General features: G+C 22.6%; 1 protein-coding gene across 1 annotated transcript; it reads left to right on the top strand.

Moving 5' to 3' along the window:
* Positions 1-20,804: 20,804 nt before the first annotated feature.
* On the top strand, positions 20,805-58,139 carry LOC129612919 (ets DNA-binding protein pokkuri). The gene is made up of 5 exons (XM_055526757.1): positions 20,805-20,885; positions 54,471-55,939; positions 56,013-56,262; positions 56,329-57,024; positions 57,114-58,139. The coding sequence occupies exons 2-5, from the start codon at positions 54,700-54,702 to the stop codon at positions 57,436-57,438; spliced, it is 2,511 nt and encodes an 836-aa protein (XP_055382732.1). The 5' UTR covers positions 20,805-20,885; positions 54,471-54,699; the 3' UTR covers positions 57,439-58,139.
* The last annotated feature ends 13,950 nt before the right edge of the window (positions 58,140-72,089 follow it).

Here is a 72,089-nt window from a genome sequence, read left to right as displayed (position 1 = left end):
AGCGTAATAGTGAAAGGTAAAGCAAAAGCAGAGCGTGTGTAGCGAAAAAATTGAGTCCGATTTTTTCATACAATGCAGCGGTTTCAAAAGCTTTTCATTGTTGTAAAACTGTATTTAGTGACGGTATTTAAACTATACTTTTTATACTGCGTTTTGGCAGTCACGATTTATTACCATCGAATTGAAAAATTCGATCCAACTGAAATTTCGTGTTTTTAATTGATGTTTCAAAAAATGTCATTATTGGGTTGAATCCTTTATTTATTGCCTATTGTAATTTCCCTCCAATAAATCAGATTAATTTTATTTTAAAATTAAATTTAATGGTAACTAGTAGTACATTATAAAAACAGAATATACAGTGGAATATTTGGCTTTAATAAATTCATATCTGAGGTCAAATCATAAAAAAAAATTTATTAATAAACAACTAATAAACTGACAACAAAAAAAAATTTAAATAAAATTTGGTGTTTTCCTGTCCAGGAAATCTTTCTTACGCTTTCTCTTATTTAGACACAAAATGCATATATTTACATTTTTCCCCAAGTCAATAAACTAAGGAAGTAGGTTCTTTATCACAATCTTCAATTTTCTATTCTTTAAATAAAACTCCTTAAATTGTTAAAAATCATTATAACCCGATAATTTTTCTTTTCATTTTCCATTATTTTATTTTTTTTATCGTACATATAAAGTGTTTAATTTACAAAAAGCTAGGCATTATAAAAATGCAAAACGTAAAATTCTTGAACTCTTAAAAAGAACACGCAAACGCAACATAATAAAATTGCGAAAAAAAGCAAAGATCGCGCATCGCATTAAAAATATTATAATGTAGTATGTTTGTATGTATGATGTAATTATGTAAAAAAAATACAAAAAAAAAAAAACAAAACAGAAAAGGCAAAAATCTAATTGACTGTTTATAGCTTTAAAATAATAAAAATTGCGATAAAATAAGTAGAGAGAAAAGTATGTAAAATAGCAAACGAAAAGAAAAAAAAATAAAATTTTTTAAACCACCACCACAACTACTACTACAACCACCACCTCTTCCTTATTTCATACGTCAAATATTTTCGTTTTACTTTTGCTATTCTCACATAAAAGCAATAGAACGTTTTAATTTTTTTTTTCATCTTTTTCTTTATAAATTCACTTCCGGGTTTTTTTGTTTCTACTTAAATAACGAAGCTTGCAGTTGCTTCTGTATCAAATAAGATATTAGATAAAATAATAAACTAATTTTCGATCAAATCTAATATTAATATACATTTGACGTATTGCTTGTCAAATTTGACGTATTTTTTCTCAAATCTCAAACATTATTAACTAAATATGACGTGTTATTGATCAAATCTGATGTATTGTCAAATTTGACGCGTTATCTTTCAAATCTGAGACATTGTATGTCGAATCAGATATAAAAGTCGCCTATTTTAATTCATGCATTTCTGAATCCACTACCCGAATATCTTTGAACCAATGGATACAGACCTGTGGTTGTACAGCCGTGCTCTAATCCACTTTGTCTGTGATATAACCGTAAGTTAGCAAAAATTTTAAATTTTCTGAAAGATAACTGTGTTTTACTCACCCCCCGAGATGCAATGGTCATATTTCGAGTAAAGAATGAATTAACCCTTCTTGTTTTTCTATAGTTTGAATTAAAATTTTGATAAAGTTAAATGAGTTCTAAACGTTAATTCTAATAAATAATTTGATAATTTTTTTTTTAGTATTTTATTGAAATTGCGAAGAAAGAAGAATAAAATAATAAAATATCTTAGCGTAATTTAATATGATTACATTATTTTATAGTTTATGATTTCTTAAGCCACATCTACATATATGTATGTATAGGCATATTGTATACGTGCCTATTAATATGTACGTATAGATATTTCAAAATATAAATATTCTCAGAACACATATAATGTATAGCGGGCGATAATAATAGGCACCTATTATATCATAAAATATATGAGGATTTTACAGAGTGCAGAATATGAGAATATTTTTCTCTATATACACATATATATGCATGTATATAACTATATTTGAACACTTGGCTCATAATAATTTACTGTTTGAATTCTAAACTAAGGTACATTATAATCTTATTGTCGTATACCCATATTTCGTTGAAATTAAGAATCTATATGGAAAATTCATAATATTTAATATAAAAATTTTATTTTCTTAAATTACCGTATACTATAAAATATTAAATAATTAAATTGTGGTAATATGGCAACATTTCTTAATGTCAAAATTAGTACTTTTGAAGTTAATTAAATTGAAAGGTTATTTAAAAAATTTTTATTTAAATTAAAGGGGTTCAGAGTTTCGAACGAATGTAAAATTATCAGTTTTTTTATGACTAAAAAGTGTTGCCATTTCATTGTTCAATTATTGTCACGAAAACTCAACTGATTGCGCTATTAAAAAATTCTATACATTTCAAATTTTTTTAAATTATTCGGGAGGTTTAGAAACATGAAATTGATCTATAGGATAGTATTGAATACAGAAAATTCTCGTTTTTATTTTCGGCTTAAACAGTCTTCCATTATTGCCACACGAAAAAACATATGCGTACCAGCAAAAATACAGTTGTGGAGTCGTATTGGATGGCAACACTATTTAACAACTTTAACTATTTTTACATTTATAAGAAATTTTTGTATGCAAGCAATGTTAGCAATGCATTTACGTCTGTATGTATGCAAGCGTTATTTCTTATTTATATTTTTATTTTTCCTACATTTTTAATTTTTTTTTATGGTAATTTTATAATGTATAAACATGGTAAGTATTATAAAGGTGTACGATGTTTTATCGTTAGTTAGTTACTTAATATTAATACAATTTTATTTTACGGTTTATAGAGACATAAAAGGAAATTTTAAGATTTTTCATTTGATAATTTCATCAAGTTTTTGTTTTTACAGGAAATTTCTAAATGTACGTACAAACACACATACTATAGGTGTACATATATAGGGATACAGATTGTAAGGAATTAGTTGATTTTCTATTTCTCTTAAGAAGTAAATAAAGAAAAAATTGATGTAGGAAATTATTAAGAAAAAATTTTAAGTGTTATTTTTATATAGTGTTTTTGCTTTTTCTTCTTTTTGTAATTGATTTTATAACTATTACACGTATAAAAATAATTATAGAATTAACTATAAGTATACAAAATATAAAATAAGCATTTGTAATGCAAGGTAAAAAGAAGGGATTTTGTATGGGGCTAGACGTACAAGAAGAATTTTTTTTTTTATATCAGAAAAAATCCCATAGAATCAACATAGTCCAACTATTTGTTAAAATTTAAGTTGACATTGTATGCATTTACATAGAAATTATATGCTTTTCATGTGTATAACAGTTATAAAGTGTTATAATTATATACAGGACTTCAGATGCTCTAATTGTGATTATTAAACTAATTATTTGTGTTTGTTTTCCATCATTGAATATTGATGGCGCCTGACGTGTCGGGTATTTTTCGATAAAACGTGAGTATCGGAGATAAGTCAACAATGACATTAAATATTTTAATCTATCATGTAATAATTGCCGAAATTAATCTGTTCCCATCCTTATATATAAATCGATTTAATGAAATTTTTATATTAATCGATTAATGCAACTATCTTTTCAAACGATTTTTGTTTCATAATTTTACTATCTCCGAAATGTCCCGTAATGGAATCAGAATACTTGTGTAATGGGCAGATTAGTATTCAGATTCCATAGCCGGACAAGATAGGTGGAAATAAATGCGAAAACTGTTATTAATTGATATAACTAGAATTTAAATAATTTCCTTAATATTTGACATTACTGACTTGCATATATCCACAATTTTACCAGATGGTAGATTTGTAGATTGTAGTTTTCAAGTGAACCTAGTGGGGCAGGAGCAACCCCCCGAGCCACCACAGCCACTCCTGACTTATTGTAGCCTCCTCACGCTCCCACCTATAATATCCCCGTCCCAACTATAAAGCCGGAGATATCACTAAAGGAGTTGAACAGAAGTACCCGAACACTTAGGAACCCATGTCCAAGACAATGCCGGCGCCGAACAGCCAGTGCCGGACAGTCACAAAGGATGTGCACGACGGTTTCGTCATCGTCCCCACAAAATCGGCACAGTTAATCAGTTAATTAATCAGTTATTTATTATTGAAACTAAGTACTTCCATTTTGTATTTTTGTAATTTTGCTACAGAAAGTTACTAGCAATTAACATGAACGTAATATTATATAGACAAAGTTATATTAAATCGTCTCTTACTCGACAGAGAACTTAGCGGTAGTAAAATTAATTATTTTTAAAAATAGCAAAATTGTAATAAATACATCAGTATGATAAATATTGCCAAATATTTTCTATGTCTCATTATTAGACAACTATAACTATAATATCACCTTTGTTTTTGGAATTTATGAAATTTTTCTTTTAAATGAGAAAATTTCATAATATTTTTCGTTTATTTTTTATTATAGTGTGCGCCGGCGCGCGATACACAAAATAAATTCAAAAAAAAAAAAAATTTTTTATAAAATAAATTTTAATCAATTACTTAATTATTTTCAATAGATTAATGTTGTTAAAAATTTTTTTTATTCAGAAAAATTGTACAAACAATTTTTTTAAATTGAATTTTTTACCGTAACATTGTTTAAATTTTAAACATAATTAATAATTAATATTTCACGTAATTTTTCTCTCTGTGTTTTTCCACCTTTATTATTTTGATGATTATTATGTAACAATTGCGTAAATATCATTTTTGTTGTCTTGGGAATTGATTGCTTGTCTCACTTTTAGTTTTTTTTTTTTAAACAAAATTATGAATATTATTGCAAAATATTTTTTTCTCTTTCTTTCAAGTGTTTTTCTAGTGTCTTTTGCTTTTTTTCAGTTCAATTCAATTAATTTAGAGTTTGAGTCTCATCTTTTTTCATTTTTCAGTGTTTGTTAACAAATTCATAACTCTATTATTTTTTATTGTTATTATTAAATTCGTACCGTAATGAAATTGTTTCAAAATTATTGTATAGAAGAAATTCACTTTATTATTTTATAAAGTGAATTTTTTATAAAATTAAATATGATTCTATTACAAAACAATAGGGGCTATAATGAAGTTGCGAAAAAAAACACAATTTTTGTAGACTCAAAAACAAAAATTTTATTAAGAAAATAATAAGAAAACGATCAAACATGAAACAAATATGCGAGAGCTAGAAATTTTTTCCAGTGTACATGTCTTTTTTTGTTGTTTTTCTTTTTTTATAATACAATAGTCGGGTACAAATAATTTTCAAACAAAAACAATGAAAAAAAAAATTTTTTGATTACAAAGTTTATAAAGCAAATAAAAAAATTGTTACGAGTACTTTTTTTCCCAACATAAATTTTAAGTTCTTAGACAAAGAAGAAACTGAAAAAGTTACAAATTTTTCACGCCTGTTTTATAACTTTTTGCATACATAACCGTGATGAATGGAAAAAATTGATTTACACCTTAAAATCACGACAATTATAATTTTAAAAGTTTGAGCTAATTCGATTCACTGGATAATATGGTTTGTGTCTAATCTATGATGTATAAACAAATACATATATCCAAAAAATATTTCGAATCGCATATTTTTTTTTATTCAGCTGTCTTAAGTATTTCAGTTCTCATTCGAAAAATCGATTTTTATATTGTGATTATTATTAACGAATTACAACTACCTACATAGGAATAATTAAATTTTCTGTGCGCCATCTATCGGCATTACCATTATGATTCTCTCATTTTAACAAATAAGTAAATCAACTTACAAATAAATCATGTTTTGAAAATAACTCCTATTTTCTTTAGACGTTATTTACTTATTTTTGAAATAAGAACATGTTTAATACAAAAATTTGATCTTTTAACCAACAGTGATAATATTTTAGCGTTTTATAACACTTACCCATATTCTGTTTGTCGCATCACTTAACGTGATGCGCTGTTATTCAAAAATATTGTAATTTCCCGAATAAAATTAATTCCAAAATTCGAAATTCTATACTGAAGAACAAAATTCTTCCAATAATATCCCATCACTTCAAGTGATACGACTAACAGAATACGGGTAACTATTTTCAAACTATTACATCATTCAACTCGTTGATAAATTGGTGTAACTCAAATTTTAAAAATTTACCAAACGAATGATTAACGAAAAAGATGACAGCAACAACGACAATATCGACAACGATGACGATTAAATTAAAAAACGACAATAGAATCAATCATCGCGCTATAACTACTTTTAGTTATTATTTAATTGAAGTATTGTGTAGCGGGTAATAACATACAATAAATAATAATAAGATTCTCGTTTTTTTTTCTCTCTTTTTTACTATTATTTTATATACACACATATATATTATTCTTATAATAGTTATTGTTGTTATTTTTTATTATCGTTTTTATTCTTTAACAATTTTCTTACATTTTAATATAAGTTGAGTATGAACGAGTTTAATGGCGCCCAAGTAGGAAGTGAAATTATTAAATTAACCTTCAAGGTTGTCAACTATTAATAGTTAATAATTTTTTTTTTCTTTTTGTTTCTAGTATTATTTTGTCTTAATTTTTTAATATTAATAATAATTTATATTGTAATATTATATAGTTTTCTATGTTTATTCATACATGTATATACGAACATGTTCATACATATTACATGTATGTTAGTACACATGACATGGGTAAAATTAAAATTTGCTAAATTGATTTTACCTTATATGTAAATATTTACAATAAGTAAATGTAAATTATTTATGCATGTACAGTACTTAAATTTGTACATACTTAAATACATTCGTGTATGTTTTATATTTTTAGACAATTATGTTATATTATATTGTATGATTTGTATGATGTTTGAATGTGAATTTCGTATGATTTCTGATTGCGATCCAAAGTAATTCAATTAATTGTTGTATACAATATTTTTTCAATAGAATTGCAACGGAGTATGTAAAATATACTAATTGTAAGAATTACTTATATGTATATAGAATTATAATTTGATATTACTGTCGATCAAAATATGAAATAAGACAGATTTTTGAAGAAATGTGAGATAGAATCAAAAAGCAATGAGAAAAAAGGAAGAATTTTTTATCAACCTTTAACAAAATTTACCTACAATTTCGGGCAACTGTATTTTCTTACATAACGGTAAATGTTATAAAACTTCAATTATATATTTAAAATTAGTGTGTACTTTTTCTGAGTGTATCCATATTTTTAGAAATTTTAAGACTGTTTCAAGTCTAATTGCTTAGAATTCTAACGATTCCCAAAGCAGTAATTTTATTTTTTAAACCAACTTGAAAATCTGTACCAATATTTGTACATTAAGAAGAAATGGGTTAATGGGTTATTTACCACTGATTTGGGAAAAAAATGCGAGAATAAAACTTTACATAACTTTTGAACTCTCTTAAATATTCACATTTAAATAACATTCAAAATTTTCATATTAAATTAGAATTCAAGAACGGGTCACAGTACACAACTACATCTATTCCAATTTATTTCTTAAATTAATTGCTGAAAATTCTAAAATATTAAAAAAAAAAGGTCTTAGTCAAAACGTGTAATGTCACAATGTAAGAATAATTTAATAATTTTATTATAAGAACATTTCCCTATATTCATTATTAAAATCTAAAGTGTTAATATGTGAATATTACAACAAAACAAAAATTTTATTAAACAATGACAACTTAAATAGAATATTTTAAATAGTCAATTATCATTCATATTTCTATCTATCTATAAGCTATTCAGCTAGTTATTTAGCAGCTATCAAGTGTTAGAGAATAAGAAAAGCAGAAAAACGATAAAACAAAAAAAAATATACAATAGAGGGAAATATTTTTTACCCACAATAGAACAATACTTGCTTGTATTCTCAATTATAAAACTACTTATTACATATGGCCATACATACATACACAAACACATTTGACACATAGAAGAACAAGGAAATATTTAAAAATTCTAAATGTTTGTTTTTTTTTTATTTTATTTTTTTTATTGTTTGCTTTTTTTATATATATCGTTTAAAGTTCTATTATTTCAGGAAAACAAAAATATAAATTTTTTTTTTCTCGATTAGATTAAGTATTTGCAAAAGTCTTAAATTTCACACCAAAAAAAAATTCCAAAATTCTTAAGGGAAATCCTTGGGAGTTGGAAAACATTTTATTGGTCTAAAGGGCAAAAATATTTTTCTAGATAAAATTCGATCAAATTTCAAAATTACCACAATTGAGTGTTTCGGAATGTCAAATATTTTTCTTTTATGTACTACTTCATTGTATGCAATGAAAGTTTCGCGCCTCACATAACATTTTCTCTTATAGTCTGTTATCATCTTGAAATGGCTTGACTTGTGCTATAGGCCCTCTTGATTCTACTTTATTTAAACGATCTCGCATATTGTGTGACGAATATTTATTTCTTTTCGTTTATTCATCTTCTAAATTAGATTTAATTTGCGCAGATGTTATAAATGGGTCTCTTTTTTTTTAATATTACAATATTTTTTCACAATTATTGTATATTGCGAAAATTATTTATTTTTAAATACTTAATAGAATAAGAAGTTTTAGAAATTTCCGAATTTCCCTCGGATTTTAGTTTTAAGATCCACAATCTCTTTTCAGAGTTAACACATTTTAACCTATTTATGATTTCGCACTAAAAATTGCTGCAGCTTTATAAATTTAGGTCATTTCAACGAAAATACGATTTTAGTCAAAGCCAAATGAAAAAATTTAAAATGCATCTCTAATTTCGGTATAAAATTTCAAAAATTGACTTTTGACTCGGCTATATTTCGACTAATTTTCAAATGAAGTTAAATTTTTTAGGTTAGTTTTCTGTTTTCCTTCACTAGAAAGAGGAAAACGTTCTTATTACAAAATACTAATTTAAAATTTTTCTCAATTATAGTCCCAGCCGCTCTTTTCCAAATTATTCCATTTTGTAAATGGAAAGCGGCGTCAAAATTGTGATTATTTAAAACAAGTGTTACCGTTTTTGTAAAATTATTTTGATCATGCAACAAGACTTCAATTAAAAATAATTTAAATTCGAATTTTTAAGGAACAGAAATATTTTTTTTAATTAATTTATGGTTCGCCTATTAGAATTTTATTGTATAAATGTATGTGACAATAGTAGAAAAAAGTAAAGTAATAGAATGATAAATAATATACACTAGATACTTATATTGTATATATAGACATACATACATACCTGTATAATTATAGAAGTTTGTTAATTGAATATTAACTGATATTAATTAATGTACAATTGAATATTTTGTATACATATATATATATATACCTATAGTTATTAATTAAATGCTAGTACCTGTCAATATTTAATTTTTTTATTTTTCCAATTGAAAAGAATTGATTTCAATTTTAATATTTTGACTGAAAAGTCACGATTTATTTTAAATATCTTACAACATTAATAATTTTTTTTATTTTTTACATTATAAAATAGTGTATATATATACATATATAATTAAAATGTGTGTAATTATGTGTACATAATAACATATTTGTCTTCCTGATGATAATTAAAATTATTTTATTTTTATTAGTTTAACAATTTATGCTAATAAATTTATATTATAAATCAAAGAATATTTTATGTGTGTGTGTGTGTTTGTATTTTCAATAAATATTATTTTAAATAACGAAAAAAATTAATGTTATAAATGTGAAAAATTAAAATATATATAATAAAGTTATTTGAGATAAGATCAAAAAGTGTTAGGAAAATGACAAATAAATAAAAATTGAGAAATATAAGAGAGAAATAAATTTAATATTGAAAATTAATTATTTCTGGTACACAATAATGGAGGGGAAAAACAAGATGGTTATTCATTTTTATTATTATATTATTTAATTGATTTGATTGATTAATTAATATTTTGAATTTTAATTAATTCTAAATAGTAAATTTATTTGAAAATTTATAATTAATTTATTAAACAGGAAAGTTTTAATTTTTTTAAATAGTATATTAAATTAAATTGTTTATTATTAAATTAAATAAATATTTTTTTCAGTATTAATTAATAAATTTCTATTAATTTTCATTTAAATAATTAAATTTTTTCAATTACGAATTTCTATAGTTAAATTGCTTCCAAAAAAAATCGATTTCTTTAATTTATTTGTTAATTTTTTACGGTATTACTTTGATAGTTTGTGTACTACATTCCGGCAACTCGACAACACCAAGTGTAAATTTAATATAAAAATGACATTTTTCGTTTGAGTATCGAGTCAAGTGAATTTTCAAATTACATAAAAATTTCAATGAAATTAAATCTATAAACGGTAGTTTTTGACATTATGAAAAAATTCATTTACATATCGTCGATATTGTCGAAGAGTCACGAAATTGCTTTTTTTGTGTTTCAAATTCTTAAAGTGATTTCAATAAATTTATAGCCTTGTTAGTCCTCTACTGTTCAATTTTCTATGAGTCTACTGTGTATTTCATGTTTTAAGAAAAAATTGCTTCCGCGGTTTATAATATTTCAATTCTTAATTTATTGAACTGATAACAAATTAATTATTCTTAGATATTTTGAATTAATTACTATATGGAAAATAAAATCATACAATCATACAATATGTGATTGTATTATGTAGATAGTTTTCAATTTACTTACTTGAGTGATGCAATCACGTGTTTTAATATCACGTTTACTTCATAATTTTTGTTAGAAAAATCTATATAGAAATTTTATTTTGATTCAGTTGACATTTGTTTTACTTAACTTGAATATAACGTGGTGGTACGAGGAATATTGTTGCCAACTGATTAAAATTTAATTGTCAATTTCATGTTTTTGACAATATCCAACGAATGACATTATATGTGCTCCGAATGCCACATGATTTATCATTAATTTGACGTACAAATGACATATTGAATTCTTTATGGCATTTTATATGGCATTTCTCAGTTCATCTTAAACTTTTGATAGAAAATCTTGTGTTTCGAAAAATCTATGAACGTGGTGAAATTAGAAAAAAAAAACATCAAATATAATTTTTAATAAAGTTTCTCGTTAAAATTATTATATAACATTTAATATTGTTCGTGTTATATAAAAATATTTAATTTCAAAAAAAAATATTTCTTTTTAATAATACGTACATAAAACGGCCACCTACATAAAATATTACAAGTTATTTTTACATTTAATATTAAAAACTAATATTAAATTTCAGATTGTTACTTAAAGTATGCAAGTCTATTTTTACAAATACCTACATTTTTGTGTAACTTAGAATAAGAAAAATTTAATATAAAAGAAAAAAGACAATATATTAATTTTCTATTCGCGTAAAAAGAAAATTGCATAAATCGTTCGTTTCCGCTTAAAAGAGAAACATCAGAGGAAAAAAAAAAAGTACCAACAATTTGTCTTTTGTCCCGCTGACAAAAATTTCATTGCTCTATCCTGTACACAGCAGCATGTTAAAAAGGAATTTTTTTTTATTTACTAAGTATACTTTCTGTAGCATAATTTTTTATCTAGTTAGCTCGAGATAGCTAAGTATGTAAATTAAATTTTATTACTATATTATTAATAGTCACTATATAAGAACATCTAAACAAGATTATTCAAACCAGCATACTGGAAAATAAATTTAACATATTTTTAATTTAAATCTGTTATTATAGGAAGTAATTATGGAAAAAGTGTAGGTACGAAGTAATGTTGAATGCAAAATTAATTTAATACAAATTTTTTAATACAAAATACAAGATAAAATTAAAAATAAATTAGTTTGAGCTGCAAATAATAGGATAAAAAATACCGATGAATAATATCCGATTTTTACTCTTTTGACGTAAATAACTCATTCTTAGTTAATGTTAACATAGGCTTTTAAGATCAAACTGGTGATGATTTGGTCCATTAATTTAATTAAAAGTTTAATTAAAAAAAATTCATGCTATAGGTTTCGATCTTTATTCCGATTTCGACGAAGAGTTTACTGGTATACAGTTAATTCTTCGTTTCTTACTCTAATGTTCCTCTAATGTGATTTACCGTTAATTCACTAGAAATTGGAAATGATTCAAATGTAATTTGAAACAAAACTAGTGAATTTTCTTAAATTGTTTTTTAGATTAAGGAACATATATAATAAAATTTTTTATTTTTTGACGAATTCTAACTTACTCACTAGCAATTGTTACAAATTTTTCATATACATGCAATAAAACTCAAACACTTCCTTACCGCGCATCAATAATAGAAAATTTAATTGTTAAAATATTTTTTCATATAAGTGAGTGGTTCTGATCCAACATAAAACATGTTGGATTAGAACCACTCCAACATGTTGGTGTTCTTATTGTTTGCTTATTTTCATTTTTAATCAACGTAATTTTTTATACAGTTCTTAAACGGGATGTTAAACTAATTTGAAGCGACTGAGTTGCCTAATTGTGTAATAAAAATTTGACACTTTCTCAACAGTATATTAGACACACCATTCTCACATCCTCAAACATACCACCTGCTATAATACTAAAATTATTCTTTTTCAAAATTTAATTATTACGTCAAAAATTTTATCAAACCTTAAATGATTTTGATTAATTATTATCAAAATTTTGTTATTGTTCTATTTTTGGAAAACTTCAAATAAAATCTATATGATTACTTAATTAACCTTTAAACTTAATTAATATTTTAATAACAATACTTAGATAATTTTTACATTTTATAAAATATATTGAATTGAATTGTGATTAATATAATGAAGATTTTATTCATAATTATTTTATATGTATGAGCTTATCTTATTGAATTTAAATTAGCAAAGCTCTCTAGGAAGTTGCAATTTTTTTGAAAAATTAAAATTATTATTTTATAATAATAAAATTATTTAAATAATAATAAATTTTTTCTCTATAAAAATTCTCATAAACTTTCACTTAATTTTATTCCTAATCAATATATTAAAGATTAATTATTACTTAACAATTACATTCATACAAGTTCCTATACATACATTATATTGTATGTGAATTTTATGATAATTAAGTTTAACATTCTCATTAGGAGAAGTTCAAAATGTCAGTGCTATGAACAAAATGATTTCCCTTTATTGCAAAAAATTTTCACCTCATTTATATACAAGTTATGCACAGCCATTCACAATTATAGTAAATATATGAATAATAGCATGATAGTAATAGTAAAAGTTATGAAAGATAATATGTCATGCCAATACCTGTTGATAATAATTATTATTGTATAATAATAATTAAAGAAATTATCAAGTTAAGGAAAAAAAAAAAAAAATAATAACATCCTAATTGCTATTTATTAATATCAAAATTTTTTAATATTTTTCAATAAAATTTATGTGTATAACAAAAAATGGAAAAAATTACCAAACCCAAAAAAAATTTTTTTTATTTTTTAAAATCTCTTGACTGGCATCTTATTAAACTCAATGTGTATTTTTTGCTGACATTTCGATGATAGCTAACTTAGCTGAGTCTGTAAATGTATAATATGTGATATACAATATTAAACCTGCACAATATACTTATTATTATTAATATAATGTATATACAATATAGCATTATACATACATAGTATTATTATATGCAATAATAATGTTATAATAATTGTTATACAGTATTGAACATGATTATACTATTATAACATTAACATTTTAAAAATTGAAATTTTGAAAAAATACAAAAAAAAAATCATTAACAAAAGTACTGTTTTGTACCTTTATACATTACATGTTAAAGGTACAATACATATTCATATATATATGTGTATAACATGACAATAATATTGTCTGTTATGTAATATTCATATAAAATTTTCGATATGAGGCAACAAAAAATCATTAAGACAGCATGAAAATTTGTTTTTTTTTAATCATTTTCTTATGTACAAATTTTTGTTATTTTTAATTTTGTTATATAATTTATTTTTAGTATGTGTTCCACATGTTCCACATGTATAACAGAAAATTGTAAGATATTATTAATATAAAATATGTACTATTTATAGTAAATTTTTAATATTAAAGTGTGCCTCAATTCAAATTAGAAAACAAAATCACGATAATAATAATCGATAATGATTAGATTGTGAGTTGATAAATTTCAATCGCATCAGCTCAGGTTTCGGATTCCACAATATTATATTGGACTTTTATAAAAAAAATATTGTGGATTATGAATTTTCTTCCTTTTTCCATTCCATTCTTCTTGTTTCAGTTCCTTTTTCATTTTTCTTTGCGTTGCCTCTAATTATAATACTCGATCTTTCAGCTAAAGACCAAAATTAAGAGATTGTACTGTAGTTTTAAATCCGACATAATCTTATATATACATAACTTGTATAATAGTTTATGGGTACTATATATACAGCTTACAAAATATTAAAAGTTACAATAGTATCAAAAATTTCAAGATGTTGTCTATGATATCATTTCCATTTCTATTTGAACTAGAAAAAAAAAAATAAAAAAAAAAATAAATTTTAAATTAATGATGAGTTATTAAATGAGAAATCCACCCACCCACCTACTTACCTATAACTCGGTTTTTTTTTTATTTTTTGTCTGTTATTGTTATTTTCATCTTTTAATATTAAAAATTTATAAGCATTTAAAACGTGCATTTAAGTAACCGGTTAAATTGTATAACAGAAATCATAATGAAATTAATTTATTTGAGACACGGATGAAACATTGATTTCCCATTTGGGTTTTTTTCTCTTATATGTAGTATGTTTTACGAAACTATTTAAAGTTAATTTATTAGGTAAGGGTTAAAGAGCAACATGATATAGAGGAAAATGGTGAATAAAAAGTGGTTATTTTTAATTTTATATAATTAAGAAAATAAATAAATTTTTTTTTAAAAAAATATTTTTAATTTGTAAGAAAAATATACAAAATTTGTCATTATAAAATATTTTTTTATAATTTTATACAAAGTACAAACACAAATTCTTGCCAATTTTAATTTCTCTTAAGTTTTCGTTTTTTTTTTTTTTTAATAAATTATTCAATTAATTTTAATTTAAATCAATTAATAGTTAACAAATTAAATAAGCCGGGAAATAAAATTAAATATTTTATTTACTTAGAGTTAAAAATTTTTTTCATAATTACGATTTATTGTTTAGAAAATTTCCTGAATTACATAACTGTAGTTGTTATCATATAATCTAAAAAAAAAGGTGTATAAGGCATGTACTTTAACTTTTATACTGTACTGTAATAAACTGGGTAAATACGCTGAGAAATGTGACTATGCTAGCTGAAATACTGAAATATACTGAGATTTGAGAAATTTCTTTACTCCATCACTTATGTTGCTTTGTGTTACTTGTGTCGCTTGTGTTCTTTGTGCTACATGTCAATTGTAGCTGTGTTGTGTATGAAGTATTATTATATTCTCCGATATCTGGATGTCAATATTTTTTTTATAGGGGAATTAGTTTATATAATCAAATTATTTGCTATAATTTTAAATTGAAGCAAATGCTACTAATACACGATTCAGTTTATTGATTCTAATTACCAAATTGTTCCATAGTATATTATGTAGGATTTTTATTATGACCAGTTTAAATATAAAACCCAATATGTTCGAGATATGTAAAACTATATAGAACATTGTGGTGATTAAAAATATTATTTTCACCTCTTTTTTTTTTTAATTTCGATCGAACTACATTCATTTCCTTCTCGTACCGCATCATTCTGTAAAATTTTAAACTCTTTAGTCATTATAAATTTCAAAAAATTATTTTTTTTTCTAACCTTTATCTGCTGCCGAGGAGTATTTAAGATTTTAAAAATATCGAATTAGCGTCAGGACTGGTTATGTCTTCTTTGCATACTAAGAAGAAATGTAAGATATTTTTTTAAGTTTCCGTAATTACGTAAGAACTAAATAAAACTAAACAAAATGAAAAAATTTTGTAATTGAGCGGTCAATTAAAATTGAGAAATTGTATTTGTGCGGTCTGTGAGACCAAACATCTGCACTAGTTCTATGAAATTTTGACTTCAGTACTTAAAGGTTAAAAAGTTGAAAATTAATTTTGTAATTAAATCGTTTAAATAAAAAAATGTTTAAACTAATTTTAAAAAGAATCCGAAAACAAAAAAAAACCAGTCTATTAAAAAAGAAAAAATATCGCGAAAATAATTACCTAATTACACACAAACGGCAACGGCATACGGAAATACGGAAGTCTAATTATATTTTATTATTGTTTTGGGTTTGTTATTGTTTTTTAAGTGTTTTTCCTTTAAATTTTTATTGCATGTCGCAAAAATACGAAAAGACAGACACAAAATGCTCAACAAGCGATTAAAAAAAAAAAATTTCAAAATGAAACGAAAAAATGCTTAATTTATAGGTAGACTAGTTTTTTTTTTCTCTTTCTCTCTCTTTGTTATTGTTTTCGTTTCGTTTTTTTTTGCTGCAAGAAAACAATGACTGAATGTACATACTTACAATGTTTCATATGCATTTGTTTCATGTACATACAAATGTGTATTATTCTACTTCTTTTGATTTGTTTGCCGCTTCAATATTGTCTTTCTTCTTTTTTGCACTTTTGTAAGAAATTATAAATGTTGGCGGAATGTTCCGGTGTCTTATTTTTTTTTTCGTTAAATGCTCAAAAACCGTCATTTTACTTTTATTTTTATTAATTTTTTTTTGTTTTATTTATTTAGTATTTGTAATTGTATTGTTTTATGTATAAAATTAAATTTTATACCTTAAGAGAATTGGAATATAAAGAAAAGCCGGAAACTCGTTTTAAATTGTGTTATGGGGTGCTATGAAAAATAGAATTCACATGGATGAATTCCAAATAAAACGTAAATGGTTGATAGAATTTTGTTTACGATTTAGAATTTTGTACATTCCTATACTTATAGTATAAAATTTCTTGAAACAGTATTTTTAAAACATGTAAATGACATGTAAAATAAAACCATTACTTCAACATTGTATTGTATTGCTGCTAAACAATTCAGCAATTAAAAATTCGTAAGCTGAATCAGGTATTGGAATACCGTAATTCAGCAATTTTAAAGTCAGAGTGACTAGCACAAAAATAGATGAAATATATGACAGGTTGCGGTATAAAATGGTTGAAATCTCATTATGGGAAAGGGACAGCAGTATTCGTACCTTTAAAATATATAACAGAATTTAAAATATGTGTTATATAGATGTCTCGCCTATCACATTGTAATTTGAATAATTAAATTTAAAATTGAATTCTTATACCTATACGATATTCACGCAATTAAAATATGCTATGTATACTACCTTTACTTATATAACAGTTAAGGTAACACTACTATAGATGTCGCATTAGTCGAATAGTAATTAAGTAAATTAATTGAAAAATATTTAAAATTTTAACATAAAATTATTTTGTATATAACTTTGTTATTCTATATGCAAATAAATAATTAAATTAAGTTTATTATTATTTAAAATTTAATTAAATTAATTTATTTATTCAAATAAATGTTGCAAAATATAACAAAAAAATAAAATTTCTTAAGAGTAATTTATTTAATTTTTTTTTATTTTATTCGTTTTACTAAACTATTCTCGTTGCCATTAAAATTTTTTTTTCTTTTCAATTTTTTCTTTAGAATTTTCTTAAAATTAGATATAATTGTAAATATATGTGTGTAACAAAATTCAAATGTCGATTTCTGAAAACAATAGACAAATTGCAAAATAAGCGCTCATATAAAATAATTTTATAAATACATACATACATATATAGTTTGTCATATAGAAATGGCGCGAAATTTTTCGCGTGAATTATGTCATCTCTATTATTGTTATTATTTGTTGTTGTTTTTAATATAAAATTATTTAATATTATAAAATGCACGTTTCTTTATAGTAGAAACAATGTACTTTTAAATTTATTTATTTTTTTTTTTGTGTATTTTGTATAACATTTATCTGTGTAGAGTGATTAACGTGCAATTATCGTAAAAAAAAAATTTGTATAAAATTATTACTTGCTATTTAATTAATTATTAATTAAATTAATTTTTAAAAAAAATAATTGAATTATAATGAAAATTCAATAAACGAGTAGTTAATTATAATCTCCCGTTCACTTACATTAAAAATGACATGCTTGAAATTTGACAGAATACAATATTATTGTGACAGAACTTAAAGTATTGTATTTTACTATATTAATGAATATGCGTGTGTCCAGTTCTGCCTGGGAAACCGTGCATTTATTCTAAATACGATGAAGAAGTATCAGTCTAATAACGCATGATAATACATTTTACGAAAATAATTGGACCCTGTTCTTTGCAATATAAGAAGCTACTAAATTTCATAACACATTGGCATTACTACAATAACACTGTGAAATATGTCTTAATTGAAGAGAAGAAGGTCTGTTCCTAAAGAATTTTTTTCTCCTAAACTTAATTGATAAATTTAGTATTTAGTATTTAGTAGTAAATAGTAAACAATGTGTAATATTTATTTTTTTTTTGATTTGAAGAGTGAAAGAGAAAAATAGTTACTCTTCTTGAGCTACACTCATTTCTCATATGAGATCGAATACACTACATTACTCAAATATTTTGGATTTTTCAAAGGAGAAAATTAATTTGGACCATTGAACGAAAATTTTGTAATTCAAATGTTCTTGTTTGTGTAGACTATTATGATGAAGAAGTAAAGTGTTATACATATGTATTATATAATCGAAAATCATGTTTTAGTGCTCTTATAAAGCAACAGTAATTGTACATTCAAACAGTAATCAAAACAGAAATTACAATTATTATGGCTCATCAGACAATTGGCGCGGTCGTCTTTAAATTTCCTTATTTTAAGAATAATGCTTTTTTTTTTGGCGACTTGCCTATTTCTGATTTTCGTTGTGCCTTTAATTTTAATTTTATTTTATTGTACTACTCTTTTTATTTTCGAAAAAAAAATATATTTCTATTTTTGGTAAAAAATCATTGTTTAAAATATTACAAAGAGAGGACGAGACAAAATAGAGAATTTTATATGAAGAAAAATACAATGATGTTATTGTGTGTACAATTCAAAAGTGTTAAAATTAAAATTTTCAATATTTTTTTAATGATTTATTTTACATTTTAGCACATTCGGTTTTGTGTCGTCTTATACTTTGTAATAATTTGGAAGAATATAGCTACAACATATGTATGCATGTGTGTATACAAAATAAAACAAAAGAAACAAATAATTTATTTAATATTAAAGGTAGAAAATTAAGTGAACCATAAATTTTTTGATTTTTTTTTGTTTTGGTGTTGTCTTCATTAACTCTTTTAATCTTTGTTTCATTTTTTGTAGGCAAATTTGAGTATAGAAGGTGATATAGGACATATTTCTTTAATATTAACTCAAAAATAGATCTTATAACAATTATGCATATTGTTTTATAAGTCTTTAACATTTGACATATTGAAATATTAGAATACAGAATCACACAATAGCAAGTATTCTTAAAAAAAAATTATTTTTTGAAAATTAAGAATTTTGCCATTATTACAATTGAATATTACATTTTCTCAAACCAGAACACAAAAAAAAACATCACTAGGTTCCAGACTTCTATAGAGAAAACAACACGTTTCGCTTGCCTAACACACAAGTTGACTAACACACAAAAATTCAAAATCTACAGACCATTTTGAAATCATTGATTACTTTAACTCAACCTTCGGCAAACTTTTGTTGATTATGAGCAAATGTGTATCATGTGACTATAACTATAGACCATTTGAGCTTATTACAATACCTACTTGCAAGAAGAAATTACATTTTCAACTGACTTTCTTCTGTATGAATTTTACGTGCCTATATATATATATTATATGAGATTGAGTTCTGAAAATTTTTTTGAAAAATTTTAATAGTCACAATCAAAAGTCTGCAAGAAGAATGATGGGCCGCATTTTAAAGTTAAATGGACCGCACTTTTCCGACAGCTGATTTAACTAATTATAGTGTAATTCCAATTATAATTTGAGCGAGAATAGAGTGTTGAATATACTCCGAATTTATGCGCCAATTTCAATACAACTTACTTAGTACAGAATTTAATGTATGATTTTAAAAAATTGCATACTTTCAAGATGAATTCCATAATAGTATTATTCACGTCAAAGGGCGTCTATAAAATGGCATGTTTAACGTCGCGTTTAGCCACTTTATTTAATCGTATTGTATTTCTAGTATCGCTTAATTAATTTATTAGTAAAATTTTAATATTTGATTGCTAAATAAAGCAGATTGCTGATAAGCTTATATTTTATAACATAAATGCCTCAACTTCGGCTTTAAAGATCTTATCATATATTATGCTAAAATTTTATTCATAATTCAGTTTAGTGGTTCTTTGTTCCTAATAGGGTAAATTTCAAATCAAAGGTTTGTATACATACATAGATAATTTTAAAATAAAAGCGAATTGAAAGAAATTCACCAAATTCAACACATAATTTTATTTCACCACAATTTTTTTTTTATATTTTGTTAAATTAAACGCAAATATTTATGAATATTAAAATTATTTAATAAATATTTTTCAAATATCTAGTAATTAATTTTTTTTTTCTATTTTTTATTTTCAGAATATAAAAAAAATTATTACAAAACAGTTTACATTAAAAAAACAAAAAAATTAACCATAGTTCAAAAATGATGTAACAAGTAAGTAAAAAAAAAATTTTTTTTTTCAATTTTTCTTCTCTATTTATTTAATTTAATTATAAATATTAAATAATAATATAGAATATTATAACTAGTCTACATTTCTAACTACATTTTATTAAAATTTATAAATAAAATATCTAGATAATAAATTTGATCAGGAAATTAATTTAAATGATTCTAAAATATTTTTAAAAAAAAAGTAGTTTAATTTAAACTTTAAACTTTTTAAGAATAATCAGGAAATTTATAAATGTTTGCCTATTATGCGCGTAATTATTGTTTAAAGAATTTATTGTTATATTTCATTTCGAAAAAAAAATACTTTAATTATGAAAAATTACAATATTTAATTTTATATTGTATTAATAAAAAAATTTCAAATAGAATTCAAGTTCAGCCTGTTCTAATTTGTTTCGAATTTGTAGTTTTAACACTATTTACAAAAAAAAATTTTTGAAAAAGTATTTCTTAGTGCCACTATGTCCGTCCGTCCGTCTGTCCGTGTGTTTATTTTTAAAACCTCTACACCCTTCAAGATACAAAGCTGAAATTTTGTGTTTACGTAAATTTTTACTAGAAACTTATTATTGTAGAAGAAAATTTTTACCTATTCCCCTCTTTCTAAAAGTTATAAACCCCAAAAAACCATTTTTTAACTATTTTATGTAGCGAAACCATAATATTTTTTCAAGCGTTGCAAAATCATAAAAGTAGCCATTGACTTCTTTTGAAGAATTTATGGGTAATGTAGAAATCTGAAATTTTAGACACTAAAAAAATATTTCATTTCTAAAGAAGAAATTTTTTTTTCACCCCTCACTCTCCCTCAACTTATCTTTCTATCGGCTTTCGAAATTTTGTAAAATTTGAATTTTTGGTACCTTATATTTCCAAAACAAACACAGAAAGCTAACGGTAAATTCCATACCATTTAAAAAATATAACTATTTTCATCTTAACTCATGTAATTAACCCTTTATTTCGAGCATTATGTTAAAGTCTCTTTACATTTTTTTTAGTTGTTTCATCCTAAATGTATGCAATCTTTTAATTATATTCGTATATGAATGAAAATAATTTTAATAATGTTTTAGTACCAAGATTATCAAGATAGAAAAAACATTATTTTCACTTGTTAAACGGAAAAGTGCTACCGTACAAATTATTGGTTTGACCCAACTTTATTTATTTATAGGATATTTTAAATAAATTATAATTATTATTAAAAAAAAATGTGATAATCATGAAATTAAGAAGAATCATTTGACATTGATTAAGATTTTTTTTTTTTTTCGGAAAAAACAATGTTGCAACTAGTTTTAATTGTATTTTAAAATTTAATATAAAAAATATTACTATACTTGGATGAATGTGTGTTTTAACAAATAATTAATAAAATTATTTTAATTTAAAACCAAAAAAATTTTTCATATCTAAATTTAAACTAGAATTCAACGTTTTCAAGGTATTTTTTTTTTAAAAATATAACAAAAAAAAATTTAAGCGTGTGAATTCTGCCAAAAAAGTAGACAAATTATTGCATCTAATTAAAAGTTCATAGATCTTTCGTCATATTTGTAAGAAGTGGACATATGTTTGAATTAGACACTTACGTACAAACAAATGTGTGTACATATAAATGTGTGTATATGCAAATCAATCGACAATAATCACGTTTGACTTAAATTTTTTAGTTATTAAATATGAATAAAATAGAGAAAAAAATTTGGACTGTAAAAAACCTTCACTTTTTATACAATATTTAGAATTCAGTACAAACACACATACACTTACGTACTCATCAAAAATTTCTAGTTTTCCAACAATAATCGTTTTAAAATTTTTTTTTTCCATTTCATTTTCTTTATCTATTCAAATTTTTTCTTTTTCGTTTTTTGGTTACCAAATAAGCAAAAAAAAATATAGATAGTTGTATGTCTAAAATGTATAGGTGGGTAGGTACCTCAAATCTCATCGTTGTCATAATTATAATATTAAAATTATTAAAATATTAAAATTTTGATTGAAATACGAGTCTAATGACCTGTCTATAATATCATTATTAAACCATTTATGGAAAAAGAAAAAAAAATTATATATATACATACATTCATACACACGTTATTTTATATACCCTTATGTACCTACATATGTACATATCTATGTACTTTATTTACATATACTTTTGTTGTCATCTTACTACTATTCAATCGAAATTTCTAATTTTAATGAAGTTTTTTCTCTGTGTTATTCTCTATATGTACATACATATGTATGTAGGTAACATACAAAATTTGTCAAAATATATGTATGTATATGCACAAGCAAGAATGTCTAGTGGTAATTATTATGCAAAATATTATTATCGATTCAACCGAATATTAAATTTATTAAAATTTGTATATTAATATATATATGTACGTCTGTTTACATACATACGTACATACATATTGTGATTCGTTTAATAATGACCGTGACCTATGATTATTTAATTATTGAAAAAAAAAATATTCATAAATGCATAATATTATATTCATTCCCTTATGTAATTACACATGTATGTATGTATATTTATAAAGAAGATTGTATTGTGATTATAATTTAAAATATTTTAATAGATTAATGATTAAGAATTTTTTTTTTATCATAAATTAAGTAAAATGATTGTACAGCAGCCATTGTATGTGGTGAATAATTATGAAGTTATTTCAAATATTTGAGAGAGAAAGAAAAAAATACTGTACATACTAAAAATAACGAGAAATGTCAAATATACAAATTTTTACATAAAATACATACATATGTAGCTTGTCGCTAAACTGACAAGTCATTGAATCCCACTTTGAGGCTGTTTTTAAGAGCACAAAAATATGAAAATACTTACATACATAATGGAATTTTAATAAGAGATTTTATTATAATATAAGAGAATAGAAAATAAAATTACTCTCAAATCTCAGTTTAAAATAATTGTCAATTTAATAATTTATTTTTCGATTATTATCGAATTATTTCGATTATTTTCGATTATATTCGAATTCTTGATGGGCAAAGTATAACTATGTATGTGTATGTATATTAAAATATCGTTGTTGAACTGATGATGTAAAAATAAAGTGGTCGGTAGAGAGTATAGTGAGTTTGCGTCAGCGCAAAAATCTTTAATTCTCAAATGATATCAAAATGAAATGATAAACATAACATAAATACATATAAAAATTTCCCTAATCTAAATTATATTTGTAATTTTATTATATTATACAATCTAAGATTTCCGTTAATAATAAAATTATTAGCATGACAAGAGCATTTCTATTACAGTAAATCAAGAATTTTTGTTGTTTTTAATTTGCAAATTAAAATTTTTTCAGAATTTCAAAAATTATTAAGGAAAAAAAAGTATTCAACCAAAAATTTACCATTTTGACAATGGTTATAGGAGGACGGGAAGGTCGGGGAGAATATTTACAAAAAACCGAAGAAGTTCGAGAGAATAAGAATTTTTTTTTGTTTTGTTTGTTGCCAATAATTTATTCAATTTATTAACAAAATATTTAATTATTTTATTAAAATTAATTTAACACAAATTTTAATTTCCTGAGTAAAAAGAAGAGCGAAAAAAAGAAAAATTTATACAAAGAATAAAATTTGATAAATTGTGGAGAATTAAAAATGATTAGATCAAAAATAAATCACAAAAAAACAAAAAATATTTTTATGCGGAAGATTTTTTTTTGTCTTACTAGATTTTTGCGCATTTTTTTCTCTTTTTGTTTTACAAATTCTTCAAAATATTGACATAAAAATGTTTTTTTTTTCGTTTTTCTTGTTTTTCCATTTCTTGTTAGTTTTTTTTTTTGTGTTTTAAATTTTTTCTTTATAATAAAAACTGATTTAAGCTGTCATTCTTGTGTTGATCATTATCGGAAGTCGATAAACTTTTTATTCGTTTTTACTTGAATTTCTATAAATACTGAATTTCGGGGTTCATGGTTAGGTTTCAGGAAATTTTTATTTTTTCACAATTTTAAATACAGTACCTTTATAAAAAGTTGAAACGTGAAATTTTCCTTGCAATTGTATAACAAGAATTTCTAGTTTCTAAATACTTGAATTTCTATTAATTTTTTTTTTTATTTTTACAAAATTTAATACAAAAAAAAAAATGAGAATCTAGATTTGATTTACCTTTTCTAAAATTAGATAAAATTATAAATAATGTCATTATTGTTATATTCAAAATGCTGGTAACTATGAAATTAATTTTATTTTTTAAATGATAAAATCAAATTTTAATAAAATTTGTCAAACATTTTGAAAAATAATAATTAATTGTTTAATCGCGGAAATAATTTTTAATTTACAAATTTTAAATATTGCATGTATATGTATATTAAATTAAAAATAAAAGTATAACATTAAAAAAATTTGAAACTTTGAACTTATTTCAATAATTTTGTTGAATCATAAGATTCATTTTAGAGTACAATTTTCATTTTCTAATTCATGTTATTCTCAATTTAACAGTAAAATCTTAACAGTAGTAATATCAAATTATTATTAGAGAATCCTGCAATTGAAATTCATAAGCTGATTTGTGTTAATAGTGTAATAATAATGTTACCATTGCATTTTTAAGTTCAAATATTGCAAAAATATAAATTAAATGTGATTGAATTATTTAATTAATATACAATTGCAATATATTTTACGTTATTTACAGAATCTACCGAATTTTTACATTGTTAAATTCGCTACCATAAAAGAATTTAGTATTCTAATAAGATTCTTGGCCTCTAAATTTGTAAAACAAATTAAATATTATTTCTGTGGAAATACAAATCGTATGTAAATCTGATTTATTCCGGAATACAATTTTAGATCGTAAATTAATTCAGTGTGTGTTCTATTCAATTTAGAAAACTAAAATTTTATAAATAAATTCAAATTCAATTGATTTATTATTAACAATTAATAATAATTTTTGATAATTGTATGTTTATTTTTTTAATTAAATATTTTTAGTCATTTTTATTAATTAATTTATTAAAATACATACTTATAATATATATAGAAATCATAAATTAAAAATAAAATTAAAAGCATTTTTAATTCTCCTCCTGCCTACATTATTTTTATTCTTCCTTTCTGCCGCTCTACACGGTACTACGACTGTAATCGCTATTACATACAATATCAATACAATTTAAAATTGTTTTTGATTAATTAGACCGGATATTAAAATATAGGAGTTAAAATAATAATCTCTTATAATTGGCGATTATTACAATCAATAAAACAGTAAAGTAAACTATGCTTAATTTTTCTGATATTTATTTCTGTTTTGTCATGCCATTTATTTAAATGCCATTTTTATTTCTCTTTCGTACATTTTCTGTTCATTTGACATTTAAATTAATTAATAACCATAAACAACAAATAAAATAAAATAAAAAAAACCTACTTATTATGTGTACAACTTCCTTCAATCAATCAAAAACATTTAAAAATTTTTATTTTTAAAATAAATTTTTGTTATAAAATATTAAGGTATACGCACATATTTCACGCGGAAACTATGACATTTAACCAGTTTGTTGTTTTTGTTTTTTTTTTTTTAATATGTTAATTTTATTTTGATTAAAAACTTTCAAGTTTTTAAATTCTTTCTGTTTATTTTTTTTTATTGCCTTTAATTCTGGAAAAAAAAATTATTCATAAGAAACTAAAAACGAAAAGAACAAGAAAGAAAAAAAAGAATTTGAATATTTTTTTTTTTATTATTATTTTTGTCAGAAATTTTATAAAGTCACCACACACCACATCACAGTATTGTTGCATAGTAGAAGAACAAGAACGAGAGAAAACAAAAACAAAATCTCCTTTAGAGCATTTAGAAAGGAGAGAGACGGCACCGGTGTAACGAAACAGAAAACCAGATCAAAAGACGGAATAAAAATTAAATGTGAAAAAATAAAAAAAAAGCAAAAACCGAAATAATGATGGTTGATTAAGGCGCCCCGTGGGAGGCGGCAGTTACCTATAACAAATTTTTAGATTATTTTACTCGATTTTTATTGTTATTTTCTTCTTATTTTACTGCTCTTGTTTTTTTTTTGGTTTTGAGTTGTTTTCCTCTTGCCTTTTGTTTGTTTGATTTTGAGGTCATCAAAGGTGGATTAGAAGATTCTTTTTTCCTAAAAATTTTGTTTTTATTTTTTCTCCTAATAATCTTAATTCGAATTCGATACGATTTGATTTGTTTTTTTTTTCTTCCTAAACATGTTATTTTTTTTTTGGTTTTTCTATAAGTATTTTAGAGTTGTCGTTATTGTTTTCTTTTCAGAAATATAATTATTATGCGTAATATTCTAAAAACATAAAATTAAAACAACAACACAAAAAATGGCAATAACTTGTCCAATGAACTCCAAATACAACAAATAAAAAAAATAAAAAAACAAAAACTAAAATCGATTAATTTTTTGCTTATTCTTTTCAATTTTAAATTGATTAGTTAAAAAATATCGATTTATTCACCCATTATGTGCAAGTGTACACCTTATACTCTAATTCCACCCGTTAACTTTTTTAATTTTACATTGTCTGATGTTGAAATTTTTTAGCTTTAGTTTGAATAACATCCAAATTATTTTAATATTGTAGTTTGTCATACTACGTAATTCAGCAACTAGCTGAATATGCAATAAACAAGCTGAATTGCACTGAATTGTATACCTTTTAAGACAGTATAACTTCAATTCGCTAAGCAGTATATGTATATCTTATTGAGAATAATTACTTTTAAGTAAAGCTTGCTGAATTGCTGAAAAATTTCAAGTTGAAGGTCACTCTCTGAAATTAAATTATGGTAAAGGTGTACATATTTTGTATATACTCTCTCGCTTATGTATAGTAATTTAGTTTTCAAATAAATAATTCGAAATAATATTTTCATTTTTCAAAAAAAAAAATTAAATTAGTGTCAGTTTTTATGAATTAAAATTCAATAATTCGACATGGTTTTTAAAAATTAATGTGTATACTCGATTTCGAACTTTGTTTTTTTTTCTTTTCGGTAAATCAAAAGTTAGTATTATGAAATCTTATATAAAATTACGATGTGAAAATAAAATTAAAATTTGGGGAATTTTATGTAGGCAGGTAGATGCTGAAATATTATAAATTTACCGTTATTTTTATTATTTTTATAGAAATTAATTACTAAATATAATTATAGTAAAATTTCTAAAATTAAATTCTCAATAATCGTTTTTAAATACGAGATTTATTTTTATATCGTAAATTTCGTATAAATCCATAAAAATCTAATATTATTGTTGTTTTTTTTTTATCGGAAAACTTTAATTATAAAATGAAATATAAAAATTTCAAATTAGGTCATTTTAAATCGAATTTATTTTTATTTTTTATTATTGAATTAATTTTTATATAAAAAAAAATTTTGCTAAACCATTTAAATTACGAGATAAATTTTATGATGAGTTTTCTTTGTCTTTAATTCTTATTTATTTATTTAAGAAAATATAATGTTCAAATATTTTTTTTTAAAGAACTGAAAGTCGAGATCAATGCAAAATATTAGAAAACAAAACCAGTCACAAAATAGCTTTGTGTTTATTTAAATTTCTAAACTCAATTTCTAAGTAGCATTCTAAGGCGGCATCACAATAGTATTATTTTTTTTAGTACGGAGCCTTTATTAATAACACATTTTGTTCAATAATTGTACAATTAATTATGATTCGTCTATAAAATTCTATTATTTATTTAATTTTTTTTGAAAATAATTATTAATCGTTCTAAAACAGACTGCTGGCGCTTACTACTTGTTAGAGCAAAAAAAAAAAACAGAAGCAAAATTTTATGCTTTCTAATCACTTTAATTTTCTTTATTATTTTATTAATTTTATTATTATATTTTTCTTCAATAGATTAAAATTAAAATAATAATTTTATTATTTTTCATTTTCAATTTATGTTTACATTTCTTTATTTCTTAACACATTTTCAACAATATTGGAAACATAAAATATGCTCATTAATTTCGTTCTGTTGGTTTGTCGAATTTAAGAATTCTAAAATTTTATAAAGAATTGGATTTTTGCAAGAAGAAAAATTTTCTTCTCAATATACATAGAAAGAAATTTTTAACTAATCATTCCTGCTACAGTAAGTAAATTGCCCTTCAAAGATTTTTTAAATTCTGTAAACGTAGAGAAATAGCAATTTACATCATGTACGGCGTGATTCACCAGTAATAAAAGTTACAATGAAAAAATTTTAATTGTAGTTCACCATTATCAAAGTCGTTGTTTTTTTTCAAATCGTGCAGAAATCTTGAAATTTTTAAATATATTCTAGAATAATTAAACATCAAAAAATTTTATTTGATTTTCCTCTAATTTCATCCGCTTTTGAGTTATCAGGTCTCACAGTCCGCCAAATTTCAACTTTTAACTAATTTCAATTTCTTTCAGATTATATCAATTTTCTCCTAATTCTGGCGGTATTCAATTAATTATATAATTAAATTACAGTTTCTACTTGGAAATGTGCTGCTTTACAAGCCATTGATTTCAATTTAATATCAATATTAAATTTTTTTATTTGAAAATTTTTTCATTTAATTTTTTTTAACTCGAAAAAAAAACATAAAATGTAAACAATTTTTTTATAGTAGTTCGCATTTTTAATCGTCATATATTTTTTATTTTTATAATTTATAAATTAAATATGCGCGCATCGCCACCTCAATAATTTATCGGATTTGTAAAACGAAAAATATATATTGTGTGTGTGTCTGTGTGTGCATGTGTGCGTACTCTTATGATTATTATATTAAAAAGTAATTATTTTACTCTTGATTATTTTAAGTAATATTGTTTTTAAAAATAAAATAAATAAATTCGGAGAGTATACAGAAAACAGAAAAAAAAAAATATTTTTAATATGGAAACTTGAGATATTTGTGATATAAATTTAAAAAAAACTCTTTGATATTGATTCAAAATTTATTGAAGAGGAAAAAAAAAATTAGTCATAATTAAAATAAATATTTACATTAGATTAATTTTTAAAAAATAATTATTTTCGCAAATCTTTGCATTTCTAATCCAATTTGCCTCTATTAGAGTGTGGTTCAAAAACTTACTACATATACGTGTTTGCTTACTAGCTATAATAATTGAATAAAATCTAATTGATAATTGTAATGAAATTTGTAAGTTACAGTGAACTTGATCATAATATTGTGATTTTTAAATCGCAATTTATTGCTTCAACAGTCGCTCAAATGTGAACTTGTTTTTTATAAAATTTAATAAAAATGCTGATTTATGCGAATTATAGTAAAGGCGGTATATCATAACATTCAAATAAAAATTTTGATTTTGTGCAGTATTTTGATTGTGTTCCGTTATCATTGATTTTTCATGATAATTACAACTGTTTCGATTCTAAAATATTAAAAATTTGATTTTGATTATTTAAGATTTTATGATAAATTTCTTTTTATAATGGCCACAATAAAACGAATTGGGCTGATTTTGTCGAAAGTGGTATAATTCCTATTTTCCATATATTGGGAAATTTAAGGGCATGCGTTTGTATCAATGTGCAATAGAGTTGTACAGCAAAATTGTTTTTGTATATTTTATGTCAAAATAGAACTCTATTGAAATTGTGATTTTAAACTTGGCAGAGAAGGTGTCTATAGCTCTCTAAAAAACCCAGCTCAATTTTTAATAACTTTTAAAACCATAATGCGACAAAATTATTGAAATTAATAAAGTTTTTTTTTGGAAATTACTTTTAGCAGTAGTTTTAGTATATAGTGTTACTCCACTCGATTCCCATGGAATCTACCAATCTAGTAGTTATTAAATTCAATATGAAGTGAATGAAATTTCATTTGCAAATGACTAGAGATGGCGATTGCATTGCTTCAATTCTATTTTAAAATGTAACCAATCAAAAATAGTTAAAATATTTTTATTAGTATTTTTAAGTATTACGGAAATTATTACTATAATTTTTAATAATTTTAACAAGCACACGTAAATTAAATGCTATAAATAATATTATAAATCCAATTTACCTATAATTATAATATAAAATATCAAAATACATTAAATTTGATATTATAATTATAATGAACAGATCTTGTTGTAATCACAAATGCACATAATAAAAATATTCTGGAATATAATAACAGCATCGCATTCAAAATTACAATTAACAGAAGCAACAACAAACAATACCGCAACAACAACACAATATCTAATCAAATTCAATAACAACAATAACAAAATAAAAAAAAAAAAACTGCAAAATAACATAAACCAGAGAGAGCGACTAACTATAAAAATAAAAACAACAAAAAAAAATATTAAAATAATTTTTTTCTTTACTTCACTCTTTAATCTTATAGTTTTAATCAAAGATCATATGGAGCCTATATATTCAAAAATTATAAGTACTAAGGATATTCGAAAAATAAAAATAAAAAAAAATTCTCTCTATATGTACCTACTCGCCTATAAAATTTATAACATACGGAAACTTCTTAATTCAACAAGAATCCCATAAATGGCTTTTAACATCTTCTGGTATTCAAAATAAAAGCAAAAAAAAAAAACAAAAAGATTAAATAGCAATTCTTACAACACAAACACATTTACACGTACATAAGAAAGTAATCATAATGAGAAGAAAAAAAAACCCGTTCAATTAGATATCAAAACTTGTTATGCATCTCCGTTTCCTTTTACCATAACAGTTTTTGTTGTTATTTTGTTTTTACCTCTTTACCTCATCTCTTACTCTCTTTTTTCTTGTTCTTGTACATTTTCTTCACTTATTTTGTTTAGTTCTTTTCATTTATTGTAATGTATATGTAAGTACAATTGTGCATAGCTTTTGCTCATTTTCATCAAATTTCAATATTTATATTGTATACGCTGAAATTGTTGGTATGCTGCAAATCTCTCAATAAGGAATATAAGGCAGAAAAAAAAAATGTAGTAGAAAAATATGTAGTAAATAAAATCTAGCTGCTGAATTGAATTGGTTTTGGAATAAAGTAGCAAAAGAAAAATATTATTAGTTTAAATTCGTTTTTGTTGCAAGAAAACTATGTAAGTATGCCGAGGTTTCTGAATGAAAATAGAAAAAAGAAATTTCTGGTATAAAACAAGATTCTAAGCGGAATACTAAGCATACTCGATTGTACTCTGAGACAATTAGAGCCTTTTCAAAAACTGAAAAACCTTTCTTACCTTTCCCTCCAATATGTGAAATTTTTTATTTAATTCTTTGATAAAGAGGCAATTTTTTGTACAGTAATGTTTAATCATGTTCTCTTTTTAAATTGATTATTTTAATTGGTAGCAATATTGCTACTTAATTATCAATAAATTAGCTTGTGATCATTTCTTACACAGACGATTTATTTTTTTTTAGTTTTTATTTAAGTATTCATGCACTGCATTTTATTTAAACTTCTGTTGGTTCATCAATATCATGGTGATTTTTTCACAAACAGTGATTACAAAAAAACTTCAGGAACGCAAGTGAATATCACACATATACGTACATACTTACATACGTCATACAAAATCAAAGTATTTTGAACATCCGCTTTCAGGAAAATGATTTTTTTTTTTATTTCACTTGCTTATATTTTTTCCACCATTAACTTTACGGAAAAAATATTCGAAGAATTGAAAATAATTGAATAATTAATAATATGAATGCCTTTTTATAATGGTAATCAAAAAATTTTTTTTTCGTATTCTTTAAATTACAAAAACTTGCATAAATGTAAAAAGTATAAAGAATTATACGCGCAAGTACTTGCATGCAAGATAAATGTAGTTAGCTTCTATTTCTAAAATGTAATCAATGTTAATTTCTTCTACCTTTTTAACATTATGACAGTAACAAGCACTTAAATGCGAATGCGAGATTTTTGTATTAATAAAAAATTTGCAAATGTGTGTACATAGTTATCTGTAATACGTGTTCAAATGGACTTATATACGTGTTCAAATGTATTTACATACAAATGTAAGTAAGTATGAGTTAGATATGCATTGTCGAATAGTTAAATTTAAGGTAAATTGAAGTTAAATAAAATCACAAAGTATTTTGTGGTTGAATACACACATATTTTGCAGTTTATATTGCAACTATTCTATTATAACCTTTAATAATTTATTATTATTATAATACATTCGTATACGCATCAATTTTTTTTATTATTCATATCCTCTTTATAAAATTGTATTTAATACTGACGCGTACAATAAGTACTTGTATCGTGAATGTTTGCATGTAATATTCATAAAAAAAAAAAATAGAATAGAGGAAAGATCAACTAACAATGATTATTAATGATTTACGAGTTTTAGTTATATTTTACAAGAATATATGTGTATGTATGTATAACAATAATTTATGTTGATCTTATAATGAATGGAATGGAATTGAATCAGATCAAAGTTGAATTAAGAATTTAATTCATATATAAAATCTATGATTATTTTGTAATCATGCGTGAATCATTTTTATTATTTCCATTATAATTGTATAACATTTTGTATACGTATACAACATGTTTGATTTTATATGTGTATTCAAGCAAAATTTTGCAAAATTTTTTTGTAAATATTAAGTACTAAATATTAACAAAATATTTCTTAGATCTTCATCATTATATTTCATGCATTTTCTATGAAATTAAAAATACAATCTAAGATATTAAAATTTTTTTGTTAAACCAAAATTAATAATTCAGAAATGAGGAAATTTTTCTAAATATTACGAAAACATACGATATTTTACGAATGGTATGAAATTTCACGAGTTTTAAAATAAAAATGGCTTACCAGAGCTGTCTATTAAAATTTGCAATAGAAATACATGCCATTGTGAATTCGTGATTGTATTAGAAAAATTTCCAGTGGTATAGAATAAAATGTTGTAGTATCCAAATTGAATGATCCAAATTGTAGTATGCAAATGAATGAATCGAAAGCTTTTTAGGTATGAAAATTTAATGGTAGCATGAGAGACGAGACGCCATTGTATATGGAAAAGTGAGAAAGCATATAGTACTTTTGCTTATAAGTTATGGAAATCCATGAATCGGGTGAAATTTTAAGTCATTGCGGAGTCGAAGATGGTGGAGAGGAGAGTCAGTATAATGAAATTTTGTATTTCCGCCGAGGAACGTATGGCCTAACGACAGCTTGCAAAACTGTGCTCTGTCAGAGGTTTAGATGCAAAAAAAATCAATTATTAATATTTAACATGGAAACTTTTGATCTCATATAGTAAAGTTTTTCAAATTTTCGATTTGAAATTTAATGTATTTACATACACATTTATACACCTAACAAAAAACGTACAAATAAAAAATAATAACCACAATTTCTCAATAAAAAGCATAATATTGTCATCATCAGCATCAGGAAAAGAATTTCCTGACTCATTTAATTTCCAAGAATTGACAGCTTATTTTCTTTTATTTTTTATTTCTTCTCAGTTTTTGTTTTCATTTATTTCTTCCTATAAATGGACAGTCAGAATATCAAATCTCCTCATCATCGACTTTTTGGTTTTTTTCTTTCTCTTTCTTTCTTTCTTTCTTTTATTTATATACCATTGCGAAAACTTAACAAAACGGCAGGAAAAAAAACTTTTTTTTTTTGTTTTTTTTTTTTTTATCAATACCTTAATTTCAACCTCCTATAATGTTTTTTTTTTTTTTATAAATTATTATTATTATATAAGCATAAAGCTAATAAAGGTAAAAAAAAAAAAGTATAAAAGAAAAAAAAAATGAAATAAAAATTTTTAAATGAAAGAAAGAAATCACCGAAAACAGGAACCTCATCCAACGTTATTTACTATGCGATCACCAAAGAAGGAGGAAATTGCAAAATAATAAAAAAAAAAAAAAACTGATACATCAAAAGAAAACTTAAAAAATGTGAAAAAGCAAAACAAAAAATTGATTTCGAAAACGTCAAAAAAAAATTTTTTTTCTAAAACATTTTCAAAATATTTTCAACGAAAATGTGCTTTTGTCTCAGAGTAAGCTTAAGTCAGGCCAATAAAATATGTAGGGAAAATTTCTTAATTGTTCTCAAATTAAATACAAAAATATTTTTCAAAAAACCGTATAACAGTTAATTTAATAGCTTATGATGACTATTTAATTTTTTTTATCCAGCACGTAAGGCGATCTCACGACCTTGTTGTCATTACTAACTGATTATCACTACTACATTAAAGAAAAACAATGTTCGAACTATCTTCATTTCTTAAACACAAATATTTCCTAATATTTTTGTAAACTTTTACAACATCAACATGTTTGTTGCCTGTTTATATAATTTTCCTTTTGAACAAATTTTTTTACATTTTAATTTTACAGAGATGGCAACTAAACTATTACGTCGATTCAAATCGATTGCGTTAACTGAAATTTGTAATCAGTTTGTAGAAAATTACAAAACTGTTTGATTGCTTAATTGTATGCTATCATACGGTTGCATGTGTATGCACTTGTATAAAAACGTATGGAGTACAAATGTGAAGTAAAATTCAAAGCGTTCCAAAACTTAAAATTGCATATCTGCGTGAGCCTTTAAGAGCGTATAAAAAATTAGATATTAGCCTATTGTTAGATAAATTTAAATTTCAAACCAATAATAATATTTTATAATTACAGCAACAAGAAATTTCCTCATTCAAGTAAAAAAAAAATTGATCCTTATTAAAATTCCTTGAATTCATTTCTAACTTAAATTCTCAATTTACACACATTTTTATTACAATTCTTTTACTCTTTTCTTTTTTTTTTTATAAATAAAAATTGAGTTAACATTGAATATGATGGCCCAGAGTAGTAGTACTAGGTAATGGATTTTCGCGGAAAATTTAATATATATGTATATATTTTTTTTTTAGTTTTTATTTATTGTGCGCAATAAAAATACCAATCATCCTTAAACCGAAACGATAAGTTTTTGTTTTTAATTTTATGTTTTCTTTACATTTTTAATAAAATATTTTTATACATACCGTCTTTTTGGAATTTTTGCAATTTTCTGGTAAAATTTAAAATATTACAAATGAAAAAGGTAGATATTGTAAAATTATAGAATGCAATAATAACAGAATGAATAGAATTTGACAAAGAGGATATTATGATTTTTTTGATTATGTTTGCATTTATGTTTTTGTGTATGAATATTGTACGTTTTTTGCTTAAAATTCTTGATTTTTGTATTCAACTTGTAGGTACGTTTTTAAGGTCAGTTGTACTTAGAATTACATATAAAAAATAATGCAAGTGTTGTTTATGTCATTATGTAATTTATGAAGGCATGACAGTTTGTTTGACATTAAAATATTTTGTAAGCTTTATTGAAGTAAACAGTAATGAATATTGAAAATTAGAAATATTGCCGTAGATATCTAACTTTTAAAATTCATGTTTGTAATATTTAAAATTTTAATTGGCAAAAAAAAAATGTCAAATTTGACATTTTGATTCAACTTGTTAAATCACATGACATTTTACTGATTTTTGCATTAAAGTTTTCGAATACTAACATTTTATTTCGAATTTTGATTTTCTTTTATTAATAATATTAAATATGAATAAATACATAATCTCAGTGTATATTTATAACAAAAATAAAATAAAACGGCAACACTTATTATTTTCGTTCCTTTTGAGTACATTGTGCACACATATACATGTATGTATATCATTTTAGTATGATATTATAAAAGATCAGCTTTTTTTTTTGCATTTTCTTTATATTTTATTATTATTTTTACTAAAAAAAATCAATTGAAAGAGGAAGTTAAGTACATATCTATATGAATATCCTAAAAATGGACATATCTTAATGTAAGTACTTATTCACTATAGGTATATGTATGTATAAACATTATATACAACATGTTTTATTGCAACATTTGCTTCTTGCAAAAATCAAATTTTTATGCATGAAAAGAGTTGAACCTTTACTTTAAAATATAAATTGATGATACGGATGGATGCGATTGTTTAATAGTTAATAAATGATTTTGTACTTTTTTTCCAGTATGCATTCAAACTTAACTTATATACATTCATACATACATTCATACATACATTCGGTACGATTATGTTTAAGGGATATCATACCATACTGTATGTGTACATACTATAAAAGAGAATGATTATGAAAAATAGAGGTGTTGTATATATACTTAGTAAGCGCATACAAAGAGGAGTCTAAAAATAAAAGGAAATTTGTAAAATAATCATTTATTAGATAAAAGAAAAGAAAAAGACAAAAATAATCAAAACGTTTCTTAAAAAGGAAAGACCAAACAAAAAAATTGATTGCAATTTTATGCAAAAAAGCATAAGAATAGTAAAGGATACAACAACAAGAGCAACCAAGAAAGAAAAATGAGTCGATCACGACAAAAAAAATTATCAAGAATCCTAATGTGCATATGTAGGTACCACAATTTTTAATAAAATTTGCTGTAAAATAAAAAAAAAAATTGATATTTTAACAGATGGATCGGTGATTAAGTGCGAAATATCAAGTAAATTTTTATGGATTTTTTGGGGAATCAAAAAATCGGGAAACAGAAAATGCGAAACTATAAAAACAAAAACTTATTTAGTTCCTGATTTTATAGAATATTTTTCATATTTTTATATACATACATACAATTTGCTTGGAACGCTCATGCCCCAATTCAAAAAAACCCCTTTTTCAACTAAAAATAATCGATTCCTGGCTGTTTTTAGAATCAGTCAAAAATCATTTTCTGTCTATCAGAGAGTTAATGAACAACATTCGTTACTCTCACATTGCAACAATTTTGACTTTTATATTTACTGCAAAAAAAAATTAGGTTATTGACTTTTAAATAATTTTATTACTATAACAATAACAAAATTTTCTCTCAGTGTATTCTAATATTAACAAACAAATTTTTTCTCAGTGTATTCTAATGTTAACAAACAAATTTTCTCTCAGTGTATTCTAATGTTAATAATGTTAAAAGTATAAAATAATTTAAGAAAAATAAGTAAAGTACCGAGTATGCAACATATAAGCATATCGGTGAGAAATAACAAAAAAAAACTTCTCTTTTTCATTCGTTTGCTTCACCCGCTCCACTCCATCTAGTTTACATTACAACAATAAATACATATGTATGTATATATGTAGGTACATAAACGCATAATAATTAATAAAACGATGGCTGGCTGGGCTTCTTTCTTTCTACTTCTTATGTTTTCAACATCACAATTACAATACATACGAACAGTTATGTTATATCGTATAGGTATACATACATATTTCCTATATTAACATTAATGATTTACATTAACATACATTTATGTTATGTTTAATTTTCTTTCTTAAAAACTGGTTTAAACGGAAACAATACCATTATAATCAACATCATAATCATTTTTTAAAGTTTAGAGAAGGCAAACAAACAAAAAAAAAAATCACAATAAACACACAAAACAAAAAATATGTAGTTGCGTCGATTGAATAAAGGTAAAAGAGAAGACCCATTAATATATAAAGAAAATTATTTAAATTGTAAAGAAAGAAAGAAAGAAACAAGACAAAAAAGAAAAAGTTAAATAATGGTAAAAAAGCAAAGAAGTGTTTTTACTACTGAAGTGAAGATCTGCTTTTGCTCTGACGCACATACTGACATACAACACAAAACATATTCACCTAAATATTATTATTATTATTATTTTATAATACCCGTAAAATTATAATGCAAGTACCTGCTCTGCATTCTGTTTATTATAATAATGGATAACAAAGATTTTTATTAACGAATATACATATATGCGTGTGTGTTTGTTACGTATAGGTATGCATGTGTATATTTCAAATAAGAGACACGGAAACTATATTTATAGGCACATGAATTAAATAAAAAAAAAATTGGGAAACATGGACAACATGCTTTTGTTACCCAGTTGATAAGATTTTAGGGTTAAAGGTGTTGCCATACATAATGGGGACTTTGAATTTTTAAATTTTAGAAAATTTATGTCCCCTATTGTCGCTATACACTTGAAAACAAAAATACCTTAATACTGAAAGTGTTAAATGTACTGAAAGTGTCAAAATGTATTTCTATTCCGTTGTTGTTCATATCGTATTTGGCGTCAAATTTAAAATTGTTTCTACTAAACCTGATAAGCTCTTCATAATTTTTAAAGTTTTTTTTTTAATTTTATTCCACTCAAATCAATTTAAATAAAATTATGGAGCTTCTGTGAAGTACCCACTTTTCATTTGCATATGTATGTGTTTGTAAATTCATGAAGATCTTCTATAATTTAAATTACATAATAGCGGACACATTTACAAATAAAATACGAGTGTATAGCGCAGAACGAGCCTATGATTTTTTTTTAATCTTCTAATTTATTATAATAACTCTCCGATTCTTCCTTAACTGGAGAATAATAAAAACTCTAATGTAGATTTCTATAACACTCCACCATCTTGTTTTTTTTTTTTTTTTGAGATTTAGGATTTGAAATCTTCAGAAATTAGAAAAACTGAAAAAAAAAAAATATTTTTTTTACTTTGAATTAAATTCGATGCGTTTAACAAGTTAAGGTGTTTATGATAAGATTATATTTTATTTCTATAAAATAAATTATGGTGCGTATGTATGTATGTATGCCTATTGAATGTCTACAATAATGAATATATTAAGGAAGTTTGTAAGTATAGGATTTTAAATTATGTAAATTCCGATCTCATATAGGACTCTATTATCATAGGAACGTCAATAGTTAAAATTCTATTAATTCAGTAATGTTTTTATACAACTTTTTCAAAGTGTCGAAATATAAACAGGGTGTTTCTTTAAATTTTAATTGGCAATTGTTAAATTAATAAAGCAATATTAGAATTTTTTAAAAGAAAATAAATTGTAAGCAACGCAATTTTTTTTAATTATTGCTGGAGTCAAACTCAAAATCGTATTCAAAATATCAAAAAAACACTGAACTCAAGGTTTGAGTAACAAATTTTGGATTACTGTCTTCTAGAGCATTCTCTTCTGAATGCCTCTGGTAAGCATTGGAGCATATTTCAAATTCATTTTTAATTTTCGAGTTAAATTTGTGATTTTCACTTACTATTCACTGAAACATAACCACAGAGGTATTAAAAACACATGGACATTTTTAGACTAATTTTTGATATGACCCCGCTGCATTATGACTCCTTGTTGAGCGTTAAAAGTAGCTCAATGTGATTAAATTTCTATGAAATACTCTGTACAAAATTCAAAATCTTCCTTAAAATTTAAAAACAATCGAATTATATTTTACACGGAGAAAAAAAACATCAGCTTTTCTTTTCAGTTTTCATATTGATCTTTAAACTATTACACTTGGAGAAGAATTATTATTAAAAAAGAAAGTTAGATGAGGGATCAAAATGTTAAATTAAAATAATTTGGTCATTCTTTTCCTGTTACCAATGTAGAATTCTTACAATTGCTTTGTTATTTTCAAAATTTATTCGGCTAGTCCATTAAGTGGCAGCTTGAATCACTCCAATAATATAGGGTGTGCATTTTGCTACAAAAATCCCATAAAAACTTGTTATTATTTAAAAAATTCTAAGCTTCTTTTTAGTTGTTATTTAGCAGTTTAATATCGAAATAAAATCAAAATTATTATAAAAATAAATCGCTTTCAATTTTATTCAAATTTAAAAACATAAATTTTTAATAGCAGTTTTTTATGTAGGCTTATGTTGTTTATCGAAATTTTTTAAATATTCATAATATTATGCATCTTACATACACTTATTATAATAGTGAAATATAATAAAAAGAGATTTTTTTTAACTGGAGTATTGGTTAGGTCAAGAATATACTTTCGAATTTTATTATTTAAACATAAAAATTATTTTTATCTCTTAATAGCACATTAAAGAATTAGAATTAAAATCAAATTTCTAATGAATTGAAAAGAAGGATTATATAGAATGAGATCGGATAGTGAACTATTCACATTTAATATATGTAAGTATAATAGAAGGAAAGATCATTGGAAACTGAACTGGAAATTGTGTAATATTTATGAACTTGAATTTGAATATTAATAGCCAAATTAAATTACTTTGTAAATATGAAAATATTTTGTATATAATATGAAGACATAATTTATAAGAATATTCTCTTGATTCTCATAAATTTGAGCATATGCTGCTCTACATTATTCAAATAGTCTCCAAAAAAATTTTTTTACCCAATAAAACTCATGCCTACTATATATAAAAATAAAAATTGAAAATTTTATTTAGTCGAGATCAGAACCGTTTTATATTGTATTTCGACAATTTCTAATTAAATTTCGTAAATAACAATTCTGTAGAAATTAGCCAAAACCTGATATCCCTATAAAGTAAATATCGGGCTTAGCAAATTTCGTAAAATTGATTAGTTGGTTTATCTGGTTATGGCTTCAGCTTATGGAGTGCTGGTAAAGCAAAGATTGACTCTTTAGCATATCACTAACTCAAGTTGGCAAAAAAATGAGTTATCCGGTTTTAGCGAATTTTCACATAATTATATAGTTTGGTTTACTTAAGTAGACAATTTTTGTAAATCGGACTACTTAATAAGATAATAACTGTTATACTTATTGTTATATAAAATAATAAGAATCTTATAATAGAAATTTAATTATTTTTAATAATAAATAAAAATACCTACATTGTCAAACATTATGATGCAAGTGAACTGCTACAAACAACAACAGCCACACATATGGAAAAAACAGAATATCAAAGTTATTTTTTCTCTTTACACTTTTACTTCTAATTATTTTTTTTTTATTTAAATACGCAACATCGTTTAGAAATACATATATAATATTGTAATGTCATAAGTGGCATGGCAGCACAATTTTTCTACTCATTTTTATTTCATTGTCTTTTTCATTTCAAATTCTATAAGTAATAGAGAAAAATGAAGAATCAATTGTTTTATCTTAAGAGTGATGACTTTTAAAAAGCTACTTTATAAAAAAAAAAAGAGAGAGAGAATGAATAAAAACATAAGAGGTGCTCATAATTATCACCACCATCGCTCAATCAATTTTAACTTCTAAACAACATCAACCATTTTTTATTTCTGTCTTCTTCTGTGTCTTTTTTTTTTTTCTTTCCTTTTCTATAAATTTTAAACAATTTATTTCAATTTCACACTTTTAAAATAAATATTATTAAATAAAATAAAAATTAACAAAATTACCGGCCAATAACCTTTACTAAAGTAGATACAATAGAAAATAGAAAAGAAAGAATAAAAAAAAAAAATTTTTTTTTTTTATTCTAAAATGTCTTAAAAAACGTTTGATCCGAGATTGTATGTATATATGAGTGCAGTATAAAAGATTTTCAAAGAGATTTTATTCTATTACTATAATAAAGGTGAGATGATTAGATTACCTTTAAAATATACAATAATTTATAATTGACAACTATGGGGTAACGGAAGTTTGAGGTTTGACATTAGAAATTCTAATGTCATTTTACCGTGATTCGAACTTCAAATATGAATTAATATAAAAATGAGAACTTTTAAACGGAAATTGAGTAATTTGTGGTAGGGCGACTTTAGTAAACCTTTATTTGACCCTCAGTCGATATCCTTCAAGATGTTTTGACTTAATTTTCAAAGTTTTTTTTTGAAAGTGTTTTTCATTTTAGTTTAAAGTCGAACATGTTAGAATCACCGTCAAACATTATACAACAAATATTTTTGAGCTTTATTTCATACTGCTGCAAAATATGAATCGATTCCAACATGTTCGACGAAATCTTGTATCAAAGTATGAGTTGAAAAAGGAAATATATTGAAAGAGAAAATTATCATAATATTCATCATAAACTTGTGTTTGGATTCATAATTCCAAGATGTGATCGCCTAAAAAGAAAACGTACGTTAAAAATTTCTGTTTTTTTTTATTGTGTTTCTAATATCATAGCGTTAATAATATTTCAAATCAACTTATATATATACATATATATATACGCTGTAAGCCCATAAAAATCTTTAAATCTTTTTACCTTTTAAGTGAAATTTATGTTCTCTCTCTATGGTGCTTATCTATTTTTTTTTTTTATTATTTTATCTCACCTTACTGAATGATAGAGTAACTCACATGTCAAGCTCTAAAATCGAAAATGAAAAAAAAAATTAATAAAAAAATTAACAAAAAAGGCGTCCTGAATAGTTTTCCAATTCGATTTCTAAAGAAAAAGTTAGACAAGCAGAAAAAATAAAAACAAGAAAAAAAAATTCTAAATTTTTATGCTTATTTCTTGTATCTAGCTCCAGCTTCTTAATGTAATTATTCAACTTTTATGTGAAAAATTATGGTAACAACAACAACAACAAAACAAAATAATAATTTTAAAACTATTAAAGACACTAATCGATTGAGATAAATTGTTATATTTAAAGAAGTCTAAAAATTAAAAAGCAAAACAAGCATTTAAGAACACTTAAAAAATTTTTTAAGGCAGTGATTCTAAATAAAAAAGTAAGTGAGAAAGATTAAAATTATAATATATAATACAGTGTTTATGCGTGTGCGTGTATATTGTTTGGAAATTAAATTAGAGTTACCATCGTTATTCAAGTTTATAATAAAAATTATGTGTTTTTGTTATGCACTTATTTTGAAGGGCACACATAAAATTGCTACTCAATAGCATAAATAAAATTGCAATACAAATAACTGTCATGATCTCTCAAATAAGTAAATTTATCTGTCAAATTTTTCTCATTATATTTGTCATATTTATATTCTTATCTGTCAAATCTTGATTTGATTTCGCATTTACTCTTACAATTTTTAATTTTCAATTACACTTACGAAAAGAAATCATTTGTAATACATTCAATCTTATTTTTATAACATTGAATATTTACATACATACATGCAAATTGCGTTCTATCTTGTCAAATTCTACTCAATATAAATTAATATTTTTGCAATATAATTTTAAATAATATTTTCTATTCACAATATTAGAAGAAAACTGTTATGCCTCAAAAGCCGCAGCCTCTGGAATTATTATTTATACTCAGTACTGTTTATATATAACAGTTAATTAGTTTTTTGATTCCGATATCTGTCAATTTGATAACTCTAATGTCATTGTAATAAAAAACCATAAATATTTTGTGGAAAGAACTTTACAATGGCTGCTTATAAAGTTAAGATATTATATAAAAAGAGCTCAACAGGAAATTGAATAGGAAAATTTGTTTAAAATTTTTACACGCACACATACATATGTATGTTACATATAAATATTATTCTCTTTCAATTTAAACCTATTTACTATTAGAGTTGCACGCAGTAATATTAATACCATTAAATGCTCGTCCATTAGAATAAAATTAAAAAAAAAAGAATAGAAGTTCAATTGAGAAAAATTGAACTTAATGTTCAGATGTATGTAAGAAACATAAATGAACATTTTAAAACCATTTATGAATAGGTGGTACTTCACAATATAAGCGAGAAAAAAAATAGAAATAAAAGTAACATTTACAAAGATACAAAGTACAAAGTCTTATAGTTGGGAAAGCGTTAAATTCATTTTCTAAAATATTTTTTTTTTGAAATCGTAGCCGTGTGGTGCGATCGTAATTTAAAATTACACTTTATTATTCTTATGATTTTGTTTTCTTATTAAAAGACAGAACAATAGTTTACAAGAAACATTCTTTTTTCTACTTTTCTTTTTTCTTTAAATACTTAATAGTTATGTTTTGTTTTCATAAAATTTTTTTGCTACCGACAATTTATTTTCACTACAATAAAATCGAATTTTATTTCACTTTATTTCCCTCTCTACTCTTATTGTTTTGCTTTTATTTTTCTTTTTGTTATGTGAGATTTTATCGGAATCACTTGAAAATTACATTGTTTTTTACGTACAATAAATAGTAATTTTTAATTTAAAAAAAATTAAAATGAATTAATCGATTTGTAATAAAATATGTAGAAGAGATAATTGTTATAATTTAAAGAAATTTTTATAAATGGAACCAATATTATTAGGTTGATAATAGTAATAGTGCTGTTTAGAATCGGATTAGTTCAGTGAATAATAAAAATCATTTAGGTGAGGCATAGTGGCGAGTCATTTTAAAATAAACTTAGCTACTTGAAATGGATGAACATGAAAATTGTGTTGCCATCTGTCAAAAATTGATTGAAATTTTTACTATTAATAATACTGAATGTAGCCTCTTCCATTTCTGTTACTAATAGCGAAAAGTCATATGACATACCGAATAGCACGGTATATTTCCGGAACACTTACTTCATATTTTAGAACGACAGTCTGTTATAATTTTGCCCCTCATTATTCAATATTATTTTATTCACACCACATCGTTTCCACAATATAAAAATCAGATGAATTCTTTTTCTTTAAGAAATTAAATTCATTTTTTAAGAATTTCCTTTTTAATTTTATTATAATATCTATTATAATTCTTAAGAATTTATTTAATAATAATTTATAAGATAATTAAAAGTACGCATTTATATGTATAACAGAAAAAATAATAAATGAGTCAGAGAAAAAAATTTTCGAAAGTTCTTCAAGTATATATGAGAAATGTCAGAATTTTACGGGAAAAACAGTAAATTTAATCGTAAATATATTATCAACATATTTAATATAATATATTTTATATATTACACATATTGTATATGTATATATAGGTTGTGTGTTTGAGAATGTGTGTATGTATAAATGTATTTCTTCCGATTTTTTTTTTATGTCAAATCAAAAGACTTTAATGAATGAATCATTTAAAAAAATTTTTTTTTCGATTTATTGTTTAGAAATTCTTTTTAATTTCTTAAATTATGACGATCATTTGGGGCTTGAATTGAATTGGTAAAAATAAAACAGTGTTTAGTAGTTAATAACCAGTGATATCGTAAAATTATTAATTTAAATGTACGGTTCATAATCGCGATAATAAATTAAATTACATTAAACACAATATAAACGAAACGTAGAAGTTTAAATTAAAATTGTAATTAAAATAATATTACAATAAGAATAAATTAATAATAATTTTTTATTAAAATAAAATAATTCAAGCAATTATTGGAAAAATTAAATAATTACTCACCATAAATTGTTATACACACAATCTTTGATAAAAATCAATTGCAATATAGAAAAATATTCTCTTTGAAATGATGACATATTGTAAGTACATTATTTTGTTTTAATCTAATGTGGCTACATATCTACTTATGTTATGTATGTATGTATTTGAATATCATTTCAAAACAAACACCATTAAATATTTTTTGAACTTCTTACTTATAGCCTTAGCCTCTAATATATTAAATTCTTATAATATTTTAAATGCTTTATATTTTAATGTACAGGTAAAGGTTTATTACAAAAGTGTGGGTGATTATTTTCTAATTTCTCAATTTTGTCTTGATTCACTTATGATACTGGAGCATATAAATGCATAATTGCATACATACATATATACATAATTGGTTTTCATATATGTATGTATACATAATTCTACTCTCAATAATTCTCTATCATATTAGCTACATTAATGTTACATTTATAGCTTCTTATTATGCTCACAAGTCAAAATTCTCATTTATGTTGACATATTTATAAAATATCAAAGTTCATTTACGTATAGGTACCTACGAATATCATATTTAAGCTTTTTTCAATATGTTTTTTTTAATACTCCTCCATCATTATTAAAATATTCCGAAAACCGGACATAAAACTTTTAATATGATTCATTTTCGAAAAAGAATAACGATCGATGAACGGTGTTTTATGAGAAAAATTTTGAGAGTGAGAGAAGAAGATGATAAAATTTTTTATTTTTCTTTTTTTTTTATTTTTTTTTTGTACATTGTGTATCATAATTTCAAACGTCACATTAGTACACAATAATTGATGAGTGATAAATCAGATCAGTAGTAAAGAATATGTAAGAAAGGTTAGAAAGAAAAAATTAATTAATTAATTAATAAAATAAAAAAAAAAAAACAAAATTTTTATAAAATATGAAATATTTCAATATTTAAGATAAGAGTACACATACAAGTATACATATTTACATACTTCATACGAATTATTTATTTTGAGTGCAATTCTAATATGGAGTGCTAAAATTTATTTTGTGGTTCGGTTTTATTAATTGTTTGTGATTAGATTATACACACATACATAAACATATATGTAGGAACTTACCTAAGTACATGCTTGTTTATATAATTATGTGCATAAAATGTGTTTTTATTTTATATTTTTATTGACGATAAATGAAATGAAATTAATGAATTCAAATTTTAACTTGTGATTTATTAAAATACTTGAAGCATTTAATATACTATATGTGCATACATACACACTTGCATTGATACCTACATATGTATGTGTTTCAATTTAAAGCTAAAAAACAGCTTCACATTCGTAAAATTATAAAAAATAATAGTATATAAAATAACTAGGAAAAATGTCCGTGACATAGAAAATCCAACAATACTGGACATTATTTTATTGTGTATCGAATCATAACGTAATATTGATATTTATCGTAAAAGAATCGAATCAATATGTGATAAAAATATATTATTTTAGCGAATTGGTTTGTGTCTACAATATAAAATAATCGATTTTTTTACGATTATTAAAACTATCACTTAATGATTTAATACTCCCTACTATATTCTTCAGCAATTAGAATTTATAAGCTGAATTATTATAAATACAAATTCTAAGCAATTTTGATATCATTAATAATATGATTAAATAATAATGATTATAAAAAGTTAATTAATTACACAAGAATTTCTTCTTTAAAAAATTACAATAATTAAGTTTATAAATGAATTGTAATTGTTGAATTATTATTTTAATATCGTATTTTTGTGCAGATTTCATTAATTCATTAAAAAAATATAAACTGTTTGTTTGTGACATGCAATTCTTAATAATAATATTAAAATTTAAATTAATTATTATTATTATAATTACAATTATTATTATATTGTTGTAATTTCCTGCAAAAAAATTGTTTTTTTCTAAATAAATAAAAATTAAAAAGAGAAATTGCATGTTATATAATGAATATTGTGATGAGTGTGTGCTGAAGAAGAAATTATTTTATTTCTCATTATTAAAATTACATAATTATGATTTTATAGTTAGTGTAATTATTTTAATATACTATAAGCATATTATAGTATTTAGTAAATGGTATTATAGTATAACATATAATTATGTATATAATATTAAAATACTTTCAATTACACATTAAACTAAAACAAATTGCTTTTTTGTATAACAAAATCTATATTAATAATTATAATAGTTAAAATAATAATGATATTGTATTTTTTTTTCGTTATTGTTATAATAATTTTATTATATAAAATAAGGAAACATATAATATGTACAAAATTTACCAGTTTAATTTTTTATAATAATTAATTAATAGTTATATTTCCATATAATACAAAAAAAAAATAGTAGAATTTTAATAAATATGTTTATAATGTTGTTTTCACCATCTCGTTTTAATTGTATATTGATATACAAATATTTTACTAGAATACTAGAATAGTTAAGTATTTAAAAAAGAAAAGAAGTTCTGTTAATTATAATGGACAAATCGTAAATCTTTACAATTAATCATCATTTTTGTTATGTAAATATTATTACTTTGTGTGTATGTAAACTGGAAGTTAATAATTATATTTATAGGCATACTTGTATGTATGTTATAATTATAATTTTTTCTTAATATTCATAAGATTTTAGAACATGAAAAATTTGGTAAAAAAAAAATATTCCATGTGGTTGACATGATTCTATTTTAGTTGTGTTTAGTTGTTTTCAAGTATACAAACTTTAAAGTCTTACTTAATTTAGAACATAATTTTTTTTTCTCTTCTTCTTTTCTTCTTTAAAATATTTTAGTATAAGTGTACTTACATATATAATATTATGAATACAATAGTAATAATGAAAATTATTAAATTAAATACAAAATAATTATTACCTAATTTTTATTATTGATTACTTAAAAATGATTACATTGAAGATATTATTATAGTATAACAAAAAGTATAACAAAAAAAAAATTATAAATGATATTGCGATATTTTCAATTTTGAAAGTGATTATAATTCAAAAATTATAATAATAATTAGTATTTATATTTTAAAATTAAATAAAAATTTTAAATTTATATACGATGATCGTTATTTTATTTAACGAGCGGAGAGTACTTTAATTACTCTTGGATTTATAAAAAATTTAATTACAAAATAAAAAATATGAAAAATTTGAATTAAAAACATGTTTTACAAATTACAATAACAGTAATAAAGAGTGTATAACATTAAGAATATTGTGAATTTTCGATAATTTAGTTCTAACTTATTATGTAGGTTCGATAAATAAATACTGCAAAATCTGCAAAAAATAACATGTTCGAAAATTATAGTTGTGTTTAATGTTTTAAAAAAATTTTGTGATTTTTTTTTTTTATATTCACTGCAAAAATATTATAAATTAGGAGAAAAGTGTGATAGAATAATAAAAATGTTGAATATTGAAGAATTAATTACTCGAACATGTTTTCAAATCTGCAAAAGTAAATTTTCAGTTTCTGCATATTTGTAAGTGTGTGTATGTGAAAAACTTTTCAAAATTTAATTTGAATTAGAACTTTCAGTGTATGTATGTCTGAATCAATCGAAAATCAACTAATTTCAATTAATATTAAGAATTACAGTTCGTTCTCTATGTCTCACATTCTTTATTTTTCTCATCGGATATCAAGAAAATGAGTGAATTTTAGTTAAATTGAAAAGTTAAATTGAGAATAATGTAATATTAAAATGAGAAAATCTGGTAAATGTGTCAAAAAATGTTATTTTTTTTTTTTTTAATTTTTGATTTATAAAAATTTATAATTTTTAAACCATTAGTACGTTTACCTGCGAATAGAATATTTCAGTTGAAAATTATCTAAATACAAAATAATTTTCTACAAATAGAATATTATCTGATATATACATATGTATAACACTTGCAATAAAATTAGATTATGTATATCAATTTATTACATATTATATGTATGCAGGTATATTTTAAAATATTTTTCAAATCTTAATTATACTTATATGTATTATTAATATGTTCACCTTGAATATATATCAGAAGATTTTGCAAATTCTTTGTAAAACATAATATTTAGGTAGATTCGCTCATATGAACATACGTGTGTACAGATAATACATCACTACACGCATGTATGGACTTTTGTATAACATTCGTATTATATTGTAATTTTTAATAGCCGTATAAAACACGGCTAATCGAAAAAGATAAATAAAAATTTTAAATATTTTTTTATTTCAAGATTTAAGTTATTAAAACTGTTATTAAAACAAATATTAAAATAAAATAATTGTTTTAAATTCTTTACACACGCAATACATTTTATTGTTGCTAGAGCTACAACGTGCATTTTATGATCAAGTGTAATTTTATATACATATGTATATAAGTTTGTATGATAGAATATGTTATTAATTTTTAATTGTTTCTTTAGAATATAATACCTATTCACAATTGTTTATATGTTTCTGTTACTGTTATCTGTTATTAAACTATTACAGAATTTTATTAAACTATTAATTTCTAAGATGACATCTAATTTGAAATTTCTTCTTATTGCGTTTGTCATTAAAATGAAATATTAAAAAAATTTCATTTATTACTTCAAAGTAAATATTTTGCTCTATTAGTCGTAACGTTAGTGATTCCAAAAATATAAGAGTATAATGATCATTAGTAAGAATATTTAATGTACATACACAAACTGTCAAATTGTATGTGGCAAGAATATTGTACCTATAATTAGTGTAGAGCGTGGGAAATTTATTGTTCTTTAAGTAAAATTAGAAAAAAAATGCTAAAATGTTATACATGTATTACAATTTGTACATGTACATGAATTATTAATTGAGAGATTTTTTTTTAAATGAGATTACAAGTATTCATATGAAATTTAAAGTTTGAGAGTATTTATAAAGAGAGTAGTATTTACGATATTTATCCAAGATAAATAATTAATTATTAATACATTTTAATGCATTATAATGAAACCTGTTCAAGAGAGAAATGTGTTATGTGTAATGTGATAGAATAAAATTGAGAGAAATATAATAAAAAATTTACAAGAGAAAATCTTGTCTTAGACACAATTACAATTTGCAATGCAATTCTAATATTTCGGGGAAATTTTTAATTATCTGAAGAGATGACTATATTTGTTATATTTTTTTTAAAATTTACTAAATCTCTCAATTGGAAATAAAATAAAAATTAAATGTCCCAAATAATTAAAAATTCCCAATTATTTTTCCTTAATAAGAATGAATTATAAATGGAGGACTAATATTCAATTTTATTTTAATCCTAAAAATATATTATGTATGTGTGTATGTATATAATAGGATCAGTTTTTTTTATTTTTTATAAATTTTCCTTTTTTCATTCAAACTAATTTCTTTGAAACATGTTTCTCATACAGATCTACACTCTAATATTTATTCCAATTAAAAAAAAAAAACCTGTATTATTATAATTTATTATATTATACATGTATGTATATCAATTATTCGTAATTGTATGTATATTTATGTTGAAAAATTTTATATATGTATGTATTTGCAATTTTTTTTGTAATCATTTATTTAAAAATTACACTTTAAGTGACATTAAATTATAATTTTGTTAAAAAAATATTTTTATATATTTATTATTATTAAATTTATTATACATACATATATAAGTATAACATAATTGTACATACATATATAATTTTACACAATAATAATATTATTGTGTAATAAATTCGAAAAATAGTATGACAACATTTTAAGTATAACAATAATAATAATACATGCATATAGTATCATAAAGTATCACAATCACTTCCATCTAATAGCAAGCAATAGCAGTAGCAAGATCATAATATTATTAAGATATAAATAAAAGATGTTGGATAATATAACAGTATAATATAAGAGAAGAAAAAATAATAAAGTAATAATTTATAAATCAGCAAGTAAATAGAAAACAAGAAAACAAGAGAGAGAAAAAAAATTCATGCAATTGCCGGTCTTGACAATATTAAAAAGCAAAGTAAAATTTTCTGACTTATGATACACACTTGTATAATATATGTATACTCTAAATACAAACCTATTTACTTAAATATAAATTGTTGAGCGTAATAATGACAGTAAGAGCAACAGAAAATAAACAAAAAATAATAATAATAAAAATTAACAATAAACGATAAAAACCAACTCAATTTCCGTTTAAACCGGATTCACCGGATATTGTTTGCATGAATTTTTTCTTTTTCTCTTAATAGTTTTCTTACGCTAAAAAATTGTTTTTGTACACACTTTGTTTTTTTTTTTGTTATACTTGTATGCCAATATTAAATTGTATAAAGTGTGTTTTGTATATTTTGCGAGAATAGCAACAAAAACTTTAGTTAGTTAGTTAGTTAACTAAGGGCGGACGTTATTTAGTTTCATGTTGTCTATTTTTTTTTCTATTTCTTTTATTTTTATTTTTCTCTTAATTCTTTTATATGTATATTATTTTTAAACTTATGTTTAAATTTAATATAAATATTTTTTTTTATTTTAAATGGAAAAGCTGCTAAGCTACCTGTGTGTATGTATATGTACTTAGTATAAAAAAATATGTACATACGGATGTGTAGATGTGCAACATAAAATAATATTTTATGATGCTGCCATTAATAATTTATTTAATTTTTAATTTATTTATTTTTTTTTCTAAAGTTATTTTTTCTTTTTGATCCCTATTAATTTTCTATCAGTTAATATAAGAATCTTGTACTGTTTAAAAGTTAAGTCTTAAGTTTTTGTAATTTTTTACCTTAGAATAATTTGAAAACAACCAAACATTTGGATACTTACTTGACATAAGAAGAGTTAATTTAACATTTTTGTGTAATTTTTGTATATTAATATTATTTGGCGTACACGATTTAAAAATAAAAGCACTAATTAAAATTTCTGAACAATTAATGGTAATAAATACATAACGTATGTATGTACATAATATGAGGCGCTCAGCAAATTAGTATTGATATCACTTCGCGTATCGCAATATTGAAATATTTAAATATTTGATTTTTATAAGAAAATTTTTTAAGCCAAAAACGAACTTATATCAAAATATATAGTGAAAAGAAGAGTGAACTAAGTAATTTGAAAATATAAAACAGTTCTTTAAGCCATTATAAACTCTATTTAACGTAATAACTCATTTTTGCAAAAAATGTTGGATAGGCCACTAAACGTGCTGAGCGCCTCATATGAAATATAATAACATTTTAGTATGTTTTAGTATGTTTATTGAGTCTATGAGAAAATTTCGAGTCATATATTAAAATACAAATTCTCATAGAGAATAAAAAAATACTCTCTTTCGGCGATTTGAAAAAAAAAACCGCACAAATAATTGATATAAATCGGATCGGGATCAAAATCAAGTAAAAAAAATTAAAATGTAACAAAAGAATTTCCCATTAATAAAAATTTCCATTTCCGAATTATTTTCGAGAATATTCACAATTTTAAAAAGTGGGTTTTTTTTTTAACTTTGACATTATTCACAACACACTGTAATAAAACATAAAAATTAAATCAGGTGAACAAAAATAAAAAAAAAACAAAGAGAAGATAAGTATTTGCGGAATTAAACAACAATACATGTACATACCTGCTCACAAACATAATCCCAAAATTTAGGTCAAGAAATAATTTGAATTGTATATACATACATAAATATCTAATAAAATTCAAGTTATACTTATGGTTTAGAAAATAATAGTTTAATTTAGGTAGACAGTTGGCCAAATTTAGCTATGGTATTTAAAATAAATTACAAATATCATAAACAATTTTCCTTTAATTTTAACATTGCAAAATCAGGCAAAAATTGTGAATTTACTAGCTGTCAACAATCTGTTAAAATCTATTCAATCCATCAATAAAATAAATATACCCTACTAATTATATACACATGCATACATACATATATATGTTATTTGTACCTGTTTTCAAAATTCTGTTAATCTGAAAGAACATTGTAACCAAGAAAAATTAGAAAACAAAATTGTCTTTATATTAAACACTTTTCAAAATAAACATGATTTATTATTATTTGAACTGTCTTACAAAGTAGAAGTCTTATGACAAGCGGACATATTAAATATTTTTTATTTTTAATTGTATACACATAAGATAACTGTAAATATTAAAATTTATTATTTTATAAAAATTTAATTAATTTATTTTATTTTTTTATATTTCAGATGATTTCATAATTAACCACCAATTGATTTTTGTAAAATAATATGATCTCATTCTCTACTGAATAGTGTTAGAAAAAAGCATTTTAAATGTCTAAAATATATATAAAAATTACTAAATAAGAGCTTACAAAAATTTCACAACAAAAAACAAAAGAATATTGTCCAAGAATTACAGGAGAATTAAAGAAAAATAATTTTTAATTAAATTTATCAAAAATATAAAATAAAAATGAAAATGTTACCGATACCATTATCATTAGGTGGACCACCATTAGATATTTGGAATAATGTATTATGGCGGTATCCACCAGCACCGCCAAGTCCATTAGCTGAATTAAAAACACAATTACCGCCACAATTACCACCAGATCCAAGATTATGGAATCGTAATGATGTAACGGTATTTTTACGTTTTTGTGAACGTGAATTCGATTTACCAAAATTCGAATTAGATCTCTTTCAAATGAATGGCAAAGCATTATGTTTATTAAATCGTACAGATTTTGGTGAAAGATGTCCAGGTGCCGGTGATGTTTTACATAATGTATTACAAATGTTAATGCGTGAATCACAAATGATGCATCGTCATTTACCAAGTAGTCCAGTAACACCAACATCACGTTATCCATTATCACCGCATAGTCAGCCTCCAACACCAAATTGGGCTCAATTAGCACCACCAGAATCACCATTTCATAATGCTCATTTGCATCATTTTATGCAACCGAATTCAGTTACATTAAGTCCAGCACCATCAATTGATTCACAAGCAAGTAGTCCACCACAAAGTAATGCACAAGAACAACAACCGAATGCATCATCAACATCATCTTCATCATCATCATCATCGACATCATCTTCATCATCATTAGTATCTGGATCAATGAATGGTACAAATTCAAATAATGTAATTAATTCGTCAATACAACAACAGCAACAACAACAACAGCATCAACAACAAAATTCAAATAATGTGTTCTCATCAAAAAATAATAATGGTACAATAAATAGTAATATTAGCCAAATAAATCCAACAAGCTCAAGTAGTAATCAATCAGATTCAGATGATGAGAATTTTAATTGTAATAACAATATTAGTAATAGCAATAATAATAATAGTAGTGTATTACCAACTTCAACAACTTCAAATGGTAATGTAAGTACAACAACCAATAATAATACACAAAATAACAAACATCATCATCAACACCATCATCATCATCATCAGCAGCAACCTCCACAATTACCAATGCAATCAAGTCCTCCACCAACACCAACATTATTAAAAGATATTAAGCCCAGTTTATCACAACAATTGACAAATGTTATGAATTCTTGGTCACAACAAAATCATTCGTTACAAATTAAAAATGAAAATCCAAGTAGCGGATCTGTTTCTGCACCATCAACGCCCGGTTATATGCCAGTGAAAAGAGAATTTTTCCCAGATACACCGGAACCAAATACAAGTAAATTATAAAATTCATTAAGTTAATTTATTTATTTCGTTACTAAATTATTTATTTTTTTTTTAACACATAGATGGCAGATTATTATGGGATTTCTTACAGCAGTTACTGAATGATCCAGCACAAAGATACAGTAATTATATTGCATGGAAATGTCGTGATACAGGTGTATTTAAAATTGTTGATCCAGCTGGTTTAGCAAAATTATGGGGTATTCAAAAAAATCATTTATCAATGAATTACGATAAAATGTCCAGAGCTTTAAGATATTATTACAGAGTTAATATTTTAAGAAAAGTGCAAGGAGAAAGGCATTGTTATCAGTAAGTTTTGAATTTAATATTAAATAAAGAAATTTATTTATTTTAAATATATTAAATTATTTTTAGATTTTTACGTAATCCATCGGAATTGAAAAATATAAAAAATATCTCATTACTTCGACAATCTGTTGCGAATTCAACTAGCAATATACCATCTTCACCATCAGCAACATCCGCAACATCGAACAATCTATCAAATTCCAATAGCAAATTAGATTCGCAAAATACTCAACAAAATCAACATCATCAACAATCCCAACACAATCAACATCCAAATTCCGATTCACGTCATTCTCCCATACATATGGCGCAATCATCACCGCATCATTTATCTGCCGTCCATCATCATCATCAATTGGTACAACATCAACAGCAAAATGGCACAAGTAATAGTAATCAATTGGGCTTGCCAAATCTATCACAAATAACCTCAACTTCCCCAGTATCTGCTTATGGGCAACCACCAACTTCACCTCATTTTTTACATGCAATTCAAGATGCTTTTTTTGCTGCAACATTAGCAACTCAACAACAACAACAACAGCAGCAACAACAACAACAACAGCAACAACAAGCTCAATATCAACCTCCACATTCACCAGCACTGCCACCAACACCAAGTGAAAAATTACAATTTAGTAGCTTAAAAATAGAATCGAATTCAAATGATGGTAATGATGATATTCAACCAACTGATTTAAGTGTACCAAATGGTGAAAGAAGATGGAATGACAATTATAATAATTTTGCTGATTGTTATCCGTAAGTAAAAATATTTTTTTTTTTATTTTTAGTTATTATAGTATTTGTTTACCCTTAAAAGTAATAATTATAAAAATATTAATTTTTAGATTAATTCGTAATTCAGATGGTTGTACAACAATAAAATTAATAAGATATCAAGAAAATGGTTCACCATCACCATCAGGTACTGGTACAACAAATGGTACAGCTGCATCAACATCATCACCTTCATCATCGTCACCAAATGGAACATCAACAACAACACCAACATCAATTAATCAACCACATTCGCCAGGTGCTGTTAGTAATGGTGATAACAGATTACATTCAACAACATCAAATAGTAGTAGACATTCACCATCTCTATCACCACATAGTAATACATCAGAAGATGTAAATGTTGATGAAATGCCAACTGATTTAAGTAAATAAGAAAATTATTTTGTATTTTATAAGAAATCATTATAATTTACAAAATAATAAAACAAAAAGAATTTAATTATAAAACAAAAATGTTAGAAATTTCTTAGGTCCAAAGCAGATTTTTTGTTTTTTTATTAGAAAAATATTATCAAATATTATTATATAATGTTATTAAATATATTATGATGAATATTTTTTAAAAAAGAAAACAAAGGAAAAATTATGAAAAAGAATATTAAGTAGAAAAAGAAAATAGAAGTAGATAGAAAGGGATGATTATGCATTTTTTTTATAAAAATCATAATAAATCTAAATACAATACGAAACAAAATTGAAATTAATTAATTAGAATTCATTAAAAAATATTAATGAAATGATGACAATTATTATTGAAAAAAAAATTAAAAATTACAGCAAAAACAAAAATTAAAAATAAAATCATATAGGGGTTTATTAATTCGCCTTAAATATAAAATGTAATTATAGAATTTTTATTTGATTTAAATTTTTTATATTAATAACAATATATATTATTATTAAATTGTAAAAATACAAGGGAATAACAAAAAAAATTAAAATATAAAGATTTAGATAAAATAGTTTATAATATAACAATTTAATAATTAATTAATTGATCATTTATAATAAATAGAGAAAATAAATAAAATTTATATAATCTTAATTTAAAAAATTTATATATATATACAAAAGAAAAAAAACGCATACATAAACGTATAATATTACAAATTAAATGCACTGAATTTTTTGGCCATTTTAATAGAAATTTTTATTTTTTTTTTTAATTTACTATACAAAAAACAAAAAATTAAGAAAAATAGGCATATATAAATAGTTATTAATAAAAATATAATATATAAGAAATAAAAATTTATTATTATATTTGGACGACGATATTATAAAAATTTAATTATAAAAATACAATAAAATTTATTTAATTTTAAGAATGTAATTTTCTACATGTTAAAAAAAAACAAGAAATAAAATACACATACTTTTTTTTTTTATTTGTACAATATTTTTATATATAATATTATTAAATTTTATTAGTTTTTTAAAAAAATTTCCAATATTTTTGTAAATTTTGTTTTTTATGTTAATAACAATATTTCTTCCCGCTTTGTGTTTTTATTGTCTTCAAGTTTTTTTTCTTTCTAAATCTTAATTAATCAGCCATATTATAAATAATTAAAAATAATTAAAATAAATAAGTAAATTAAATTGCAGATGTACAGTAATAAATTTTTTCATATTAAAATTTGCTTTCATTTTTCTAATAAATAATATCATTTTAGATACTATACTTAAAATAAATCTTTCGTTAACAAAATTTAATAGAAATAGTAATAATAAAATTTTAATTAAATCTAATTTACAAAAAAAAAAAAATATTAACAATAAATTAATTAGTATAAAAATGCAATATTTAATTTATGAGAAAAGAAAAATTTTATTTTTTTTTAGTTTGTTTTTATATTGTACAAGAAAAAATGTTATGAAAATTGTAATGGACAATCAAAATATATTTCTGTTTTTCTTTTATTCTTCTATTTTATTATATTAAATTATATAAAAATATAAATAAAAAATCAGACACAATATAAATAATATTCCTCTCTATTATGTATATCGGTATCGGCCGATAAACGATAATTTATCGGCAAAATTTTGTGTTTGTATTACCAACATTGTTTATCGGTAAATTTTATCGGAGTCGGGAAAGCTTTTTTTTCCCTGTATAGGAAACGTATTAGCTGGTATTATGAAAACGATAAATTGTCGGGTTTTCACCGATTTAAAAGCGGGTACAAATTTTTAGACGACAGATTTTTTTTTTTTTGTAAAATCTTCATTTTATCAAGTAAACTGGTGTAATTAATTGCTTTTTTAAAATGTAAGCATTTTTTCTAAATTATTTTCTTTCAAAATGTTCATATATTTTATTTAGGAGTAAAATCGTAAGCATCAAAAAACAAATTGCGCGGTTAGTAGAAAAAATGGAAGAGGACTTAAACCTGGCAAGGAATGATAATCTGAAATTCTGGATAAACTTAAAAAATGTTTACATATTATATAAATTATAAGATAAAATAGGTACATAAACATACATTTTGTTGTCTAAATTGATTAGTTGAATCTCTTATATGTCGTCTTTGAATAGCTTGTGTTTCTTTACTTACTACCGTTTCTTCACTTTCAAAATATAATGCACGCGACATTTTCCCGATATATGTATATTTTTATTTTACAAATTTAACAGAAAATAACTTGCTTACAACAACTTTTTAGCACATCAAAACCAAATTCAAAATAGTTTTAAAAATTTTTTGAAAATAACTTTTGAAAGAAAACAAATGTCATTAGAAAAAAAAACTTCTCTAATTTACAAAAACAAAAATTTGTATTAAAAAGCTTCTTTTAATCGGTTGAAATATTTTTATCGGTATCGGTTCATAATACAGAAGAAACCTAAAACCGATTAGAACTGCCGATAATATATCGGCAGATACCGATGTTCATAATAGAGGGGATTATTTTATTTAAATTTTGTACAAAAAAAAATATGAAAACAATAAATGTGTATAAATACAATGAAAAATTTTATTTAAATTAAAAATTATAAAAGTAAAAAATTTTAAATAGAATCTTAAATTTCAGAATTACAAAATATAATATTTACTCATAAAAATATATAAAATTAAAATTAAATTTTTTTTTTTATATTAAATATTTTATTTTAATTAATTAATTAATATAATATTAATTAAATTTCATATAATATTTCTAAATATAAAATCATTTATAACTTGATTTTATACTAAAATAAATTATTTATTCAGAATACATTAAATTCATGTATACATACATTAAAAAAATATAATAATATTTTACTTTTATATTCAATTTTTAATTGTGTTCTATAATATTCTGTTTGGTTTTTTTTTTGGAACACATTCTTTGGAATCGTTAAATAAAAATGAATGAAATTTTAATTATTATATTTTTTTAATTTTTCTTTTAAAATAAAATTAATAATTAATAATAAATTGAATTATTTTGTAAAGTATTGTGAAAAATTTTAATTAAATTTATTATCAATTTCCGGTTTAATAAAGGATTACATTTTTGGATGAATCATTTCAATTATATTATTAAAATAATTAAATTAAATTTTGCAATTCTATATTAAAAATTTTTAAATAATATTCCCATTGTATTAAATGGAATGCGTCTAATAAAATATGAGAACATTTTAGAATATTTAAATTTAAAATTTTTATAAGTTTCTAAACTGATTTGATTTATTATGCAAGATAAAATTTCTCTCTTTTTCTTTTTGTAAACAATTTACAAATAGATTTAAATTTTAATGAAAATTAAAAAAAATATGAGCTGTTTTACTTTTTTTTTTTTTAAATTTATAATTTAAAAGCAATTAATTTTTCTTTTTAATTCTCTTAATTATTATTATCATAAAGCACAAGCATAAATAAAATCAATAAGTAAATTTTTTGTGAAACTATCAAATTTTTGTAATTATTTATTTTAATATTATCAATTACTTTTTGATTCAGGATATAATAGCCAACACTATTATGAACAGTGTTCATCTTTAATTTTCATATTTATACTTTAAAAAATAAAATAAAAAAAAAAAAGAATTTATTATCTTATATATATATATAATAATATTAAATTAATACACACATTATTTACTAATTAAACATATTAATATATTACACACAAAAAAAAAATTAATATACATACATATATTTTATTCAATATTCATAAATATTTTATATTTACAAAAAAAAAAAAATTAAACAAATTATAATTTTCAATATTTATAAATGAAAACCAATATATAAAATAATATTTAATTATAAATGAATGTTTATATTTCAAAAAAAAAACAAAAAAATAAATTGAATAAATTGAAAATACAATAAAAATGTGCCAATTCTTTATTATATTAGAAAAAAATATCAGATATGTAAAAAAAAAATTGAAATAAAAATTAATCTTAAACAAAAAAACAAAAATTAAGAAAATATTTTAGATTTTTAAAATAAAAATATTCTAAATAAATAAATAAATAAAAAAGAAGATTAAAATTATTTTAATTATTAAGTAAAAAAAAACAAAAATATTTACAAAAATTAAACACAAAAAAAAAAAAATTTTTAAAATTATACGAGAAAAAATTAAAATTAGTTTTTATTTTTGTTTTATTTTAAGTTTTAAATTAATTAAAAGAAAATATTATTGAATATTAAAAAATAGAAATTATGTTTTCCATTATACTATATTATTTTTTATTATTTTAATTTTAATTTTTTTTTTTATATATTTTTGAAATAGCTTTAAAAATCGCAATTTATGTGTTTTGTATTTTATTTATGCATTTTGTTTTTTTCTGTTTTTGTGCAAAATTTTATTCTTATATAATAAAAATAATTTTTTCATATTAAAAATAATTGAATTTGTATTGTCTCGAAAATTTTAAATTTTATAATAATTTTTATTATTATTAAAAAAAAAAATAATAATTGATACTCAATAATAATGTTAATTAAAATAATAATTAATAAAATGTAATTTTAAAACATTTTACATTCTTAAACGAATCATTTGAATTAATTGTTCATTTCATTTGAAACGCATTAAGGTTTGATGATCTAATTCCAAAAAGCAAAAAATCCTTTTAATAATATCGGATTAATATTCAAATTATTATGATCGTCGAAGCGAATGGATTATGCGAGCCGAATGGATTAGGCGAATCGAATGGACTAGCCAAATCGAATGGGCTAGCCAAATCGAATGGACTATGCGAATCGAATGGACTAGCCAAATCGAATGGACTAGGCAAATCGAATGACATTTTAAATTATGATCGGCTAGCGCAAGATATCAAAACATGTACAGAAAATAATGAAGTTAACACAAGATACGTACATTGTTTTTGATTTTATTGCAAAAAAACAATTGAATTTTCCTATTTCTTTAGCAATGTCGGGATTGTTCTTCATTAATTTAATTAAATGCTCGAATTGTTCTTGGTTCGTTTTTTTTTTATACGCTCAAATTAATATTAAACAATCAATATTTTTTATAAATAATTTATAGAATTTTATGAATTTATTTAACAGATACTTAAAATTTTTCCATTTTATCACTATAAATTCTATAATACACTTATATATTAATTTGAATTTTAGTTTCATTCGCCAAGCTTCGTTACACAAAATTTTCATTTAACAGATTTGACAACTTATATTCGCTTTAATAATTAAGCGAATTCGCTAATCATAATACCAAAAATTCGTGTTCACCAAAAATTTCATTTGCTTCACCGATCAAATTTCATTTGATAATAAAAGAGCCTAAATAAATTAATTCAAATTGATTTGTTTTAGAAAATAACAAATAAGTGATAATTTCATTAAATTCAAATTTAAATAATTTGAATTTTAACAAAAAACAATAAAAAATACTTATTGTTAGAAATTTAGAATAATTTAATATTATGTATAAATTGTAATTTTTATAAAATTTATGCACAAATTATTTAAATTCAAAAATTATTCAAAAAAAAAAATTAATGAAAATCATTGAAATGTAAAAAAAAAACAAAACATTTAAAATTTTTTAAATTGCGATTGAAATTTTTTTTTTATTTTTTATTATTATAATTAAAGTAAAATTTTTTTATTACTATTTTTTTAGTAATTTAAATAAGGCTTCCTTTTCCAATGTGTGATCATTTAATTTTAAATTTATATATAAATATATGTATTTATATTATTTTTTTTTTTATTATTTTAAATTTCAATATAATTTTAAATTTCAATATTATGCATACATACATCGAAAATAATGTAGATGTGCTTGTTTTCTTTTTATTAAAAATGAATTCCTTGCTTTTACATTTTTTATTTAAATAAAAATTTTGGTTTTTTTTATTTATGTAATATTTCTTCTTATAAAAATAGTAAAAACAAAAAATTTAATAAGAATTTTTAATTTTACAAACCGGATACCCACCAATTTTTATTCGTTAAAAAGTTCTAGAATCAAAAGAGCTTATTTAAAATGAATTTTTTATATTAATTGAAAATTTAATTAATTAATTTCCGTATTTCTTCATCAAATTTTTAAAATGTCAAATATATTAATGTCAAATTTGTTATTCTATTATGATATTTAAACAGTTATATTGTCAAATGTCAAATATATTATAAATTCACAATAATTTTAAAATAATTTGAAATTTGATATTTGATACAAATGAATATTAATTTATATTAAAATCAAAAATAAGATGTTTCAAAAATATTCAAATTTTATAAAATTAATTCTCAATTATTTCAGTATGATATTAAATAATTTTTTTTTTAAAAATAAAAACCAAAATTTTTTAATTTAATAAAATTTAGATTTTTCATAAAATGTTCGATTGAAAGAATTTTATTGAATTATTAAAATAATTTTTTATTCAACCTTTCTGTTTTTTTTTTCAAAATTTTAAATAATTCAATAAATTGTGAGATTAATGCTACAATTAGATAATTCGAAAATTTTTATAATTTTTTAGATAATTAACTTAGGCGTTATAAAATCGAATACTCTTTCATTTGCAACCAATATTTAAAGTGTTTGTTCTTAAATATCTTAAAATGATAATAATTTTTCTTTTATCATCAATTATTTTGTTATTTTGTTAAATCTTTAAAAAGTCAATATCTGTAAACTAATAATTGCGAGTTACGCTGTTGTAGCATTAACCTCACGAAATTGTAAACAATGCACTTTTTACATCATACAATTTTTCATAATAATATTTTTTATATTTTTATAATTACACACAATATCAATAAATATAATTTTAAATTAAAGAAATAAAACGTGATCCACAATATTAATTTACATTAATTACATAAAAAAAAAAAAAAATTATTAAATATTTTTAAAATTTTTTCATAATTTTTTTTTTTTTCAAAATTAAAATTAATGAAAAAAAAATTAGAAAATTTAAAAAACAAAAAAATTATAATAAAATGTGTAAAACAATTGGCTTCCATTATCATTTAATTTAAATTTAAAATTAAATAATATTCTTAATATATTAATTATAAATATATTGAAAAAGAAGATTTTAATAGAAAAATATAAAAGAAAAAAACAAAATTAAATATATATATATATATATATATGATATATGATATATATATATATATATATATATGATATATATATATATATATATCATATATATATATCATATATATATATCATATATATCATATATATATATCATATATATATATCATATATATCATATAATATATATCATATATATATATATATATATATATATATATATGATATATATATATATATATATATATATATATATCAATATCAATTTAAGTAAATTTTAAGAAAATTTGAAAGAAAAAAAAATATATTTTATAAATATATATATAATAAAAAAAAAAAAATAAAATTAATTAAATAATATTAATGATTTTCTTTTTTATATATAATTATATAGACAACATACACAAATAAATAATTAAAAAAAAAAAATTGAAATTTTTTTATAAATAAGCAAAAAAAATTAGGTTTCAATTGAATTTAATTGAGTTTCAAAAAAAAAAAAAAAACAAAATTTCTTAATTTAATTACATAGGATGACTTTCACAAAGTCATGGTGCAATTTTGTCAAAATTGGCTATTTTCGGAATTCCATCTATGACGCATCAGACATATTTTATTATCTTCTAAAATATCAACAAGAAAGTTTGACGATTTGTTATGTTCAGAATTTATTTGATGTTGTTGTGTCTGTGACGTTCTTAACACTGAAATATTTGTCAAATTGTATATTCAAAACTTCGATACATAAGTTTTTTTTTTTATAAATACTTATTTCAGTTGTAAAAAATTGTAAAAGCAATATAATTAAATAAAATAATTCATTAAGATTTTTTAATTTTTCAAAATGTAAAACAATACAATTGGTGTTTGTTGGAATCAATGAGTTTGTTTGGAATTATCAAATATAGGAGTTGTACGAACATTTCAATATAGCGGAATCTAACTCAAACTCAAACTCAAACTCAAACTCAAACATGTAAAAGCTTAAAAATCTTAATGCATCTAGTATTATTTAATTCAATTGCTTTACTTTATTAAGAAAATTTTTTTATTTCAATTTATTTTAATTTAAAAATTTCTACTTACCAGAATTCTTTACTTCAGAAATAACGTTTATGTATTGACAAAAATATTGGATACATAAAATTTGACAAATATTTTAGTGTTTAGCGCAATGTCACAAACAAAACATCAAATAAATTCTGAACACAAGACGTTGCCATTTTTTTTTTTTTTTGTTGATATTTTAGAAATCGATACAATGTGTCTGATGCGTCATTAAATGCAATTCCGAAAGTTCTCATATTTTTATTTAATTTGTTTGAATTAAAATTTTATATTCAATTTTATCAATTTAAATTTTAGTAACAACCCAACCCTATTTCAAAATGCACTTACTGTTTAATATCAAAAATAATTTAATTAATAATAATAAAATTTTATTAATTATAAGTTTAATATTATTATTAATTTTTAATATTTATTGTTATAAATATTTTGATTTGTTAATCTACATATATTTTTATTGTACAATTTATCGGAACGCCTAAAAAAACCAAAATAGTCATTATGAAATTTTATTTAAAGGCAAGTGTAGAAAATTCAATTATAAATTTTTCCTATTAAAAATTTCTCATTCAAAATTAATTGTGTTCTATATAAAAGCTTTTATATAAAATTGTAAAAATAATTGTAAAATATTTAAAAAAATAATTTTAAATAAATTTTTAATTTGTTTTTTTTTTTTTAAAATCAAATTCAATTGAAACTTATAATTACAACAAATTTTTTTTTTAAAAATTAATTGAAAATAATGAAAATTTTTTTTCTTTTCTTTCAAAAAACTTGTTTTTTCATATTCCGTTCCTGACATGTAGAGAAAATGTCATGTCATAGAGAAAATGTCAAAATTTTTTTTGATACTCCATTAAAAATTTTTGTAACTGTAAATTTATAGTAAAATAAAATGGTTTCATAAATTAAATAAATTTTTAGAATATTTTAATTATTTCTTGAATTTTTTTTTTGTGTTCTCAAAAAATTTGTCTGTAAACAAAAGAGAAAATTAATTGATATATAAATATATATATATATATATATATATATATATATATACATATCTATAAATATATTTTTCTTTTCTTCATTTAGTATTTTAAGACACAAAAATATTATTTAGAAATTAAAAAAATTAAAAATTAATAAGAAATTAAAAAAATAATTTTTGTAAATATTAAAAAATTAAGCAAACAAACAAAAAAAAATGGTTCAAAAAAAGAAACAAAAACAAAATTAACGTTTGTTTTTTATTAATTCTTTTCTTTTTTTTTTTTAATTTCATCTTAGTAAAATGCAAAAACAAAAAAAATATATTAATTAAAATATTAAAAAATTAATAATTATATTAAAAATTTTAAATAGTTATTAAAATAGATTAAAAATGAAAAAAAAACAAAAAAAAAAAAAATTTAGTAATAATTTGTATTCAATTTTTGATATATGAATTATTATAATAATAATTATTATAAAATTAAAAAAAAAATTAATTAAAAAAAAAAAAAAAATTGAAAATCAAATGAATTATGTAATATCAATTTTCAATTATTGATTTATTGAAATAATTAATTGTATTTAATTATAGAAATTTGAATAATAATTAAAAAGAAATATATATATATATATACATATATATATATACATATATCATTTTTTTGTTAATAAGAAAATTGCTGTTGTTTTTTTTTTTTTTTTTTGAATTACTATTTAAATTTGCAGATTTCTATTGGAGAACAGAAAAAATTTTCTACAACAATTATCCAGCAATATCTTGAACATTTCATATTTTTCATAATATTGTCATCAATTTGACACTCGGCCAAAAAATTAACTTCATCAAATCATTTTGACGCATGATTGCAACGTTGCAATACATTTGTTTTTGTTACTGCCAGATGTCAAAATATTTTGTATTGCTAAAAAATGTTTTGTGTTTACAAGATGTCTGGGTCGGAATCAAGATATTTAATTAATTATATATAAAATTAATTAAAGTTTTTTTTATTAAAAATGTTTTTTTTTTATATTATTTCTTTTTGGTTATGTCAAACAATGTCACTTTAATTTTCATAATGATCAATAACATATACAAATAATTACAACAATTAACTATTCCGATATCAGTGATCAAAATCACATTATTAACACTTATAAAACGTCTGACGTATAAAACTTTTACGGGCAGAAATGTAGTAAACTTTTTACCCGTAATTGACTTTGAATTTTGATCATCCGTAAACGTCAAACCAAAAACAAAAAAATTTTTTTTTTAGATTTAAAATAATTTTATACTCACATATTAAAAATTAACAAAAAAAATATTTTTTATATTATTTTTAACGTAATGATAGTCACTCAATACATCAAATTTATTTACTGAATTACTACGTCAGACTGTCTGCATGTAAAAAAAAAAAATCTACAATTTTGACGCTTAATTGACTTTTTTCAAACGTTTAGGAATTTAAACTTTGACTGAAAGTAAAAACGTAGTAGAGTATTCATAAACTCAGACAACTCAAATTTTGTAATATTTGACGTTTAAGAATTTACCATATGTCATCAAATCGTTGACAATAATTGAAGAAGTGAGTGGACAAAAGACTTAACTAACCTTTTGACAAAAATCGAGCTTTTCGAATAGAATATCATTAAATTTCATATATATTCAACTGTAATTAGTCTTATAGCTAGAAACTTAATAGAAGACGAGATTGTCAGTGCCCATAGAAGACAAATAACAATTAAATTAATAAATAGTTTTATAATTTGCTAATGAAAAAATATGTCACAACTATTACCTCTTCAACTATGAAAAGTTACTTAAATACTCGTAAATTAAGACAACGTAAACTGATTACAAATTAATTTCAGTAGAGATTATGAATTGCTGCAATGATTAGTACTCCAATTTTTCGATTTGTCAAAATCATTATTTTATTGTCAACTGTTAAATATTTATTTGTATTTTTTATAGGGGTCTGATTATTTTTAATTTGATACATAAGAGATAACGTACGAATTGAATTTATAATTTAAAAATAAGTCATTTGACCTTTGAATTAAAGAAATTATCTATTAAAACAGAAAAATATCAAATATTTGCATTATATGAATTGAACCACTGTTGTTGAATCACTGTCACATTCATCTTAATACTTAATTTACTGTAATAATAATCAAACTCAGTATTCAGATTGATATTTTGCTGAAATATAAAAATTCAAATTGATTATCATCCTACTATACTATTTTCCGAATATGTGAATCGTATTCCAAAAATCGAATTACTTCGTAAAGCCCCATATTTTTAAAGAGTAAAATATTTTTTGTATTGAGTAAAAAAAAAAAACAAACAATAATTGTTTGTCACACACGGATTTTATTCAAATTAAAATTAAATTAATTATGTGAAAAAAAATACGATACTCATAAATAAAATGTAATTAAAACCTGTTACATCGGCATCTGTTAAAATAATTTTATCGTTTCCTAGTATTCAAATTTTTGATTTTTTAAAATCAAATTTTTGTTTTTGTATTTCCAATTGTTTTTCTAATTCAGAAATGTACTGTAATGCTTTGGTTAATGTTTTTACTTTTGATATTCTTTTTTTACGATATGCTATATATGGTATCACCTGGCGGAGTCTAGTAAAAGCTTCATTAATTTCATAAACACGCATACGTTCTCGTGCATTTCGAACTCTAATAAATAGATGGCGATCTTTTGTATAATTTTTTAATAATTCATTTTTTTCATTCTTACATCTGTTAGCTGTTAATTTTGAATGATTTGTTGTGTTAACAGTAGTAGTTTTTGAAAAATTTTTATCTGTAAAGTAAAAAAAAAACATGTTTTGAAAAATATGATTTTTAAAGAAATTTTAAGTTAGCGTGTTTTTAATATAAATACTGTAATGTAAGGGCTTTATTACTGACATACATATTCTATATATTATCTGATATATAGCTTAATATTACATATATGTCCGCCATTATAATAACAGTAAACGTAATGTACACTCAATATCAAACTGTAATTCAAAGCTTAATATTATAATTCACAATATGTCATTTGTGATGGCAGAATACTCTGGTGACAATTATATATGACAATATTTATATGTCAGAGTACTCTGGTGACAAATATATATCAACAATTTTTTGAATTTGAAGTATTAAAAATTGAATTATGTATTTGATGTATTTAATGCCAGAAAATATTAAAGTTGATGGAGAACACATTTTATAATTTTATTTTCAAAATTTTGTTGAAAAAACCTTCTATCAAAATAATTTGTTAATATTACGTTTGCATGTATCACTGGTTTTTGATATTGTAATATTAATAGTATATTAATAGAATTTGGTGCAGGATGCCGGGCTAAACCTTAACATTTTGTTCTTCAGCCCGTTTCATATACATACACATGTTTCTACATGTTTCTGAACTACAGCAATTTATTGATATCGTTGTAAACTCACAAAAAATTACTTCTAATTCACAGTATTATGAATCAAAAAACTTGAAATATTCTGAAACTGAAAACTATACTAATCAAATATTTAATTTATTAATTAAAATGGAGTCTGTATGGTAAAATAAATAAGTAATTTGTAAAATTTTATGTTGTAACTCAAAAATTTTGAATTTACCAAAAAATTTTACTTTTGTAAAATTTTGGAATTTTTGACAAAAATTGTAAATTTTCTAAATTTCAAATAACTTCACTTTTATCCACCAGTCCGCATGATATAATCTTTGTCACTCGTTCTGTTTATTCTCTAGTATTATAACTATTAAACTTACCGTCGTCGTCATCGTTCAAACTTTGAACTGAGGACATTGTTTCACCACAAGAATACTCAAAGGATGAAGAATAAAGTTCTGAAATCGTTTTGCTCTCTTCATTTATCTTTTTATTTTCCATATAGTAGCTGTTTTAGTAATATTAAATAATTTAATTATAATTTTTTCTTTTACACTTTTAAAATTTTTAAATTCTCAAACTAATTACATACAAAATAAATAAAATAAAGTTTTTTTTAAATACTTTTAATTATTAAGTATGTGGCACGTGCCGGTTAACACACTTTTTCAACGGCTGAAAACTAAATGAGAAATGATATAATTTAGAACTTCTTTAAAAAGAACAGAATAAATATAAAAGTTGGTAAAAGTTTTATAATCGAAAATTCAACAATAATTTAAAAGATAATTTAATTTTAGTAAAATATTACTTAAGTAATTGAAATAGCAAATATTTATTTAATTCTTAAGGTGAAAGAAAATGACAATTACAAATAATTTGAGTGAATAATTAATGTTGCAATTATTTTACAGAACTTGTCAAGTTTTAACATTTTTATAGTTGATGTGCAGGACTTGCACTACAGTGGTGCATTTAACATATACCAAAGTGTTCCGTTTTGGCGAGATTTGAGTACCATAGTCCTTTTTTACAGTCCATCTGAACTCTTTAGTTCAAAAGATACTAATTTAATTAGGAAACAACTAATAGAGCCTTTTATAGAAGAAATACATTGTTTTCCAAAAAATTTTATTGTTGATTATATTTTTTCTTCAAAGATTAAATTTCATTTATTTTACAAAACATATCAGCTGCATCAAATAGAAGCATTATTTTATTGTCCAAATTTAGGAGCGCTATTCAGGCTTTGCAAAAGCCTTGGAAAACTCTAAATTTCTGCCATATAATTAAATCTATCATTTATTTGGTAAAATTTATTACAATTGCCAGACGATCGGACGATTTCATTTTAAAATATCAATTAAAAATAAATAATTTTAGTTTTTCATGAAATTCATCCACCTTTATAGAAATATTTTCACCCTTTATTTTTTCATTTACTTCATTTTTTAATATGAACAAAATACCTTTCTTTATCGAGAAAAGAATGGAAGAAAAAATATAAAAAATGTACGTATTTTTGTACTAACTTTTATGCGGGTGGTTTTTGGTTTCATATCAGTAAAATTTATTAGACCAATGAACATTTAAAAGAAATTCTAAATGTGATTATAGAGTTGACTTTTTTATATTATTCCTTCATTAGGTTTTTCATTATCATCTGGCAAAAAAATTACACAATTATAACTTAAATATCATTTTTTATTAGTATTGCGTCCAAAATCCAAGAAGATCTTTAAAAATAGAATGTTATTCACTCAAATAGAATTTATTTTATGGTAGAATTTATATGGAAATTATTTAATTATTAAAAATAATTTTTTTGGAATTAAAAATGTATAGTCTTCAAATTTTAAGCCGAAATGTATTCCGAAAATCCGTTTTAATCTAATATTTAAGACAATAATTTGAATAAAATTAAAATTTTGAATAGAATCTGAAAGACAGGTTTTGAGAATAGCACCCATATTGTGTTAGTCACATCAAT

The sequence above is a fragment of the Condylostylus longicornis genome, unplaced genomic scaffold (assembly GCF_029603195.1).
Source record: "Condylostylus longicornis isolate FDR11 unplaced genomic scaffold, ASM2960319v2 ptg000079l, whole genome shotgun sequence".
NCBI classification, from domain to species: domain Eukaryota; kingdom Metazoa; phylum Arthropoda; class Insecta; order Diptera; family Dolichopodidae; genus Condylostylus; species Condylostylus longicornis.
This window is presented reverse-complemented; position numbering and strand designations above follow the sequence as displayed.

Coding starts and splice junctions, on each gene's coding strand:
- LOC129612919 (XM_055526757.1), top strand. CDS start 54,700: ATGAAAATGTTACCGATACCATTATCATTAGGTGGACCACCATTAGAT. Junction 56,263..56,328: donor GGAGAAAGGCATTGTTATCA/GTAAGTTTTGAA, acceptor AATTATTTTTAG/ATTTTTACGTAATCCATCGG. Junction 57,025..57,113: donor AATTTTGCTGATTGTTATCC/GTAAGTAAAAAT, acceptor ATTAATTTTTAG/ATTAATTCGTAATTCAGATG.